This window comes from Leopardus geoffroyi, chromosome E1 (genome assembly GCF_018350155.1).
Source record: "Leopardus geoffroyi isolate Oge1 chromosome E1, O.geoffroyi_Oge1_pat1.0, whole genome shotgun sequence".
NCBI lineage: Eukaryota > Metazoa > Chordata > Mammalia > Carnivora > Felidae > Leopardus > Leopardus geoffroyi.
Window position 1 is genome coordinate 41562768 of NC_059330.1, and position 68719 is coordinate 41631486.

At 51.5% G+C, this 68719-nt stretch overlaps 6 long non-coding RNA genes and 8 other non-coding genes across 44 annotated transcripts; 7 read left to right on the forward strand and 7 right to left on the reverse strand.

Annotated features, from left to right (window-relative positions):
- The first annotated feature begins 6114 nt into the window (after positions 1-6114).
- On the forward strand, positions 6115-12716 carry LOC123603777. 11 transcript variants are annotated; one of them, XR_006714995.1, is made up of 7 exons: positions 6115-6331; positions 6462-6766; positions 7370-8126; positions 9424-9709; positions 10045-10185; positions 10292-10487; positions 11931-12716. It is a non-coding gene; the product is annotated as an uncharacterized LOC123603777 (long non-coding RNA). The 11 variants fall into 11 exon arrangements; XR_006714998.1 differs by having other exon boundaries at positions 6117-6331; positions 6658-6766; XR_006715000.1 differs by lacking the exon at positions 6462-6766 and having other exon boundaries at positions 6119-6331.
- On the forward strand, positions 6822-7012 carry LOC123604772. The gene has a single exon (XR_006715501.1). It is a non-coding gene; the product is annotated as a U2 spliceosomal RNA (small nuclear RNA).
- A 741-nt stretch (positions 12717-13457) lies between the features above and the next one.
- LOC123603778 lies at positions 13458-17092 on the forward strand. Its single transcript, XR_006715003.1, has 2 exons — positions 13458-15408; positions 16938-17092. It is a non-coding gene; the product is annotated as an uncharacterized LOC123603778 (long non-coding RNA).
- On the forward strand, positions 14502-14692 carry LOC123604774. The gene has a single exon (XR_006715503.1). It is a non-coding gene; the product is annotated as a U2 spliceosomal RNA (small nuclear RNA).
- A 5210-nt stretch (positions 17093-22302) lies between the features above and the next one.
- Positions 22303-35154, forward strand: LOC123603780. 5 transcript variants are annotated; one of them, XR_006715009.1, is made up of 3 exons: positions 22303-22520; positions 30509-30630; positions 34101-35154. It is a non-coding gene; the product is annotated as an uncharacterized LOC123603780 (long non-coding RNA). The 5 variants fall into 5 exon arrangements; XR_006715011.1 differs by lacking the exon at positions 22303-22520 and adding an exon at positions 27778-28078; XR_006715012.1 differs by lacking the exon at positions 22303-22520 and adding an exon at positions 28323-28433.
- Positions 28794-28984, forward strand: LOC123604770. Its single transcript, XR_006715499.1, has one exon. It is a non-coding gene; the product is annotated as a U2 spliceosomal RNA (small nuclear RNA).
- On the forward strand, positions 34968-35158 carry LOC123604768. The gene has a single exon (XR_006715497.1). It is a non-coding gene; the product is annotated as a U2 spliceosomal RNA (small nuclear RNA).
- Positions 35159-36406: 1248 nt separating this feature from the next.
- LOC123604769 lies at positions 36407-36597 on the reverse strand. Its single transcript, XR_006715498.1, has one exon. It is a non-coding gene; the product is annotated as a U2 spliceosomal RNA (small nuclear RNA).
- LOC123603779 lies at positions 36411-49273 on the reverse strand. 5 transcript variants are annotated; one of them, XR_006715004.1, is made up of 3 exons: positions 49056-49273; positions 40936-41057; positions 36411-37465 (listed from the first exon to the last, which is right to left on the reverse strand). It is a non-coding gene; the product is annotated as an uncharacterized LOC123603779 (long non-coding RNA). The 5 variants fall into 5 exon arrangements; XR_006715006.1 differs by lacking the exon at positions 49056-49273 and adding an exon at positions 43497-43787; XR_006715007.1 differs by lacking the exon at positions 49056-49273 and adding an exon at positions 43142-43252.
- On the reverse strand, positions 42591-42781 carry LOC123604771. Its single transcript, XR_006715500.1, has one exon. It is a non-coding gene; the product is annotated as a U2 spliceosomal RNA (small nuclear RNA).
- A 5204-nt stretch (positions 49274-54477) lies between the features above and the next one.
- LOC123603781 lies at positions 54478-56349 on the reverse strand. The gene is made up of 2 exons (XR_006715014.1): positions 56163-56349; positions 54478-54632 (listed from the first exon to the last, which is right to left on the reverse strand). It is a non-coding gene; the product is annotated as an uncharacterized LOC123603781 (long non-coding RNA).
- A 531-nt stretch (positions 56350-56880) lies between these two features.
- Positions 56881-57071, reverse strand: LOC123604775. The gene has a single exon (XR_006715504.1). It is a non-coding gene; the product is annotated as a U2 spliceosomal RNA (small nuclear RNA).
- Positions 57072-58857: 1786 nt separating this feature from the next.
- On the reverse strand, positions 58858-65461 carry LOC123603782. Of its 13 annotated transcripts, none has more exons than XR_006715018.1 (6): positions 65242-65461; positions 64807-65111; positions 61865-64203; positions 61389-61529; positions 61087-61282; positions 58858-59639 (listed from the first exon to the last, which is right to left on the reverse strand). It is a non-coding gene; the product is annotated as an uncharacterized LOC123603782 (long non-coding RNA). The 13 variants fall into 13 exon arrangements; XR_006715021.1 differs by having other exon boundaries at positions 64807-64915; positions 65242-65459; XR_006715025.1 differs by lacking the exon at positions 64807-65111 and having other exon boundaries at positions 61865-64185; positions 65242-65458.
- LOC123604773 lies at positions 64561-64751 on the reverse strand. The gene has a single exon (XR_006715502.1). It is a non-coding gene; the product is annotated as a U2 spliceosomal RNA (small nuclear RNA).
- Positions 65462-68719: the final 3258 nt, after the last annotated feature.

Below are 68719 nucleotides of genomic sequence, written 5' to 3' on the forward strand. Positions count from 1 at the left end.
CCCCAGGTGATGATAAGACGTTGTGGTCGGCTATAAAAACTCTATACCCCGGCTGTTCGAGACCGCACTCTGGTCAAGAGTGTCGGTCCCGATCAGTTGGCCTTGCCTCTCATTGCAATAAATTTTGTTGTGACTGTCACTGGTGCCTGTAGCATCTGTTTCAGGAGTTGTGTGGATGCAACAGTTTTTGTTATTTTAGAACGAGCAGGGGAGATGGGCAGAGGAAGAGAATCTTTTTTTTTTTTTAATTTTTTTTTTCAACGTTTATTTATTTTTGGGACAGAGAGAGACAGAGCATGAACGGGGGAGGGGCAGAGAGACAGGGAGACACAGAATCGGAAACAGGCTCCAGGCTCTGAGCCATCAGCCCAGAGCCTGACGCGGGGCTCGAACTCACAGACCGCGAGATCGTGACCTGGCTGAAGTCGGACGCTCAACCGACTGCGCCACCCAGGCGCCCCAGAGGAAGAGAATCTTAAGCAGGCTCTGTGCTCAGCACATAGTTAGACGCAGGGCTTGATCCCATGACCATGGGATCATGACCTGAGCCCAATTCAAGAGTCAGAGGCTCAATGAACTGAGCCATGCAGACACCTCTTAAAATTTTTATTTTATGTAGGCTCCATATGCAATGTGGGTCTTGAACTCACAACCCCAAGATCAAGGTCACATGCTCTACCAACTACCCAGCTCCGCACCCCTTTAAGATTTTATTCTAAGGTAATCTCTACACCCAACATGGGGTTCAAACTCATACCCCCAAGATCTAGAGTTGCATGCTCTATCAACCGAGCCAGCCAGGCACCCCTGAAATTTTTTAGCTGACCATTTTCTTCATTTCTAGGCATACCAGACTTAGATTGTTGGCTAGAGGCTGCAAACATGCATGCCTTTAAAGATTGAGAGCATAAGGTGTCAGGGAGATTACTATGATTGCTATAAGCAAGATACTTCCCAATCTCTGGAGTATACTTTGGGGCAAGAGTTCCCAAGACAAAAACCAATCACAATCAAATAAGTCAGAGAGGGGCGCCTGGGTGGCTCGGTTGGTTAAACGTCCGACTTCCGCGCAGGTCATGATCCCACGGTCTGTGAGTTCGAGCCCCACATCAGGCTCTGTGCTGACAGCTTAGAGCCTGGAGCCTGTTTCAGATTCTGTGTCTCCCTCTTTCTCTGACCCTCCCCCATTCATGCTCTGTCTCTCTCTCAAAAATAAATAAACTTAAAAAAAATTTTTTTAAATAAGTCAGAGAAAGACCTTCAAAGGAGTCACTTTTGTTTATTTGTTTGTTTTTGAGAGAGAGCATGAGGGAGGGAGGCAGAGAGAGAGAGAGAAAAAGAGAGAGAGAGAGAATCCCAAGCAGGGTCCATGCTGTCAGTACAGAGCCTGATGAGGGGCTCGATCTCATAAACCATGATATCAAGACATGAGCCAAAATCCAGAGTCACACGTTTAACCAACTGAGCCACCCAGATGCCCCTGAAGGAGTCACCTTTTATTATTTTTTTAATGTTTAATTTTGAGAGAGAGAGAGAGAGAGAGAGAGTGTGTGTGTGTGTGTGTGTGTGTGTGGGAAAGAGGCAGACACAGAATCTGAAACAAGCTCCAGGCTCTGAGCTGTCAGCACAGAGTCTGAAACAGGGCTGGAACTCACGGACCTCGAGATCTTGACCTAAGCCAAAGTCTGACGCTTAATTGACTGAGCTACTCAGGCACCCCAGGGAGTCACCTTTTTAAGTGAAGTACGTTGCTCAGTGATCTCTTTTGTAACTGGATTTCAACTTCCCCAGAAATGTTAATCCAGGCACAGCAGGTGGTGTTGGCCACAGCAAAGATACCTCCATGCTTAGCTAAAAGACAATCAGTTTTATTATCAAGAACAAGTTTGACTAGAGATTCCGGATATTTGTTGGGCAGCTATTGCTTTTGCAATGGATTCTGCAGTATTTTTTGAGAGCTAAAGAGAGATACTTTGTCATAGCCTCATTGGCGCTCATTACTCCTGACCAGGCAAGTAGGGACCTGCCAAAGGAAGTGAATCCTGAATCATGGAAGCCTCCAGATAGGTCCTTTCTAACTTGACAATGTAAATTCAGAGGAGTTGACCAAACAGGTGTCTTAGCTTGTTTGTAAAAAGTTAGGGACACAGATAGACAACCTAAGAGGCATTGCCCAGCTATGTGCCAAGCGTCTAGGCATTCATACACCCAGGGAGAATGATAACCACTGCAGGAAAACAAAACAAAACAAAACAAAACAAAACAAAACAAAACAAAACAAAAAACCGTATTGGGCACAAACCATTTCCATGAAGGTGGTACTGTTAATGGATTCATTCACAGAGATTGTTTCATTTGCTAATCCAAGCAAGGGGTCAGTTAGGTTTTCTCCTAGCCTGAAATGAAAAGTTGTTCTAAATTCCAGAGGTTATTCGTCTTAGCAGTGGCCTGGGAGATAATGGATGATGGTGTTATCTTCCCAGGCCAGTGCCAGAGTAAAGCAAAGAGAGGGAAGAAGAGATTCATGTTTAGTTAAAGTATGAAGTGTTGATCTAGCATCTTGGAAGAAAGTAGTCTACCTTGATGTCAGCTACTTCTCTTCCTAATTTGATTTGGAGATCTCCAACTTTTGTACAGGACCAGATCTCAGATGTAACCTTCTTCAGCCATGAGACGGAGATTCAGGTTTTAAGTCCCTGATATTTGGCTGCCATCTGGGTTGTGACAAAGACCAGCTATATACTCCCATCCGAGGAGACTCAAAACAGTCTTTGTTCTTAGCGATTCCAAATCAGAAGGGTAGGAGGAAATTGGAAATGTAAATTTGGTGAGTCATAGCCAGATATTTGAGGAAACTAGAGGAATTCAGGATCAAGTCTAATTTACAGATAGATAAAACCTCAAAAACAATTAACAGGATTTAAGCGAATATAGACAGGGGTACTTGGGGTCTAAAGTTCAAGCCCCTCTTGGGTATAGAGATTACTTAAAATAAAATATATTAAGGGGCACCTGGGAAACTCAGTTGGTTAAGCCTCCGACTCTTGATTTCAGCTCAGGTCATGATCTCACAGTTTGTTAGTTCCAAGCCCCTAATCAGGCTCCACACTGACAGTGCAGAGGCTGCTTGGGATTCTCTCCCTCTCTTTGCCCCTCCCCCACTGATCCTGCTCATGTCCTCTCACTCTGTCAAAATAAATAAACTAAAAAAAAAACAAAAAACAAACAAAAAAACCCCCAAAGAACCACTTTTTGTTTTCTGTGAATTGTCTGTGCCTGGCCTTTGCCCATTTTTTTTTTCACTATATGGTTTGTCTGTTATAATTATTTGCAGGAGCTCTTTATATTTTAGAAAAAAAGTACTTTTTCTGTGGTCTGGGTTGCATATATTTATTTTATTTTATTTTTAATTAAATTAATTTAAATTTAATTTCATTTACTTATTCATTGTTTAACTTCCATCCAAGTTAGTAGCATATACTGCAAAATGATTTCAGGAGTAGATTCCTTAATGCCCCTTACACATTTAGCCCATCCCCCCCCACAACCCCTCCAGTAACCCTCTGTTTGTTCTCCATATTTATGAGTCTCTTATGCTTTGTCCCCCTCCCTGTTTTTATATTATTTTTGCTTCCCTTCCCTTATGCTCATGTGGTTTGTATCTTGAAGTCCTCATATGAGTGAAGTCATACGATATTTGTCTTTCCTTGACAGACTAATTTTGCTTAGCATAATACCCTCTAGTTCTATCCACATACTTGCAAATGACAAGATTTCATTCTTTTTAATTGCCGAGTAATACTCTATTGTATATATATGTATATGTACATATATATGTACATATGTACATATACATATATATATCATATATATATATATATATATATATGATATATATATACCACATCTTCTTTATCCATCATCCATTGATGGACATTTGGGCTCTTTCCATACTGTGGCTGTTGTCGATCGCGTTGCTATAAACATTGGGGTGCGTGTGCCCCTTCGAAACAACACACCTGCATCCCTTGGGTAAATACCTAGTAGTGCAATTGTTGGGTCATAGGGTATTTCTATCGTTAATATTTTGAGGAAACTCCATTCTGTTTTCCAGAGTGGCTGCACCAGTTTGCATTCCCAGTAGCAGTGCGAAAGAGATACTCTTTCTCCACATCCTCGCCGACATCTATCGTCGTCTGAGTTATTAACGTGAGCCATTCTGACAGGTGTGAGGTGGTAACTCACGGTGGTTTTGATTCGTATTTCCCTGACGATGAATGTTGTTGAGCATTTTTTGACGTGTCGATTGGCCACCTGGATGTCTTCTTTGGAGAAGTGTCTATTCATGTCTTTTGCCCGTATCTTCACTGGATTATTTGTTTTTGGGTGTGGAGTTCGATAAGTTCTTTATAGATTTTGGAGACTAACCCTTTATCTGATATGTCATTTGGACATATCTTCTCCCATTCAATCAGTTGCTTTTAGTCTTGCTGATTGTTTCCTTTGCAGTACAGAAGGTCCCAGTAGTTCATTTTGCTTTTGTTTCCCTTGCCTCCGGAGACCTGTTGAGTGAGAAGTGCTACAGCCGAAGTCAAAGAGGTTTTTGCCTTTTTCTCCTCTAAGATTCTGATGGTTTTCTATCTGACATTAAGGTGTTTCATCCATTTCCAGTTTATTTTTGTGTATGGTATAAGAAAGTGGTCCAAGTCCATTTTTTCTGCATGTTGCTGTCCAGTTTTCCCAGCACGATCTGCTGAAGAGACTGTCTTTGTTCCATTGGATACTCTTTCCTGCTTTGTCAAAGATTAGTTGGCCATATGTTTGTGGATCCGTTTCTGGGTTCTCTATTCCGTGCCATTGATCTCAGTGTCTGTTTTTGCAAGAGTACCATACTGTCCAGATGATTACAGCTTTGCAATACATCTTGAAGTCTGAGAGTGTGATGCCTCAGCTTCAATTTTCTTTTTCAAGATTGCATTGGCTATTTGGGGTCTTTTCTGGTTCCATACAAACTTTGGGATTGTTTCTTCCAGTTCTATTGAAGAATGCTGGTGTTATTTTGATAGGGATTGCACCAATATTCATTGTTAACCGATTTGTCGTTAATCTCCTGTAACGTGATGTGACACACCTGGGCAGGTGCTGGAAGCAGAGACCGGACAGACCCCGCTCCTGCCCTGGGGGTGCATCCAGCTGCAGACGGGGACTGAGACACTTGCCCGGATGGCCAGAATACCAGGCAGAACAGGAAAGCCAAAGAGAGATGAACAATTGCTTGGGGCGTTCAGATGATAGCAACCCCCCTCTCAGCAAAACCCAATGAGCGAGTATAAGATGGTCTGTCTGATACAGGGGCCCCCGGATGGCTCAGTCGCTTGAGTGTCCAACTTGGGCTCAGGTCCTGAACTCGCGGTTCCCGGGTTCAAGCCCCGCCTCGGGCTCTGTGCTGACTCTCACAGTCAGGAGCCTGCTTCAGATTCTGTGTCTCCGTCTCCCCGTCTCCCTCTGCCCGTCCCCTGTTCATTCTCTGTCTCTCAAAAATAAATAAACGTTAAAAAAAAAATTTAAAAAAAAAAAAAAAAGGATGGTCTGATACACGCATATCTGAACACAGATCTGGGAGTAGGAGGCGCAAAGAGTCCTATGTCGTCAGGTCAGGTGCAAGCGAAGCCCATTATGTATCGTTTCATGTGCACTTCATTCATTCATTCACCAAATTTCTTTCTTTCTTTTTTTTTTTTTTTTTTAGTTTTTATTTAAGTTTATTTATTTATTTTTGGGGGGGGGGGGGAGAGAGAGAGAGAGAGAGAGAGAGAGAGAGAGAGAATCCCAAGCAGGCTCTGTGCTGTCAGCGAAGAACCCGATCCGATGCAGGGCTCCATCTCACAAATCGTGAGGTCACGACCTGAGCCAAAGTCAAGAGTCGGACCCTTAACCCACCGAGCCACCCAGGCGCCCGAAATTTCTTTTTTTCAACAAATATTTCTCTGGTGCCACATGTGTGCTGAGCACTGTCCAGTAGCTAGGGACTAAAAAAGCTATTGATAGGATTCATTCACAGAAAGAAGCAGGAATAGACGCAAGGGCTGGAGCTGGGAGGGATGGTGGGGGAGGGGGAATCCCTCCAGCGGCCCAGCCCCGCCTCCCGAGATGTGGCAGGCCTCCTCCCCGCCCTACACTTTCTACCACCTGCCTTCCGCCTTGCAGGGAGGCTACCACCGGCTCCGGGAAGCCCCTCCCGCAGCCCTGCCGCTCCCCTGACTCAGAAGGAGCTGCTCGACCGACAGATACCAAGGTCGTCTTTGCGCCGGCGTGCGACCAATTTAATACGGTAAGGTCTCGGAGTTTCTAGGGAAAGGGTCTTGCGACTTTGCCTTTCGTCAAGAAGACCCTCCGCCAAGAGGTCCCTTCCACAGGCCCCTCTTGACGGCACCCCCGATCCTCTTTGGTCCCGTCTTTAGTCTCCGTTATGCACAAAAGCGGAGACCGACCGCCCGGCGCGGCTTCGACTCTCGGCGCGCGGAAGCGATCCCGGGGTCCAGTGGGCCCGCTTTAGCCACGCCTCCGCGGGCGGGAAAAGGCGGGGAATTCAAATTAGGAACGGCGTTGGGTGAGCGCGACGAAGCGTCGACAGAAACACAGTTTCTCTTTTAAAAGGTAGAGGATTTAAAAACCTGCACAGGAGCCTACTGCCTAGTGTGGCTCCCATACCAAAGTCCGAGAAGCGAGGGAAGTGAGACCTCGAAGGAGGGTGACCTGGCTCACCGTGAGTGCAATGTGGATGACGGCAGGGCGGTGGCGGGGAGGCGGGCACGGCCGGTATCGCTTCTCGGCCTTTTGGCTAAGATCAAGTGTAGTATCTGTTCTTATCAGTTTAATATCTGATACGTCCTCTATCCGAGGACAATATATTAAATGGATTTTTGGAGCTGGGAGATGGAATAGGAGCTTGCTCCGTCCACTCCACGCATCGACCTGGTATTGCAGTACTTCCGGGAACGGTGCATCCCCCGCTCGGGGGACAACATCTGTGGTGCCTAAGATTAGCTTTCGAGTTTTTTTCATGTTATCCCCGTAAGTACTTGGCTTTGCGTTGTGTTTTTTCCCGGAAGGCCTCGAGTTTTCTCTGCTGGCTGGGGTGTTGTACACCTCGCGGGAGCTTTCCTGCTACCCCTAGTAAGTGGCTTGGGAGAAGACGCGCGGATGTATTTTTTGTCGTCGGTTCTTGGTTCTGCGCAGTACGGGGGGGGGGGGGGTGCTCACTCCCGTGACACGACTTCCACGTGGACCTATCTCTGCTACTCTTTGTTTTTCGTGCTTCTGTGTGGGGCGTGTGGAAACTTAACAGCTGACGTCTTTACAACGGTAGTTCTTTCTTCGATGGAAGGCTGCTAGGAGATCCATCGCGGGAAGCCCATACCCCCATGTGGCGTGTCTCCTGAACCGCGCTTTTTACCTTTTGCCCCGGTAAGACGTTTTCGTAAGCTCATCATCGTTCGTGGTACGAGACGGACGTCGCCACGTAGTGAAAAGCCGAGGCTTCACGGCCCCAGAAGGTCTGTGACCTCTCTTTTTTTTACAACCCCTTGAAAGTGTCTGTTGTTGACGCACACCTTCCAAGAGTGGACCGGGCCAAATGTGGGTGCGGGCTGTAGTCTGCCAACCCCTGATATAAAACACCTTTTTGTCTTGTCACGGAGATGCCTCCCTTCAGGCTTCTTGACAGTCCGCTGCCACAACTAGAGAAAGGCCTTACATTTACAAGTGGCTGTGGCTCGTGACCAAAGTGGAAACGGAGAGTTCCTGCTCACTTGTGTCTCCCGGGTTTTCCATCCATGTTAATTAAGTACATTTGTTGAGCACGCACACTGTACACTCTTCCTTAAATACCTTTGTGTTGGCGGACGTTTCCAGGGTTTCTTCCTTAAACGCGTGGTTCCTGCAGTTTCCCTCCACCTGTCATCACCAGGACTTTTTATGTTTTAGGGCAGATCAGGATTAAAATCTCTGCCAGCACTCAAGAGGACTCATGATTATAACAACTGAATGAATCTAGGGGCGCCTGGGTGGCTCAGTCAGTTAAGCATCCAACTCCTGGTCTCGGCTAGGTCATGAACCCTCGGTTGGTGAGTTTGAGCCCCACCTCGGGCTCTGGGCTGACAGCGCGGAACCTGCCTGGGTTTCTCATTCTCCTCTTTCTTTGCCTCCTCCCCGACTCACATTCTCTCTCTCTCTCTCTCTCTCTCTCTCAAAATAAACAATAAGTAAATATTTTAAAAATTAGAAAAGAAAAGAAAGAAGAATGCTGAAAACTTTCCGAATTCTGGGGGATCATGTAGGGAGAAAAAGTAAATGTTTCATCTTTGTTTACAAAGGTATAATTTGCCAAATTGTCGATAGCTTAAGAGAAAAGATAAAAAAGGTTTCAAAAAAAATCTGGAAACACAAAACATTAAAGAACAAGCAATGAAGTCATAAAAATGATCCTCCTCCTCAACTCATTCAGTCTCATGTAATTAATATTTATTCTACTTGAGTCCAGTTTTTCCATTAGTTGTGGAAATTTTTACCCAGTTCTGTTTTGTGATCTTAGACTTATCAAAACCTTGGACTTGCCGGGGCGCCTGGGTGGTTCAGTTGTTTAAGTGCCGGGCTCTTGAGTGCAGCTCAGGTCAGCATCTCACGGTTTGTGGGATCGAGCCCTGGCATGGGGCTCTGTGCTGACAGCACGGAGTCTGCTTGGGATTCTCCCCCCCCCCACTCCCCCCCCCCCCGCCCTCCCACACTTTCTCTTTCTCTCTCTCTCTCTCTCCCCCCCCGCCTCCCTCCCTCTCAAAATAATAAACTTAAGGGAGAGAAAGAAAGAAAGAAAGAAAGAAAGAAAGAAATTGTACTTGTCAAAGTACAAGGGAACGATGAAATCGGTCCCCATCATGGAGTGTTACCCTCTGATGTAAGCCTGGGCTTACACACCCTCGTGTGCCTGACACCTGGATGGTCTTGAACCTTTGGTCTCAGGACCTTGGTTTTCTTGTCACCAAAGTTAAGCATAGGATGGATGACTCCCAAGGTGCTGGGAGGTCCTGACGCACAGGGGGCGGCGGGGTGGGGGTGTGTGGGGGGGGGGGGGGTCCGTCCCTTAGCTGCTCCCTGCTTCCCCCTGCTGCCCCCAAAGAGAAAAAGAAAATCGGTTCATCGGCTGAGATGATGACTCAGCCCTAGAGGCGGTGCAGTGCAGGTAAAGGAGCAGGCTGCCTGGCAACCCACTTTGGATCTTAAACACCTGGCCAGGCACCCAACGTTCTGCCCTCAGCAGCCAGGTGTCCAGCTCCTTGAATCCGCCCCCCACACATCTGAGTCTGTCTCCCAAGTCTGGTTAGCTTGAAATCTCTTTCTGAAAGTGTGCTTTTCTCATCTGTTAAGTGGGAATCGTGAACGCTGATTGATCCACTTTCCTCAGAAAGTGGATGGGAACGAGAGGACCCGTCAATCGCAAAGACGCAAAACCAACCAGCCAAGAGGAAGGGTCCCCTTAATTCTGTGGGAGGAAGCAGAGCAAGACAGCTGAGGATGTTGGGAGGTGGGGCCTCGGCAGCCTGGATCTCTTTGGATGTAAAATACGATAAGTAACACCTTCTCTTTGGGATTGTTGGAAGACCAAAAGGACAATGTGGGGATTTGCCGTCCCGGCCCACGGTGGGTGCCCAAGGTGGGTGCCCAAGGATGGCAGGCAAGTTTTGAAGCCCGGTTCCTGGGGGAGTCTAACTAGTTTTATGGATCCAGTCTAGCTGGGCATGAAACTTGCTGTCCAGCACACAAACCCTGATAGGGGGCAGGTACTCTGCTGGCCCTTGCAACTGCCTTGATCACGTGTAACTATCCAGGGTTTTCAGGCTGGCTTGGGGCAACACCGCCCGGCCCCGTCAAAGAAATGCAGCGTGAACAGTCCCATACCTCTTGGCTCCTGTCTCTCAAGGAACATGAAAGTGAATCTAATTAATGACCTTCAGGATCTTCTGTGCTTTTTTATTATCCCATCCACAGTTCCTGGAGCCTTCCGGTCACTTACAATTCAAACAAAAGAAACACCAAAAAGTTAGCTCGTGTGTCATGGGCTCCTTTTCTCTGTCTCGGCACCAGAAGGTTCTAGAAACCGTTTGCAGACTCTCCTCAGGGACTCAGAAGGTCAGGGTGAGAGAAGGGTGGAGAGAAATTGGGTTGCATGTATCGGTAGTGAGAGTGGAGATCCTGAGGAATATATCTGCTGCTTCGGCCGGTCTCTCTCCCTCAGTCATCAAGTGCCGTCGCCGAGCACTTCTCAAACGGTCCCGTACGCACACGCACACGCACACGCGCACGCGCGCACACACACACACACACACGCCAGGAGAGTCTTGTTAAGAAGCCCGTGGTCCTGCGTTTCCAGCATGCTCGCGGGACCCCAATGCTGCTGATCTGGAGACCTCGCTTTGAGCAGCGAGACGGTGGTAAAATGTCCACCTCGGGTCTTTGGTATTTTTTTTTTTTAAGTTTATTTACTTATTTGTGTGTGTGTGTGTGTGTGTGTGTGAGAGAGAGAGAGAGAGAGAGAGAATGGGGGGGGGGGGAGGGGAAGAGAAAGAAGAAAGAAGTCCGAGCAGGCTGTGCGCTGTCAGCGCAAAGACCGCCATGGGGTTCAAACCCAAGAACCGTGAGATCATGATCTGAAGGTGAAATCAGGAGTCGGACGCTCACCTGACCGAGCCACCCAGACGCCCCCGGAGTCATTTTTAAAACAGGGTATATGTGACCCTAACGTGGCCAGCCGTTGCTAGAGAAAACAATCTCCCTTGCCCACTGCCGAGTCAGACAGACGGACCGGGTTCTGATGGGAGCCACAGAAGCAAAAGCTTTTGTGTGTAACTGGAGAAAAAGGAGAGGGGAGGAGAATTGAGAGCGGAGGGGAGGGGAGGGGAAGTCAGACAAAACAAAATGGCATGTCTCTCCGACCGGGTCTCTTCAACTAGTTGTGAAAGCTGAGCTGAGGGGACAAAAAAGAACCCGCTGGAGGGGCGCCTGGGTGGCTCAGTCGGTTGAGTGTCCGATTTCGGCTCAGGAGCAAGAGGACAGGGTGGACGTGGAGATGAAGGCAGGGCTGCCGCAGGGCCAGGTAAAAAAACACAGACGCGGTGGGGATTGGACTTGAGGACGCTGTCCTCCTGGGCTGGCAGGGACCCAACAGCCCTGCCAAGCCTGAGGAGGGAACGCTCAGGAGCGCCTGGAGTTGGAGTTGGTGTCCTTGGCGGCAGGCAGGCGGGCGGGCGGGGCAGACACCCTCCTGCTGTGCGTGGGCATCCCCAAGGCTCTGTGGGGGTGTGATGGTAGCTGAATGCCAGCAGAAGAGGACTGGAAGAGCTTGGCAAGATGCCCCTTGCCGACCCAGGGCCCACAGGTGCCAGTCATGGAGTAGGTGTAATACTGGAGAATCAGTTGAATCAAAAATTTTAAGTTTGCTTATTTATGCATATGTTTGTGTTTTGAGTGAGAGAGAGAGAGAGAGAGAGAGAGAGAGAGAGAGAATGAATCCCAAGTAGTCTCTGCACTGCCCATTGAGGGGCTCGAACTCACAAACTGAGATGGTGACCTGAGCCGAAATCAGGAGCCGATGGTTGCTTAACCAGCTGAGCCGTCCAGGCGCGCCTGCATCAAAAATGTTAAAAACAGGTTATCAGAAGAATTTTTAATAGAAAAATCCAGGGGTGCCTGGCGGGCCAGTGGGTAGAGCATGTGATTCCTGATCTTGGAGTTGTTGTGAGTTCGAGCCCCACGTTGGGTGTAGCGATTACTTAAAACTAAAATCTTTTTAAAACGAGAGAGAGAAGAAAAATCCGGAAATATATCTAAATACGTATGAGGACTTTTTTTTTTTTTTTTTTTTTTTACATGATCAGGGTGGCCTCTGAACCTGACAGTCCGTGGGCTATTATTCCATATAGGATGCCGGGACGGCTGGGTAGCCATCCAGAAAAAGTAACGTCAGACTTATACTCCCAATTCCCATACTAGGACTGATACGAAGAAGTGTGATCTGTGCTCGAGGTGGAAATGCAAAATGATGAACAATTTAAAGGACAACGGGCAAAGAATAGAGACGCTCAGTAACTTGACCAAACTCACAAGAAGCCGGTGCGTGAACTGGAATGAGAAACCATTAATTTGCAATGGGAAATACTCCTTTGCGATGACAGAACATGCATGTCTGCCATCCCAGGCACCTCACTGCACAGATCAAGATGCCCCTGAAGTTCCGTGAGGGAGCCCGGTGGGGCGCCTGGCTGGCTCCGTCAGAAGAGCATGGGACTCTCGATGATCTCAGGGTCGTGAGTTCAGACCCCATGTTGGGCGTGGAGCTTACTTTAAATAAATAAATAAATAAATAAATAAATAAATAAATAAATAAATAAATAAGCAAGCGAGCACGCACGCACAAGATGACCAGATAAACGTGGAAGCGAGCAGAAAGTTGGTAGAACGCAGTGAGGGTCATAATTACCACAAGCCAGGAGGTCTGCTGGTCACCTTCCATATGTAGAGATCACATTATATAATATTTATTCATTCATTTATTCGACCAAATATACGAAGTGTCCAGTATATGCCAGGTACTGTCCTAAGCACTGGAAATATAACTGTGGACTATGGAATAAAGAACAAAAACAAACAACAAACAAAAAACAGGTAAGGGAGAACAGGGGCCCTGAGTGGAGGAGGGAAGATTAAGATTATATGCCTGCTGTTAGTACTCTTGCTTTCCAGATGAGGAGCTACAGAGAAGTGAATGGCCTGAGGTGTTTCCCTGTGCTTGGTTCTCACAGATAATACTACGTACCAAACATGTCTTGTTATTGCCTCTTTTTAAAAAAATGTTTGTTCCTTTGTTTGTTTGTTTATTGAGAGAGAGAGGGCGAGCGCGCGCATGAGCGCACGATCGAGGGAGGGGCGGAGAGAGAGGGAGACCGAGGATCCGAAGCAGGTTCCGTGCTGTTGGCGCAGAGCCGGATGAGGGGCTCCATCCAACTCACCGACCTTGAAGATCAGGACCAAAGCCAAAGTGGGGCGCTTAACCGACTGAGCCACCCAGGCACCCCACGTGTCGTTATTCCTAATAATTCTGTCTAATGATTTCTCATCTCATCATCTCTTAGTTTACAGGACAATGGGCAAATGGTTTATTGAAGGCGGAGGGTGAAGCGAGGAAGACAAGGTCCACGCTAGGTCACACTAGGCAAACTGGGTTTAGACGGCTTCCGTCCTGTCCGCCCCCGCACACCTACCTGTGTGTCAGGCTCAGCAACGCTTAGTCTCCTCCTGGGCTGGACACACAAGAATAACTTTTCTCTTGCTTTCTTGCTTTCTTTTTTTTTTCTTTTCTTTTCTTTTCTTTTCTTTTCTTTTTTTTTTTTTTTTTCTTTCCCGTGCTCTTTCCAGGCCCTGGGCTCTTGGCTTCCTAGACCTTACCCAGCCTCTTCCACCAACTAAGCTGTGTGGTCTTGGACAAATTGCTTAACCTCTCTGTCTCAACTGTTCCATCTGTAGGTAAACTTTGCAAGTTTGACCCGAAAAGAAAGCACTGGGCACAAGTCGGACCCAAACAACCAATGTGTCCCTATTGTATTGTGTACTGCCGCTCCGTTGTTTCAGTGTCACAATCGATGGCCCCTTCACTGGTACCTCGTGGGGCCCAGGACCCATATTCTAGACGGCTTAAATTGAGGTCACCTCATTAGCTACGTTTCGTGCTCCCTCGACCCCATTCAGGAAGGCACGAAGGTTTCCCCCTCCCGACCCGGGACACTGAGGCTCGACTGGGGTCGGGTCAAGTAGTTTGCCCAAGAGCCCTGCTGACCAAGGCAGGGTAGCAGCCCTGTTAGGGTCCAGTCTCGGGTCCCAACTTCTCTCTGGAGCCCTTTCCAGGAGACCTCAGCCGGGCGCTTCTCGGTTCCCAGCACCCTGGAGACAGCAAGCCCCGTAGGGTCCTCCAGTGATGACGGGACCGGACGACGTTCTTCAAACTCTGACCACTCTGCTCCAGCCCCCTTCCACACACTCCCCAGTTCCCAGACCCCCGTCCCCACCTCCCCCTTGGTCCTGCCTTTACGCAGGCAAAAGCTTTAAACCAACTGAGAGCTTGGCCTCAACCTAGGTTCTGCTCCAGCCCACAAAGCCCTTCAAGAGAACTGGGAAATGGTGGGCGCGGTTACACCTCGCCGCGCGGAAGGGGCGGGGCATTCAAATGAGAAATGGCCTGTGGGTGAGCGCGACGAAGCAACGACAGAGAACACAATTTCTCTTTTAAAAGGCAGAGATTTAAAAATCTGCACAAGAGCCTGCTGCCTAGTGTGGCTCCCATACCAAAGTCCGAGAAGCGAGGGAAGTGAGACCTCGAAGGAGGGCGACCTGGCTCACCGTGAGTGCAATGTGGATGAGGGCAGGGCGGTGGCAGGGAGGCGGCCACGGCCGGCATCGCTTCTCGGCCTTTTGGCTAAGATCAAGTGTAGTATCTGTTCTTATCAGTTTAATATCTGATACGTCCTCTATCCGAGGACAATATATTAAATGGATTTTTGGAGCTGGGAGATGGAATAGGAGCTTGCTCCGTCCACTCCACGCATCGACCTGGTATTGCAGTGCTTCCAGGAACGGTGTCCTTCCCCCTTTGGGGGGGAGGTAGTACTTGTGGTGTTCAAGATCAGCGTGCGGTTATAAACGTGTTTCGGGTGTTGCTCTTGTGGGTGTTGGGGGATGCGCCCGGCGTTGGCAGTTCCTCCTCTTCTTTTAGGGGCTGGCGTGGACGACGGGCGCCTGTAAGATAGCGCGGAGCCTTGCTTTTTCCGAAACCGTTGTGCTCAGCTGCGTCTTCTGGGCAGTAGCAGCTAAGAGTCAGTTCGCAACGACACCTGCTGTGAGGGCTTAAGTTTCCAAATCCTTGCTTCCAGATTGGACGGGTGTGGAGTCCGACCAAGCCCGACAGGGGATCACCTCTCTTACTACTTCCGTCTCCTGGTCGTGCTCCTGAGTGGGGTCTATGGCATGTAAATGACTGAATACTGTAAGTAGGTGGTTTGTTTGCTTTGTCTTAATTTTAGTGTTTACTTGTTTTTCAAGGAGACTGCGCGTGAGCGGAAGAGGGGCAGAGAGAGAGGGAGAGAGAGAGAGACACCCCCCCCCCCCCGCCCCGACACGGGCCGGAACCCACGAACTGCGAGATCATGATCTGAGAGCCCAAGTCGGAGGCCCAACCAGACTGAGCCACCCAGGCGCCCCAAGTCGGTGGTCATTTCTTAAGCGGAAGGTTATCATCGTAGGAAGTCCATACCTACAAAGTGACATACCTTCTCAACCGTGCTCCCTTTTGCCTTCTGCACAAAGGTGAAATGTTTTCTTAACCTCACCGTTGGTGGTATGAGACCGGGCGGGGGCGGCAGCGGCGGGGGGGCATGCTTTCTCTCTAAAGGGCCACAGCGGCGGGGGGGCATGCTTTCTCTCTAAAGGGCCAGCCACATCGTAGAAAGTTGAGGCTCCACGGGCCCCCAAAGGTCTCTGTGACATATTCTTTCTTTTACAACCCTTTCAAAATGTACGATCCGTTGTTAACGTGCACCTTACAAGAGCGGACCGGGCCAAATAGGGGTACCGGCTGTAGTCGGCCAACGCCTGGTATAAAGTACCCACTTTCTGTCTTGTCAGGGAGATGCTTCCCCTTCAGGCTTCTTGACAGTCCGCTGCCACAACTAGAGAAAGGCCTTACATTTACAAGTGGCTGTGGCTCGTGCCCACAGTGGAAACGGAGAGTGCCTGCTCACTCACTTGTCTCTCCCAGGTTTTCCATTCACGGGAAATACATTTGTGGAGCACCCACGATGTACACACCTTTTTTTTTTTTTTTTTTTTTAAGGTTTTTAAACTTTGTTTGTTTGGAGAGAGGCGGAGAGCACAAGCAGGGGAGGGGCAGAGACAGAAGAGGGGAACAGAGGATCCAAAACAGGCTCTGTGCTCACAGCGGAAAGCCTGATGTGGGGCCGGAACTCAGGAACCATGAGATAGATGATCGTGACCTGAGCCCTAGTCGGGCACTTCACCGACTGAGCCGCCCAGGGGCCCCCACAATGTACACTCTTGATTAAAAAAATACCTTTGTGTTGGCGGACATTTCCAGGGTTTCCCTGCAGTTTCTGTCCACCTGTAATCATCGGGTCTTTTTTTTTTTTTTTAATTTTTTTTTTTCAACGTTTATTTATTTTGGGGACAGAGAGAGACAGAGCATGAACGGGGGAGGGGCAGAGAGAGAGGGAGACACAGAATCGGAAACAGGCTCCAGGCTCTGAGCCATCAGCCCAGAGCCCGACGCGGGGCTCGAACTCACGGACCGCGAGATCGTGACCTGGCTGAAGTCGGACGCTTAACCGACTGCGCCACCCAGGCGCCCCTCATCGGGTCTTTTTTATACTCCTATATTGTTTTAGGGCAGATCTGGATTAAAATCTCTGCTAGCGCTGAGGGGGACCCATGATTATATATAAAAAAAAAAAAAAAAAAAAAAAAGGAATCTAGGGGTGCCTGGATGGCTCCGTCGGTTAGGCGTCCGACGTTTGGTTTCGGCTCAGGTCATGATCTCACCACGGTTGGTGAGTTTGAGCCCCACGTGAGGCCCTGCTCTGACAGGGCGGATCTTGCTTGGGATTCTCTCGCTCTCCGCCTCCCCTGTTCGGTCGCGCTCTCTCGAAATAAATAAACGTAAAATGTTTTAAGGTAAATAATAACAATAAACAAAAATGAATCTAGCTAACAACAGTATCCCTCCACCCAATCCATACACCTCCTTCTACAAAACTGTGTCCTACATGAGGAAAAATATGTGACACCCTCTACTTAAAAAGAGACTTCTTTTCCTCTCATAGGCTGAAACAGAAAGAAGGAAAGAAAGAAGAGACACCCAAGTCTAGAACACCGACCACGTAATTTCTTCTCGTGTTCCTAGTCTGTTGCCCTGTGTCGTTATGTGCCCTTTTATGGGTCCCCTCAGGTCCCAACAGAAATAGCAAGATGTCATCTCTCCATGCCTCCTTAGCCTCATGAGACTCCGAACCTCCCCTTTCCCACTCATTTCTTTTCCTTCTCCCCAAGTGCTAGCAAGTTTGAGCACGTTTGGGACTGGATGGTTGGAGTGTTGCTGATAGAAGGCAGGGGGAGCCAACGAGTGAGTGTTACAAATTGGGGTTTATGCGTTCAGGGAAGATGTCTTGAATGACTGCTATGTGCTAAGACCGAGAGACAGATGCCTAGGTATGAAAGAGGCAGACGGGCCTCCCTACCCCGAGAAACCTTACAGTCCCCGACAGAGAAAGCGGAGCAACCAATCATGGTGGGGTCCGGGATCGTCTCCTGAACTGAAATTTCTAAAACCCCCGCAGAGGATTTCTTCTCATGGGTTGGGCACACCCCGTTGCCAGCAAAGCACACCCTGGGCTAACTGATGCCAGGCGTCCGTTTCTGAGTTCCTGGGAATGGATACCCTACAGTTGAACAGGCAACAGAAAATGGGCAAAGGATAGACAGTCGGCCGGCGCGTTGCGGGGGTGGGGGGTGGGGAGAAAAGCACAGTTAGTTAGTTATAGGCTGACATCTGCCCCCCACCCTGGGGCAACGTCACCCCTTCTGTGCCCCCGAGTCTCCGAGGGGCCAAGGGGCCTGGGCCACCCGCTCATCCCAGAGACCCCAGTATCGAATCTATCCCCTCTGTGGCATCACACCGACGGGACAGGATGAGCTGGGCGGCTGGCGCACCAGAGGCGCCATCAAGAGATACAGGCACTCCGGTGCCCCGCAGTCAGAGAGGGAGGGAAACCCTACAGTGAAAGAAACAGGGCAGCACAGCGTTTAAGGACTCCCATTGTGGGACATCCCCTCCAAAGTCCCGAAAAACTGCTTCCTCTTTATACACCCGCCGCCGCCGCCGCCTACTGAAAGAGAAGGAAACCCAGGGCCCGGTGGGCCTCTGCGGGTTCTGGAAGCAACCCATTCCACACGTAGACACCCTGCTTGGGCTCACGCACCGCGGGACGTGGAAGACCCTCACCTTGGGAGGCGGGTGCGGAGCAGAGAGAGAAGGGCTCTGAAGGCCTGCGAGGTGCAGAGGGGCAGCCCTGCTGTTGGGGCCACAGGATCCGGCAGACCCCACCGTGTTGGCGGCCGCGGGCGGGTCTGTGAAGGCAGAGATGCTGTGTGGGGTTTATGGCAAAACCACCATGGCGGCGAAGGGTCACATGGTGGGGGCCGGGGCGGGGGGGGGGGGGGGGGGGAGGGGCTCCCCTCCCTTCGGGTTCTGGAGCCAGGCCTCCTCCAGGCCCCGGATGCCAGAGACCTCTCCGCCTTCTGAAAAGCAGCTCCTGGCATGCTGCTGGGCCTTTGTAGAGACGGATGCTTACCATGGGACCGTCAGAGACCAGGGCCCCGGACTGTCCATCAGGCCTAAGATGAACGTAGGGTATCAGGGTCGAGCCCGAGCAGGAATAAGAGCCACTGGACAGCCAACAGAGGAAGTGGCCCCGCCGGCCCTTTCTTGGGCACCCCGGACCTGGCACGACGGCACGTGAACAGCGGGGGCTACAGTGGTGGCCGCGGAGGTCGCACACGGGGCCGGCACTGCTTCTCTCGGGGGCCCTCAGTGGGGGAACGGGGGTGGGGGTGGGGGTGGGGGTGGTAGGGGGCTCCATGGGGTACTGGGGCCCGACCATATCTCCTGGCCATTTCTACTGGGTTTTCACATGCGGGGCTCCTCTAGCCGGCTATCTTTGTTTCCAGAGGCCTCCCTTTGACTGGCCAAGCCTTTGTCCGGTTGCTCAGAGCTCTGAGGCCCTCCTTGCCCACACCTGCCTCCTCCCTCTATCTTATTAACCCTCCACCCCCCGCACCCCCAGTCAACCTCCTGCATGCCTCACTCAGTCCCAGCAGCTTCTTTCCAGAGGACCCAATGCCGCCTAGGACTCAGACTCCGGTAGTCCAACTTTTACAAAACATTGGTCAATGTGAATATGTAACGTTCATGTCTGTACAGTTTTAAAAAATGTTTTAATGTTTATTTATTTTTGAGAGAGACAGAGAGCGAGTGGGGGAGGGGCAGAGAGAGGGGGAGACGCAGAATCCTTTTTTTTTTTTTTTAATTTTTTAATGTTTATTTATTTTTTGAGAGAGAGAGAGAGTGAGCGGGGGAAGGGCTGAGAGAGAGAGAGAGAGAGAGAGAGAGAGAGGGAGACACAGAAACCGAAGCAGGCTCCAGGCTCTGAACTCCGAGCTGTCAGCACAGAGCCTGATGCGGGGCTGGCACACACAAGGTGTGAGATCATGACCTGAGCCGAAGTCTGAGGCTTAACCGACTGAGCCACCCACGCGCCCCGGGGAGACACAGAATCTGAAGCAGGTTCCAGGCTCCGAGATGTCAGCGCAGAGCCTCAGGCGGGGTTCCAACTCAGGGACCTTGAGATCATGGGTTCATGACCAGAGCAGAAGTCGGATGGTTGACCGACTGAGCCACCCAGGCACCCCTCATGTCTGTACAATATTTTTAAAAGGGGGCGCCTGGTGGGCTCGGTGTGTAGAGCATGCCGCTCGCAATCTCAGGGCCTCACGTTCAAGCCCCACGTTGGGCATGGAGTCTACTTTAAAACAAACAAACAAACAAACAAAAACAATCCAGAAACAAAACAACAACAACAAAAACGGAAAGGGGAATAAATATTTGCCAGTCAAAACCACAGGCAGGGTTTTTTCTCCAAATTATATAGGAGATGCCAGAATGGGATCAGAAAAAAAAAAAAAAAAAAAAAAAAAGAGGGGCACCTGGGTGGCTCAGTGGGTTAAGCACCAACTTCAGCTCAGGTCATGATCTCGAGGCTTGTTCCGAGTTCGTGTCCGGCACTGTGCTGACAGCTCGGCGCCTGGAGCCTGCTTCCAATGCCCTGTCTCCCTCTCTCTCTGCCCCTCCCCCGCTCGTGCTGTCTCTCTGTCTCTGTCTGGTCGGTCTCTCTCAAAAATTAAAAAAAAATAATAATCATCAACATTAAAGACAAAAAGGAAAAAGAAAAAACGACTTGATGAAACGTGGGCAAAGTCACGCACTTCAGGGGAAAGATGACAAATGTGGGTTTTCACATACAGAGGTGCAAAGATGAACAAAGAGGTACCGTAAAGAGAGAAACGCGCATCTAGAACGGTACTGAGAGAGAGTTTACAACCTGAGCGCTTGGTAAAAATCCGAGAGTCTGACGAGCTACTGGGTTTGCCAGGCTGCAGACACAGACGCTGCTTGAGAACTCTCAGGGTGCTCCTAGAGTCCCCATCCCCGTCCCTGACCCGTGGCTGGAGACGCTTTCGGGGCGACAGCGCCAGGGACCAGGAGGGTGCACCAGCTGGGTGGAGGTACATGGCTCTTGGGTGAGGCTGGTGCCAGCCGTAGCTTTTCAGGCGCCACCGCCCGTGTGTGTCGGTTTGTGCGGGCCACGGGGGGCACGGCGGGGCAGGGGTACTGACTCCAGCTACCCTGCGGTCAGTTAACTCCCAAGAGGCCGATCAGTGCACTCGGTTCCTCGGGAGACGGTCCTTTGCCAGGAATGGGAGTGTCTTGAGGGTCAAAACAGCTGGGAAACCGTAAAGTGGCTAGTAACTGAAGAACGTGGAACCAAGCAGAGAGGTCTTGTGTTGGAGAGGCCCCGAGAGCCATCAGGATGACCGTTGGGCCACTGGCTGGGTGAGCTTGCTTGGTCCATAGATCACCTCGTCGAATCCATATCCATTCGCTCATCCATTCAACAAATATTTAGGTGCTGGGCACGGGGCTAAGTGCACGGGCCGCCAGAGAGGTGGAAAGAGGGGTCCAGGTGGGATCTTCCCAGTCGTCCGGAGCTGGGGTATCCAGGGGGCGGGGCAGGGTGTGGGAAGGGAGGCAGGGTACAGACCAGGACACACTCCCGTACCGTACCGTACCGTACCGTACGGTACCGTATCATAGTGGGGCTGGTGGGAGTGGGGAGGGAAAAGTGCTCAAAACAGGCCCCGGCATTAGGTTAGGTTCTATCAGGACGTGGTCTTCAGCGAGGAGACGAAGCTTCCAGAGAAGTGACTGGCAAAAACGCTGTTTGCTACTCAAGCAGCGGACTCCTGCCGGGCATTTCCACACAGGGCCTCAGAGGCTAACCAGTCACGAAGGTAACTTGCTTAGGGTCCCGCGCAACCCCGCGCTTCCGGGGAGAACGCGTGACGGAGAGATCATCCCCGCCCCCACCCCCACGGGACAGAGGGTAAACTCAGGGCGGGAGACAGTCACAGAGCCAAGAGCTAAGGCGGGGTCGGGCAGGGCCGTGACCGCAGATGTCACCATCGTGTTACCGGCCTCTCTCGTGCCGGTCTGTGTGTGTGTGTGTGTGTGTGTGTGTGTGTGTGTGTGTGTACGTGTGTATGTGTACGTGTGTGTGTACGCGCGCGCGCGCGTGCCCAGCAGTCCTTCCCTGCTCCAAGGTCCACGTCCAGAGGCAGGCGGTGCCTTGGGTCAGGGTGAGGCCCACAGGTCGGCTGCCTACAGTCTGCGTCCCACTGGACAAGTTTCTCAACCTCTCTGATGTGGGTTATCACAGCCGTGAAGTGAGGGTGGTAACCACTCCAACTCGCTCCAGGGTCCTGAGGATCCAAACGGATGGGAAAGACCGCACGCAGGGCAGTGAGTCTGGCGCGCGGCAGTGCTGCGATCGATCGGGATGGTTTCCCCGCAGGGATGACGGAACCGAGGACTCATTCAGATCGAGGGGCGATCGTGCTGGTCTCACGGTCCTTACAGCTAGCTAACTGCAGACTTCGAGAAGAACTAACCCAGGAAAGAAACCGACGCCCGCCGGGGCGAGGGCGGGGGCGGGGGCGGGGACGGGGACGGGGACGGGGACGGGGACGGGAACGGGGGGCGGGGGACAGGGGGCGAGGCGGGATGTCTCAGTCACCGGAGGCTGGCGAGGAGGTGAGTAGGACGGAGGCCGCTCACAGTCACGCTCGCAGGTTCCTGCCCCGGCCGCAGTTCGTTGCCCGCCCAAGGTCGGGGCCCCGCCTGGGGCCCCCGGGCGGACGCTCCCCTCCCCGACGCACAGTGTTCTACCCCGCGGCTTTCTCGGGAGCACGCGGACCGCTCCGGTCCCACGGCTCCCTCCCGCAGCCCCTCTCCCCTGCCCTGGGCCCGCGGCGGGAAGGGTTCCGGGGACCCGGCGGGCCCGGCCAGGGGCGGAGCGGGACCGTTGTGGCACGCCCCCCCCCCGCCCCCGCCCGGGGCGGGGTGGGGCGGGAGACGCAAATTAGCGAGTCCTCCGCTAGGGAAGGACGGGAGGGAGCGGAAAGGGACGCGAAAATTCACCAGGAATGCGGGGGGCAACTGCAACTGCACCGCGTGTGGCGCGTACGACGGGATAGTGAGCCAAGGATGTGGACTGAGCGTGACCTGGCTCACCGTGAGTGCAATATGGATGGCCGCAGGGCGGTAGCGGGGAGGAGGCAGCGGCAGGTAACGATCCTCGGTCTCTTCACTAAGGTCAACGTAGTAGCTGTCCTTCTCGTGCCCGGTGTCTGATACGTTCTCTAGTCGAGGACGGCATCCTAAGTGGGTTTGTTGGGGCTGGCTAAGCGGGGTCAGGGGTTCGCTCTGTCCATTTCACGCATCGGCCTGGCATTGCAGTATTTCTAGAAACTGTGCGCGCTTCCTCCCGCTCTCCGGGCGCGGGGAGGACTGTAGAGTTGCGAACTACAGGTGGAATCTAGTGCTTGTTCTTTGCCGGCTCGTGTGTTGCGCTGCTTTCTTCTTCTTTTTTTTTTTTTTTTTTCTTTTTTTTTTCTTCTTCTTCTTTTTTTGCTGCTGTCTGTTCGTTTGTTCTTTTTCTTTTTCTTTTTCTTTTTTTTTTTTTTTTTTTTTTTTTTTTTTTTTTTTTTCCTGTGCTTCTTCTTCTTCCCCGCCCCGCGTTTTGGTTCCTGAAGTTGTAGCCTTGCAGTTTCCCCGCCTGTGGGAACGGTCGGAGACCGTATGGTCTTATTGTTCCTAGCCGGGGGGAAGAAGCCCGGAGGCTGGGCTCCAGTACCCCTGGCACAGGCGCGTGCCGCCGCTCGGCGTCCGCCGCCTGGGGTCAGCTCCCCTCCATGCCTCCGTTCATCGGGCTCTGCGGCCGAGTCGCGTTCCCCTTTCGTGCCTCTGGCTTCTTCTCTGGGTCACACGCGCCGACCCCCTTTCCCCACCTCTTCGCCGCCCCCGGTTTCCTGAAACTTTCTTACTTCTCTGCTCAAGACCGTGCCTGTTTGCTGCCTCTGAAGTGCTTTTTTTCTTCGTATGCCCCGTCCCTGGGCGTGGGCCGAGGCCCACGGCCTGGTGACCCACACTTTTGGGGAGAAATACTTCACGCCCACGCCCATGTGGCTCGACTTCCAATGTAGGGGACTGAAACCCGGGGCCTTCAAGAAGCTCTCAACTCGCTCTGCCGGACCCCTTAGCCGTCCCAGAACAAATTACAGGCAAATGCGATCATACGTACAAATAAATGTCTTCCCTGGTACGGAAGGAAAATGCCTTCTTCCAGATCGATCTATGGGGAGCCGCTTATCCACCCTGGTTGGCACATCAGAATCTCCTGGGGTTTTCCTTTAAATCATACTCCTGTCCCACCTCTGCCATACGGCAATCGGCAATCGAATTGGAGTCCCTGGGGAGGTGGCCCGAGGTTGGTGGTACCTCCACTGGCCCGCCAGGCGTTTCCGTTGCACCCTGTGCCTCCAGAAGCACTCCTTCGAGCATCTGGGAGGATGCCCCCGGTCAGCTTACTCTGAAACGGTGAATTCCCCAGGACAATGGAAGCGTTCCATGCACCCCTGCAAATCCAGGCACCAGTCGCTTTACGACAGTCCCAGACTGGCTTCGCGTTTAGCACACCATAGGCACTCAGCAAACAGTGTACCCAATGGGGAAATAACGGATCCCCTGGTCTTGGCACAGACAGGAGGCCATCCAGTCTGGTGGGGAGGCCTTTGGACCCACATTGGAATATGTTGAGAGCAAGTGCCGGTCTGACGAGGTCGTAGCTTCTGCGTTGTGCCTGCCACTCTGCGGAACCAGATGGACCGTGTCTTCACCGTCCCCCCCCCCCCCCCCCGCATTTCCTTTTAGATGTGGAGACTGATGACACTACCCACGAGGGTATGAAAAGGTTTACAGCTCACATAATGAAGCTTTCCAGGGAGAGCAGGGTGGCTCCCGGGCAGATTCAAAAATGGCTTGAGAGCAAAGGAAGGAGCCTGGGTTGGTGTGTTTATTATGGTGGTGAATGGAGGGTCTGGGGTAAGGCTTTTTGTCAGACCGACCGGAGGGAGGGCAGGAAGAGAGGAGGGAGTGGCGAGACTTAAAAGCTGTCTGCAGTCAAAGATCCAAAGGAAGTCAGACTCTCTATTACCTGCTGCAAGCTGCTTTCCCCTCTGTGAAATGGGGGTGGGCAGCCGCCTTCTGCGGGCACAGTGCCCATGAAACGGTGCCTTCCACGGTGGATACTCGACAAACATCCCTTGGATCAGAGTCTGATGGCCGTCTTGATCTGATGTGATAAGGAGGGTTCCAGCCTGAGCAAGGGCAGGGGCAGGGGCGGGGGTGGGAGGGGTGGAGTGGGGGCAGGGCCAGGCCAGCCGGTGGGGACAAGGTGGAGGAAGAAAGGGAAGGGGAAGGGGTACGGGCAGGTTCCTGTGAGAAGCTGAACCTGCTGGCTGACTTTGAGATATGAATGAGTCTGTGAAGGACGGGGACATGGGGGTGGGGGCATGATGATAGGGAGGAGCCCACCAGAAGCAAGGGTCCCCAGTTTTGAGGCCCAGATCATAACTTCAAGGTGGCTGGGCAGGTCAGTGGGATACAAACCGGTCCCCTCATTCCCCAATCGTTCTCCTGCCCCCGCTCTTGGTCAGACTGCAATGCCCGGGTTCCCCCCTCATGTGCCCTGAAATTCTGACTTGCATGGGCATTCTGACTTGTTCTTTAGGCCATCCCCCCCAACCGCCCCCCCACCCCCCCCACCCCCCCGCCAAGACATCAGGCAGGCCTTCCTGATTCAGCTGGCTTTGTGTTCCATCCCACCTTCTCCTTTATTGAATATGTATCGCATGCTTCCCATAGGGACGCAGAGCCAAACGGGGAGAGGCCTTGGGCCTCAAGGGAGTCACACAGCCAGGTGGGGGCCACAACCATGTGTTCATCTCTGACAGTCCCCTCCGCATCGAACCTGGTGTTGTGGCCTTTTGGGCAGGTGTCTTATCCTGGTCCTGGCCCGGATGCTCCCTGGTTGGGGCAGCGAGGAGGCAGGAATGGTGTCTGGTTTCTCTCTACTTCCCAGGACCAAGCAACGCCCCGGTGGGTCGTGGAGTTGAAGGTGATTAATGACTATTCCTTAAGTTGGAACCGCTGGTGATGGCAGGAGGCCCAGAGTGCTGGTGGTTTTGTCCTCCTGGGCAGATCCATTTCCCCAGGGTAAAAAGACAAGAGCTTTATCACTGGGCCTCCTGCTCTGTCCGGGGGTCCGTCCACTCTGTAGTGCCTGTCGCTTTCCGAATGGGGCATCCATTTTCTTGAGGAGGATTCTCCATACAAGTGACCACGCATCCCCTCACCCCCACCATGAATGCCTAGGGGGCAGGAATAGGATCACAGTCACGTCCCGGAGTTGGGCTCTGTCTGATGGGCGCCCAACCATCATCCACATGGAAAGGATGGGTCAATCCCGTGGACGCAAAGAATCAAACGTGGTTAGGTCAATGTGTTCCGCTGCTTTATTTTTTAAGTAAGTTCTATGTCCCCTGCAGGGCCTGAACTCATGGCCTTGAGATCAAGAGTCTCATGCTCTACCGACTGAGCTGTCCAGGCACCCCTGTTCTGCTACTTTTTAAAGAAAAATCGAAGGCGCGGTGGGGTGGGGGGTGGGGGGGTGGTGGTGGTGCGGCCTGGCTGGCTCAGTCGGTAGAGCATGGAAGAGATTACTCAACAATAACGTCTTTAAAAAGGGGGGAGGGGGCACATGGGTGGCCCAGTTGGTTGAGAGGGGGACTTCGCAGCTCAGGTCATGATCTCATGGTTGGTGAGTTCGAGCCCCGCATCGGGCTCGCTGCTGTCAGCACAGAGCCTGCTTCGGATCCTCTGCCCGCCCCCCTCCTCCCCCCCCCCCCCCGCCCTTCCCCCGCTGGCGCTCTCTCTCAAAAATAAACATTTAGAAAAAGAAGAAGGAAAGAGAGAGAGAGAGGAAGAAAGATCCAGGAGTGTTACAAAAATGTACACGCGGTACAGTTTAGGATCCAAGGTGGCATCTCAAAGTTGTGAAGGAAAAATACATTCCTTTGCACTGTACTGCAGAGTAGATACCAAATGGCTCAAAGATTTAGCTGTGGAGAAAGAAGAAAAAGACCTAAGGGAAGATTTAGGAAATTATTTTATAACCTCATCTGAAAAACATCTGAAAGCTATTTTTTTTAATGATGAATAGGATGATAGAAAAAATAACTTTTTAAAGGTTGTTTGTTAATGTAATGGGTTTTTAAATTAAGAAATAGTTTGTGGGGGCGCCTGGGTGGCTCAGTCCGTTAGGCGGCCGACTTCGGCTCAGGTCATGATCTCGCGGTCCGTGAGTTCGAGCCCCGCGTCGGGCTCTGGGCTGACCGCTCAGAGCCTGGAGCCTGTTTCCGATTCTGTGTCTCCCTCTCTCTCTGCCCCTCCCCCGTTCGTTCTCTGTCTCTCTCTGTCTAAAAATAAATAAACATTAAAAAAAAAAAAAAGAAAAAAAAAAGAAATAGTTTGTGATATTTATTTGTTTATTTTTTTTTCAACGTTTATTTATTTTTGGGACAGAGAGAGACAGCGCACGAACGGGGGAGGGGCAGAGAGAGAGAGAGGGAGACACAGAATCGGAAACAGGCTCCAGGCTCCGAGCCGTCAGCCCAGAGCCTGACGCGGGGCTCGAACTCACGGACCGCGAGATCGTGACCTGGCTGAAGTCGGACGCTTAACCGACTGCGCCACCCAGGCGCCCCTTATTTGTTTATTTTTGAGAGCGAGAGAGACAGAGCGCGAGCAGTGGAGGGGGCAGATAGAGAGGGAGACACAGAATCCAAAGCAGACTCCGGGCTCTGAGCTGTCAGCACAGAGCCGGACGTGGGGCTGAAACCCACAAACCCTGACCTGAGATCCTGACCTGAGCCGAAGTCAGAGGCTCGAGGCTCAACTGACTGAGCCACCCAGGCGCCCCTATGTTTTAGATAATGTCTACACCTAAACGTGGGGCTGGGACTCACGACCCCTCCAGGTCAAGAGTGGCAAGCCAGGCGCCTCTAAAATATAACTTTCAGTGGAACCTTAAGGAGATGAAATCCTCAAAAGACAGATAGCCAACAGAAGAAAATAGTCACTGCTTGTATTACATACAAAGGGCCTTAAACTGTAAATTGCCGATACAAGCCCTTATGATAAAGCCCGACCAGTTAACCTAGCAAGTAAAAGGGCCGAAGTCCCTGAACAGAGAGAGTTCAGGGCTCTCAAACACAGGAGAGAACACTCAGCCTTATCTTCTTACCCATGATTAGAGAAGTATAAGTCAAAACCATGCTGAGGTACCATTTTCACCTGTAAGATCGGCCCCCCCCCCCCCCGCTCCCCTGCCCCCCACCCCCCCAAGCAATCCCCACTTTGATGCCACGCGGAGTTGCTGGCGGGACTGGAGCAGCAGGCGCTGCCTGAGAACGTCCGCCGTGCTCCTGCAGTCACTGTCCCTGCTCCCCCGAAATTCAAGGCCCCCTTGCGGCAAGAGTTGGCAGGACCGTGACCACACCGCACTCACGGCGAGGACACAAGGGCATACGACTGGCGTCCACCGAGCGCACTTTGCAGGCACTTGGGTCCGTGCGTGTGTATCTGAGCAAACTCCGCGGGAGTGAATCACGCCGAGGAGACGGAAACGCCAAGTTATTGATTCGCGACGGGAACTGTTCCATCCCAATGAAAGTAATCCAGGAGGACATCCCCTTCTCGCGAGGGAACCAGCCTGGGACTGGGGCTGGGACTCTGGGGCGGAAGACCGCCCGAAGGACGCGGACGCGAGCCGGGGGTGGGGGTGGAGGGTGGGCGTGCTGCTGAAGAGCCGTCAGCATGGCGGCGCGCGGGGCACTGGCTGGGAGTGTAGGAGGCAGGATGTCATTCACTGAACGGTGGTTGAGTGTGCGGGGCGGGGCGGGCAGAGCAGCGGCCAAAAGCAAGGTCTTGCCTTCACGGGCTCCCGGAAGCCCCGGGATCTGCAGCCGTGTTGGCTGTCCCTTCGCAGTCCCCGCCAGCCGCCCCTCCTCCCGGGTCTTTGCGCGAGGTGTATGCACGCCGGGAGGTGGGCCCCCAGTTGGGTTTGGGCTCGCGGCGCGCAGAGGCGGTCGGGAGGGTGGAGTCGGGCCGCGGCGGCCGCGCCTCCTCAGGGAACAAAAGGCGGGGCATCATGCAGATTAGAAATGGCTGTGCGGCGGCGCGGTAAGGACGGGCCAACCAGGGATACGGGATTTCCCCTTCAGAATGTGGAGAACGAAAAAAATGTGCACAAAAGTATTCTAGTGATTATCGACGGTCCTGTCGATGTCGCAAAGGATATCAGAAAAGGAGTGAGCGTTAGGGTTCTCACCATGAGTTGAATATGGATGATGGGAGAATGGTACTGGAGAGGGAGGGTCAGGCCGGCATCGCTTCTCGGCCTTTTGGCTAAGATCAAGTGTAGTATCTGTTCTTATCAGTTTAATATCTGATACGTCCTCTATCCGAGGACAATATATTAAATGGATTTTTGGAGCCGGGAGATGGAATAGGAGCTTGCTCCGTCCACTCCGCGCATCGGCCCGGTATTGCAGTACTTCCGGGAACGGTGCACCTCTCTTCCTTTCACTGGGTTTCTAAAAGCAGATATGACGCTTCTTTTGCGGAGCCGTGTTTTTTTTTTTTTTTCTATTTCTTCTTTCGGCGGATACGGATGTCATCTGTTCTGTTCGTCCGTCGCGCTTTTTTTTTTTTTTTCTTCTTTATTTGTAGGCGCGGTCTTGTTTTGGCGGCAGGCTTGGTGCGCTGGGCCCGGAATGCCTGTGAGGGTCATTGTTTCCGCCTGGCTCTGTTCAGCGCGCTAGGTTTTTCCTGCTCTTCCTTTTTCATGTTCCTCCTCTCAGGAGTTTTTTTTTTTGTTTGTTTGTTCTTCTTCTTCTTCTGCCGGTCTTTTTTCGTTCCACTGCCCCTGCCCTTCCCTTTTCCGGTTTCGTCCCCGGGTGCAGCCTTTTTTTCTTCAACCGCTTTCGGCTGCCGTTTTCCGATTTCTTCTACCTTTCTCCGGAAATTTGCACTCGTGCGTAGTCTGGTTCCCGGTGGTGGCCAGCTCTTCTAAACCTTCCATTTCTCGTTCCCGGGAGTCTTGCTCCACTTTACCTCTCAAAGAGCTTTGCCCTCCTCCCCGCTCCCGGCCGTTTATGTTGTACACGCCCCCCCTCCCCCCCCCCCCCCCCCCCCCGCCGCCTTGCCAGTCCTTGTGCTTTCTCTGTCCAGCTGCAGCTCATTTCGCTTTTGAAGATTTAGCTCCTGGCTGTCTCTCTCTGAGACCCTTCTGTCATTCCTGGTGAGTTTCAACAGTCACACGGGCGATTCCTTCCGAACACCCCCCCGCCTGGCCTCTCAGTTTCTCCACCGCGGCTAAATCTATCCCCCCTCGTCGGCCCGCTAGATTTTGTCATTCCCAATTGCTCTAACCGTGTCCCCATCCAGCATCACATTCTCCCATCGCCTTCTACCCTTCCTTTGACACCTGACACTTCTCTGTTTCTTCACACCTACACCCCACCCCTACCCCGGATCCCTCAATGTCCTTGCCTCCCTATTGACCTGGATTCATTTCCTTGCACATACCCTCAGGTCCTTGACACGTTCTGGGTGCCACCTGTGCCACTGACTGTAGCCGGCGAAAACCATAGCACCGGGCTGATCTGGCTCACCTAAACTCTCAGTGTGCCGGGGGAGGGGGGGGGGGGGAACTAGATAGACCTCAACACATTTGTTACCCAGGCTCCAAGAGGCCCTTTCAGGAGAAGGAAAAATAAAAGCATTGGGGGAGGGGGCACCTGGGTGGCTCAGTCGGTTAAGCGTCTGACTTTGGCTCAGGTCATGATCTCTTGGTTTGTGAGTTCGAGCCCCGCGTCGGGCTCTGTGCTGACAGCTCAGAGCTGGAGCCTGCTTCAGATTCTGTCTCTTTCTCTCTCTCTCTCTCTCTCTGCCCTTCCCCCACTTGTGCCCTGTCTCTATCAGAAGTAAATAAATGTAAAATTGTTTTAAAAAGCACTGTGGGAAACTGCTTTATTTAAAATTGACACGAGTTTAATTAAACACAACAAAACTCACATTCTGATACTTCATACTTTCCAGGTTTTGAAGGTCTAAATATCCGAATTCGGCGACATCCTCCAAATGCAACGGACTGCTCATTGGCTGTCCTACCCGGCCTGTGAAATATTGCTTCTCCAGTATTTCCAATACATCTCCAACAGGTTCGGCCTTATCACTACTTCTGGTTCTTCTTGTGTTATGCCCAGAATTCGTGATCCCCAAAGACCGCCAGGGAGCCGAGTCCGATGTAAAAGCAAAAGAGCCTTTATTCGAGCTAGCTGGAGCTCAATCCCCTACCTGCACCGACGCAGCGGTGAGATACCAGGGAGAGAGAGCGAGTTTCAAAAGGACAAAGGTTTTATTGGGGCCTAGGGGCAGTTGGTGAGGTAATGGCTATGGCCTCAGCTGATTGGCTGGGGAAGGGTCCGAGTCCTGTTAGGCAGGTGAGGGGGGGGGGGGTTACTCAAGGGGAGGAGGTGTGGTCAAGGTGAAGGACACAGAACAAGATGGAGTTGGCCGGCGTAGGCCCGCCCTTTCACTTGCACCGTCAAAACACAACAGTCAAAGGTTTTTTTCATTTTTATTTTTTATGTTTTTAACCCTTGGTGGCTTGCAATTCTGTTGACCTGCAAAGACTGGTGTTTGAGAAAATTCATCTAGGATATTGTCATTTGAAGACGTGCGGTCGGAGATTTCACTCATGTTGATCCCTTTCACCCTCCTCATTAGAGACCAGTCCTTTGCTTTCATCTTCTGGTTCGTCTAGTCAGAGTCTAATCATTCATCTAATCGTGTCAGAGTTCTTTTCTTTGCCCATATTATGGGTGGAAAGGTGAAAATTTCCAAATTCTCGATGACATTCAACAAAAGCAAAATTCAGACTGCCAGGATAGTGTCTCCCATCTGCTTGTGTACCTTTTGGAAAGATGATTCGATACTTTGTTTTTAATTGCAACAAGGCAGGGAGAAAACTGAGGGATGGTGGGTGCCACTCTGGTGAGGTGTTTCACTGCCGCCTCACAGCTCTGAGGGATCCCATTTCCTTAGCCTTGTAGATTTCTCCGTCCTAGTTGGGGATTGAGGAATAACTTCAGGCAAAAATACCCCCAGGATCATGAAATAGCAAATTGTTTCATTGTTTTGAGATTACAGGGAGAATAAGATTGCTAAGACCCCGCGATGTGTCTTCGGTTTGGAGACAGAGAGAAAAGCAGCCGCAGAAGCTGGCCTGACACTCACAGCTAGGCTGTGGGGGTCTCCCGTGGAACGTAAACAGTTTCACACAACAGTGGCGGCAATCTGAAAAATAAAACAGCCAGTTATTTTACTAGCAAAAAAACCTATTTTACTAGCTATTCGGGAATAGCAGAGGAATTGCGATTACGGACCTGCAGGCTATGGTGAACTGCAGACAAGTCCGAAGAGGCAAAAGGAAGGTCAGCCTTTGTTTACGTTTTAGGAGGAAGCTGGGGAGGCTTGTTTTGAGCAACAGTTCCCTGGAGAAGCACAGGAGTTTGAGGTCCTGGCGGCTTCTCATTAGCTGCAAGCGGGGGTTAGTGCCTTGTTGGCTGGGGTGCAACAAGGGCTCTTCCTTCTTTTTCTTTTTTTTTTTCTAATTTTTTTTTTCAACGTTTATTTATTTTGGGGACAGAGAGAGACAGAGCATGAACGGGGGAGGGGCAGAGAGAGAGGGAGACACAGAATCGGAAACAGGCTCCAGGCTCTGAGCCATCAGCCCAGAGCCTGACGCGGGGCTCGAACTCACGGACTGCGAGATCGTGACCTGGCTGAAGTCGGACGCTTAACCGACTGCGCCACCCAGGCGCCCCTCTTCCTTCTTTTTCTTAAAGGCAGGAGATAAGCTTCCTATGTGAAAAGGGTCTCCCTTGTCAGAATAAATTTTTGTCTTCCTTCTTCCCGCTAAGGTTAGGCAGGCTGCAAGGAGTGGTACATGCTTGAGAGCTCCCCTTTCCAGTGCTTTCCGACTCCATTTTAACTGAGCTCTCCTTTATTTATTTTATTTTATTTTATTTTTTTTTTTTTTACGTTTATTTATTTATTTTTGAGATAGAGACAGACCATGAATGGGGGAGGGTCAGAAAGAGAGGGAGACACACAATCTGAAACAGGCCCCAGGCTCTGAGCTGTCAGCACAGAGCCTGACGCGGGGCTCGAACTCACAGAACGTGAGATCATGACCTGAGCCGAAGTCGGACCCCCAACCGACTGAGCCACCCAGGCGCCCCTCCTTTATTTATTTTCAACATCAACAGATTAAGGTCACTCTGTGACCCGTGATGAATCAAGACAGAAACAAGGCCACTCCGTAGTCGCCTCCGAACTGAGACAAGAAAAAAGAAGAATATTGTCCAAACAACAAAACTGACCAAACACCCCCTATCCTAGCTAATATGAGTAACTGCTGCTACTTTCCCAGTCGCAGTTTTGGCCTCGCTCTATTCTTCCTTTCTTCTAGGTAAGATGTATTCAGCTACCCAATCACTGAGTTACCCCCACTGCCTGAGGTCATCTGTAGGAGAGTGTGTGCGTGTGTGCGTGTGTGCGTGCGTGTGTGTGTGTGTGTGTGTGTTGTCTGGAGGGGGCGAATCTTTGTCCTTCTCCCCTTCAAGGTTCTTGGGGGTGGTGGGAAGGGGAGGATGGCTGGGGCTTTGTAGCAAAAGACGCATTAAAAAGAGAAAAAGAAACAGAAGTGTATTAGTGTACGTATCTCATATATACACAGGAGAAAGTCAGGGATGAATAACCCAATGGGGTGGCTGGAACTTGGGCTTACATAGCCGCTTAAAACAAAACAAACAGGGGTGCCTGCGTGACTCAGTCAGTTAAGTGTCTGACCCATGATTTCTGCTCAGGTCATGGTCTCATGGTTCATGAGATCGAGCCCGGAGTCGGGCTCTGCACTGGCCGACAGCACAGAGCCTCCTGGGGATTCTCTCTCTCTCTCTCTCTCTCTCTCTCTCTCTGTCTCTGTCTCTCCCTCCCTCTCTCTCTCTCTCCCCCTCCTTCGCCCCGCCTCCTGCGTGTGTGTGCTCTCTCTCTCCGTCTCTCTCTCTCTCTCTCTGAAAATAAAATATACAAATAAAGAATCTTTAAAAACAAAACAAACAAAAACAAAAAAATAATAAATTTTCAGAAAAGTGACAAAAAGTAAAAGGGCTTTGAGTTTCTAGGCTGGCCAACTGTGGGATGGTAACTATATGGGGAAATAGTGGAAGATAAGGGCTGGGCAGTAAAATTTGTTAGGTAGAGTCTCTGGTGCCAGTCTCTGGGCTGATAAGGATCCAGGGTTGTCCGTAATTAACTCCTGTATACCTTTATGTCCTGATTTTAGGCAAATCGGGGGAGGGAAGAGTTTTTTCCTCCTGTTTCAGCTCAAAATAATCCTTACGCCAAAGTGGCATATTGGCGGGCGGCGGGGGAGGGGGGCAATTCCGCCACCCTTCGCATCCCATTCAAAGGAAGGCCTCGCTCACTTAAACCTTCCCCAAGCCCCCTAATGCAAGCCTACATCCTGTATATAATGAGCCATTCCTGACACCCTCTCACTGAGGCGCCCCGCGGGTTCCTTCTCACTTTGCAGCAAGCGGTAACCCAACCCTTTTCATTACAGGTGTGTTCCTGGTGGTCTTTGGCTGGATGGCGTTGACAAGTTATTAAGAGGGTCCACCGATGGACCCATATGGGAACTGCGACATGGAATGCGTTTTATTCTAACAAGCAAAGTTTCCCCCCCCCCCCCGTTGGAAGACCTATAAACGAGAATACAAGTCATGAAATACCACTATTTACAAATAGAACTGCTCAAAAAAGAAACTAGAAAAAAAAGAGAAAAGGTTGTTGATCTCATAACTCCCAGAGCAAAACAGCTTAGTAAAAGGGTAGAGGGATGGATATATATGTATCTGCATCTGTGTCGGTGTATGTATGTACAGTACACAACAGATCCATGATGTTAGGTGGTGGGTGCTCACGGTAGAAATCTTTCAACGTTGCTGTACGTGAGAAAAGAAATTTAAGAAGAAAAGAAAAATGCTGCCAAGAAAAACCTCACAAAGCTATTGGTCTCGTTCTGGGCTTTCTCCAAGGAAATGAGACTTGAGGCAGCTTTCCCGCTACAGGCGCGTTTCCCTTTCAAGGCGAGAGAGAGAGAGAGAGAGAGAGAGAGCGCGCGCGCGAGAGAGCGCGCGCGCGCCGGCGCTGACGGCAGGAAACCAGGAAACGGCGCGTGTGTGGGCGGGACATGCAAATTAAAGTGGCTGTTTCTCTCGCGAGCTATGGGAGCAAAACAATAAAAAGCGTGAAAGCCCCGAACAAGTTAAGCGATCTGATAAACTGAGTATGTCTTAGGAGTTGTGACGATGACACACTGTCCAGTCTAAGGAAAGAGGGTGAGCCTTCGTTTGAGGGTGACTTTTCTCACCGTGACCCAAAGGAGGAGTGAGAGGGAGGGTGTCGATGCGCTGGGAACGATGTGGTTATCGCTTCTCGGCCTTTTGGCTAAGATCAAGTGTAGTATCTGTTCTTATCAGTTTAATATCTGATACGTCCTCTATCCGAGGACAATATATTAAATGGATTTTTGGAGCTGGGAGATGGAATAGGAGCTTGCTCCGTCCACTCCACGCATCGACCTGGTATTGCAGTACTTCCGGGAACGGTGCACCTCCCCTGGGGAGGAAACATTCGACTGTCTCAAAAATCAGGCGTTGCTGCTCTTCTTCTTTGTGGATGCAACTATTAGTTTGTGTTTTGTTTTTTTTTTTTTTTTCTTGTTCTGTTTCAAACGTGTAATTACGTGTACTGAGCTGGCATCTAGTTTCTTTTTACGCTGGATACAGTTGTACTACGGTATGTCGGACGAAAAGGTAGGGTGGTATCTAGTGTCTAGTGGTTCCATATTTTTTATCTCAATTGTCCTTGTGAGTGTCATTTCTGACTCACATACATGTGCCTTCTGTTATTTCCTGTTCCTGAGTATTCTTTCAGATTAAGACTTCCTCAGAGGTTCTACTCTTTCGGAATTTCTTGACCTTGCCATTTTGGCTGAGGTTTCCTTATGGTCCTCTCTCTATATGTAACGAGTGGAACCTTCAAATTTCCTTTTGGCGTATAGGGAGGGGCTTTGAGGGGAATTTAACAACGTCGAGGGACCGGGACTCCTCGGTTAAAGTGCATCTAACTTTTTGGCTCAGGGAATTCGGCTTGGGAGTCAATTCTTCCCCTCTCCACCCATGCCTCAACGAATTGTGAGCGCACCCACAATTAGAAGATCTCAATCGTTAGAGCAACTTAGAGATCCATTAAAATTCTCATAAAATTCCTCCACTTAATGCTAGGAGTTCACTTAGAGTCAAAACACCACAAAAGGTGGAAGGTCAGTTTAAGCACAAGTCCTCAAGGCGGCATAATGCATGTGAATAAAGGTCAGAAACTAACTCAATGGTTATTATAAGAAAAAAAAAAACGGCGGCTGAATAAAAAGATCGTTCTCTCTCTCTCCACTTGCTCCCCGAAACGAAAAGCCACCATTAAAAAAAACACCTAGTAGGGGCGCCTGGGTCGCGCAATCGGTTAAGCGTCCGACATCATGCAGGTCACGATCACGCGGTCCGGGAGTTCGAGCCCCGCGTCAGGCTCTGGGCTGATGGCTCAGAGCCTGGAGCCTGTTTCCGATTCTGTGTCTCCCTCTCTCTCTGCCCCTTCCCCGTTCATGCTCTCTCTCTGTCCCAAAGGTAAATAAACGTTAAAAAAAAAAAAAAACTTACAAAAAAAAAAAAACATGCTACAACAGCAAAAAAGCACAAACTACAACTAAGACAAGTAAAAGTAATATGGGATGAAACCCCATAGCTCTACCCACAACAGTATAACACATTGTAGCCTGACTTTTGAGACAATCGAATGTTTCCTCCCCAGGGGAGGTGCACCGTTCCCGGAAGTACTGCAATACCAGGTCGATGCGTGGAGTGGACGGAGCAAGCTCCTATTCCATCTCCCAGCTCCAAAAATCCATTTAATATATTGTCCTCGGATAGAGGACGTATCAGATATTAAACTGATAAGAACAGATACTACACTTGATCTTAGCCAAAAGGCCGAGAAGCGATAACCACATCGTTCCCAGCGCATCGACACCCTCCCTCTCACTCCTCCTTTGGGTCACGGTGAGAAAAGTCACCCTCAAACGAAGGCTCACCCTCTTTCCTTAGACTGGACAGTGTGTCATCGTCACAACTCCTAAGACATACTCAGTTTATCAGATCGCTTAACTTGTTCGGGGCTTTCACGCTTTTTATTGTTTTGCTCCCATAGCTCGCGAGAGAAACAGCCACTTTAATTTGCATGTCCCGCCCACACACGCGCCGTTTCCTGGTTTCCTGCCGTCAGCGCCGGCGCGCGCGCGCTCTCTCGCGCGCGCGCTCTCTCTCTCTCTCTCTCTCTCTCTCGCCTTGAAAGGGAAACGCGCCTGTAGCGGGAAAGCTGCCTCAAGTCTCATTTCCTTGGAGAAAGCCCAGAACGAGACCAATAGCTTTGTGAGGTTTTTCTTGGCAGCATTTTTCTTTTCTTCTTAAATTTCTTTTCTCACGTACAGCAACGTTGAAAGATTTCTACCGTGAGCACCCACCACCTAACATCATGGATCTGTTGTGTACTGTACATACATACACCGACACAGATGCAGATACATATATATCCATCCCTCTACCCTTTTACTAAGCTGTTTTGCTCTGGGAGTTATGAGATCAACAACCTTTTCTCTTTTTTTTCTAGTTTCTTTTTTGAGCAGTTCTATTTGTAAATAGTGGTATTTCATGACTTGTATTCTCGTTTATAGGTCTTCCAACGGGGGGGGGGGGGGAAACTTTGCTTGTTAGAATAAAACGCATTCCATGTCGCAGTTCCCATATGGGTCCATCGGTGGACCCTCTTAATAACTTGTCAACGCCATCCAGCCAAAGACCACCAGGAACACACCTGTAATGAAAAGGGTTGGGTTACCGCTTGCTGCAAAGTGAGAAGGAACCCGCGGGGCGCCTCAGTGAGAGGGTGTCAGGAATGGCTCATTATATACAGGATGTAGGCTTGCATTAGGGGGCTTGGGGAAGGTTTAAGTGAGCGAGGCCTTCCTTTGAATGGGATGCGAAGGGTGGCGGAATTGCCCCCCTCCCCCGCCGCCCGCCAATATGCCACTTTGGCGTAAGGATTATTTTGAGCTGAAACAGGAGGAAAAAACTCTTCCCTCCCCCGATTTGCCTAAAATCAGGACATAAAGGTATACAGGAGTTAATTACGGACAACCCTGGATCCTTATCAGCCCAGAGACTGGCACCAGAGACTCTACCTAACAAATTTTACTGCCCAGCCCTTATCTTCCACTATTTCCCCATATAGTTACCATCCCACAGTTGGCCAGCCTAGAAACTCAAAGCCCTTTTACTTTTTGTCACTTTTCTGAAAATTTATTATTTTTTTGTTTTTGTTTGTTTTGTTTTTAAAGATTCTTTATTTGTATATTTTATTTTCAGAGAGAGAGAGAGAGAGACGGAGAGAGAGAGCACACACACGCAGGAGGCGGGGCGAAGGAGGGGGAGAGAGAGAGAGAGGGAGGGAGAGACAGAGACAGAGAGAGAGAGAGAGAGAGAGAGAGAGAGAGAATCCCCAGGAGGCTCTGTGCTGTCGGCCAGTGCAGAGCCCGACTCCGGGCTCGATCTCATGAACCATGAGACCATGACCTGAGCAGAAATCATGGGTCAGACACTTAACTGACTGAGTCACGCAGGCACCCCTGTTTGTTTTGTTTTAAGCGGCTATGTAAGCCCAAGTTCCAGCCACCCCATTGGGTTATTCATCCCTGACTTTCTCCTGTGTATATATGAGATACGTACACTAATACACTTCTGTTTCTTTTTCTCTTTTTAATGCGTCTTTTGCTACAAAGCCCCAGCCATCCTCCCCTTCCCACCACCCCCAAGAACCTTGAAGGGGAGAAGGACAAAGATTCGCCCCCTCCAGACAACACACACACACACACACACACGCACGCACACACGCACACACGCACACACTCTCCTACAGATGACCTCAGGCAGTGGGGGTAACTCAGTGATTGGGTAGCTGAATACATCTTACCTAGAAGAAAGGAAGAATAGAGCGAGGCCAAAACTGCGACTGGGAAAGTAGCAGCAGTTACTCATATTAGCTAGGATAGGGGGTGTTTGGTCAGTTTTGTTGTTTGGACAATATTCTTCTTTTTTCTTGTCTCAGTTCGGAGGCGACTACGGAGTGGCCTTGTTTCTGTCTTGATTCATCACGGGTCACAGAGTGACCTTAATCTGTTGATGTTGAAAATAAATAAAGGAGGGGCGCCTGGGTGGCTCAGTCGGTTGGGGGTCCGACTTCGGCTCAGGTCATGATCTCACGTTCTGTGAGTTCGAGCCCCGCATCAGGCTCTGTGCTGACAGCTCAGAGCCTGGGGCCTGTTTCAGATTGTGTGTCTCCCTCTCTTTCTGACCCTCCCCCATTCATGGTCTGTCTCTATCTCAAAAATAAATAAATAAACGTAAAAAAAAAAAAATAAAATAAAATAAAATAAATAAAGGAGAGCTCAGTTAAAATGGAGTCGGAAAGCACTGGAAAGGGGAGCTCTCAAGCATGTACCACTCCTTGCAGCCTGCCTAACCTTAGCGGGAAGAAGGAAGACAAAAATTTATTCTGACAAGGGAGACCCTTTTCACATAGGAAGCTTATCTCCTGCCTTTAAGAAAAAGAAGGAAGAGGGGCGCCTGGGTGGCGCAGTCGGTTAAGCGTCCGACTTCAGCCAGGTCACGATCTCGCAGTCCGTGAGTTCGAGCCCCGCGTCAGGCTCTGGGCTGATGGCTCAGAGCCTGGAGCCTGTTTCCGATTCTGTGTCTCCCTCTCTCTCTGCCCCTCCCCCGTTCATGCTCTGTCTCTCTCTGTCCCCAAAATAAATAAACGTTGAAAAAAAAAATTAGAAAAAAAAAAAGAAAAAGAAGGAAGAGCCCTTGTTGCACCCCAGCCAACAAGGCACTAACCCCCGCTTGCAGCTAATGAGAAGCCGCCAGGACCTCAAACTCCTGTGCTTCTCCAGGGAACTGTTGCTCAAAACAAGCCTCCCCAGCTTCCTCCTAAAACGTAAACAAAGGCTGACCTTCCTTTTGCCTCTTCGGACTTGTCTGCAGTTCACCATAGCCTGCAGGTCCGTAATCGCAATTCCTCTGCTATTCCCGAATAGCTAGTAAAATAGGTTTTTTTGCTAGTAAAATAACTGGCTGTTTTATTTTTCAGATTGCCGCCACTGTTGTGTGAAACTGTTTACGTTCCACGGGAGACCCCCACAGCCTAGCTGTGAGTGTCAGGCCAGCTTCTGCGGCTGCTTTTCTCTCTGTCTCCAAACCGAAGACACATCGCGGGGTCTTAGCAATCTTATTCTCCCTGTAATCTCAAAACAATGAAACAATTTGCTATTTCATGATCCTGGGGGTATTTTTGCCTGAAGTTATTCCTCAATCCCCAACTAGGACGGAGAAATCTACAAGGCTAAGGAAATGGGATCCCTCAGAGCTGTGAGGCGGCAGTGAAACACCTCACCAGAGTGGCACCCACCATCCCTCAGTTTTCTCCCTGCCTTGTTGCAATTAAAAACAAAGTATCGAATCATCTTTCCAAAAGGTACACAAGCAGATGGGAGACACTATCCTGGCAGTCTGAATTTTGCTTTTGTTGAATGTCATCGAGAATTTGGAAATTTTCACCTTTCCACCCATAATATGGGCAAAGAAAAGAACTCTGACACGATTAGATGAATGATTAGACTCTGACTAGACGAACCAGAAGATGAAAGCAAAGGACTGGTCTCTAATGAGGAGGGTGAAAGGGATCAACATGAGTGAAATCTCCGACCGCACGTCTTCAAATGACAATATCCTAGATGAATTTTCTCAAACACCAGTCTTTGCAGGTCAACAGAATTGCAAGCCACCAAGGGTTAAAAACATAAAAAATAAAAATGAAAAAAACCTTTGACTGTTGTGTTTTGACGGTGCAAGTGAAAGGGCGGGCCTACGCCGGCCAACTCCATCTTGTTCTGTGTCCTTCACCTTGACCACACCTCCTCCCCTTGAGTAGCCCCCCCCCCCCCTCACCTGCCTAACAGGACTCGGACCCTTCCCCAGCCAATCAGCTGAGGCCATAGCCATTACCTCACCAACTGCCCCTAGGCCCCAATAAAACCTTTGTCCTTTTGAAACTCGCTCTCTCTCCCTGGTATCTCACCGCTGCGTCGGTGCAGGTAGGGGATTGAGCTCCAGCTAGCTCGAATAAAGGCTCTTTTGCTTTTACATCGGACTCGGCTCCCTGGCGGTCTTTGGGGATCACGAATTCTGGGCATAACACAAGAAGAACCAGAAGTAGTGATAAGGCCGAACCTGTTGGAGATGTATTGGAAATACTGGAGAAGCAATATTTCACAGGCCGGGTAGGACAGCCAATGAGCAGTCCGTTGCATTTGGAGGATGTCGCCGAATTCGGATATTTAGACCTTCAAAACCTGGAAAGTATGAAGTATCAGAATGTGAGTTTTGTTGTGTTTAATTAAACTCGTGTCAATTTTAAATAAAGCAGTTTCCCACAGTGCTTTTTAAAACAATTTTACATTTATTTACTTCTGATAGAGACAGGGCACAAGTGGGGGAAGGGCAGAGAGAGAGAGAGAGAGAGAAAGAGACAGAATCTGAAGCAGGCTCCAGCTCTGAGCTGTCAGCACAGAGCCCGACGCGGGGCTCGAACTCACAAACCAAGAGATCATGACCTGAGCCAAAGTCAGACGCTTAACCGACTGAGCCACCCAGGTGCCCCCTCCCCCAATGCTTTTATTTTTCCTTCTCCTGAAAGGGCCTCTTGGAGCCTGGGTAACAAATGTGTTGAGGTCTATCTAGTTCCCCCCCCCCCCTCCCCCGGCACACTGAGAGTTTAGGTGAGCCAGATCAGCCCGGTGCTATGGTTTTCGCCGGCTACAGTCAGTGGCACAGGTGGCACCCAGAACGTGTCAAGGACCTGAGGGTATGTGCAAGGAAATGAATCCAGGTCAATAGGGAGGCAAGGACATTGAGGGATCCGGGGTAGGGGTGGGGTGTAGGTGTGAAGAAACAGAGAAGTGTCAGGTGTCAAAGGAAGGGTAGAAGGCGATGGGAGAATGTGATGCTGGATGGGGACACGGTTAGAGCAATTGGGAATGACAAAATCTAGCGGGCCGACGAGGGGGGATAGATTTAGCCGCGGTGGAGAAACTGAGAGGCCAGGCGGGGGGGTGTTCGGAAGGAATCGCCCGTGTGACTGTTGAAACTCACCAGGAATGACAGAAGGGTCTCAGAGAGAGACAGCCAGGAGCTAAATCTTCAAAAGCGAAATGAGCTGCAGCTGGACAGAGAAAGCACAAGGACTGGCAAGGCGGCGGGGGGGGGGGGGGGGGGGGGGGGGGGGGGGAGGGGGGGCGTGTACAACATAAACGGCCGGGAGCGGGGAGGAGGGCAAAGCTCTTTGAGAGGTAAAGTGGAGCAAGACTCCCGGGAACGAGAAATGGAAGGTTTAGAAGAGCTGGCCACCACCGGGAACCAGACTACGCACGAGTGCAAATTTCCGGAGAAAGGTAGAAGAAATCGGAAAACGGCAGCCGAAAGCGGTTGAAGAAAAAAAGGCTGCACCCGGGGACGAAACCGGAAAAGGGAAGGGCAGGGGCAGTGGAACGAAAAAAGACCGGCAGAAGAAGAAGAAGAACAAACAAACAAAAAAAAAAACTCCTGAGAGGAGGAACATGAAAAAGGAAGAGCAGGAAAAACCTAGCGCGCTGAACAGAGCCAGGCGGAAACAATGACCCTCACAGGCATTCCGGGCCCAGCGCACCAAGCCTGCCGCCAAAACAAGACCGCGCCTACAAATAAAGAAGAAAAAAAAAAAAAAAGCGCGACGGACGAACAGAACAGATGACATCCGTATCCGCCGAAAGAAGAAATAGAAAAAAAAAAAAAAACACGGCTCCGCAAAAGAAGCGTCATATCTGCTTTTAGAAACCCAGTGAAAGGAAGAGAGGTGCACCGTTCCCGGAAGTACTGCAATACCGGGCCGATGCGCGGAGTGGACGGAGCAAGCTCCTATTCCATCTCCCGGCTCCAAAAATCCATTTAATATATTGTCCTCGGATAGAGGACGTATCAGATATTAAACTGATAAGAACAGATACTACACTTGATCTTAGCCAAAAGGCCGAGAAGCGATGCCGGCCTGACCCTCCCTCTCCAGTACCATTCTCCCATCATCCATATTCAACTCATGGTGAGAACCCTAACGCTCACTCCTTTTCTGATATCCTTTGCGACATCGACAGGACCGTCGATAATCACTAGAATACTTTTGTGCACATTTTTTTCGTTCTCCACATTCTGAAGGGGAAATCCCGTATCCCTGGTTGGCCCGTCCTTACCGCGCCGCCGCACAGCCATTTCTAATCTGCATGATGCCCCGCCTTTTGTTCCCTGAGGAGGCGCGGCCGCCGCGGCCCGACTCCACCCTCCCGACCGCCTCTGCGCGCCGCGAGCCCAAACCCAACTGGGGGCCCACCTCCCGGCGTGCATACACCTCGCGCAAAGACCCGGGAGGAGGGGCGGCTGGCGGGGACTGCGAAGGGACAGCCAACACGGCTGCAGATCCCGGGGCTTCCGGGAGCCCGTGAAGGCAAGACCTTGCTTTTGGCCGCTGCTCTGCCCGCCCCGCCCCGCACACTCAACCACCGTTCAGTGAATGACATCCTGCCTCCTACACTCCCAGCCAGTGCCCCGCGCGCCGCCATGCTGACGGCTCTTCAGCAGCACGCCCACCCTCCACCCCCACCCCCGGCTCGCGTCCGCGTCCTTCGGGCGGTCTTCCGCCCCAGAGTCCCAGCCCCAGTCCCAGGCTGGTTCCCTCGCGAGAAGGGGATGTCCTCCTGGATTACTTTCATTGGGATGGAACAGTTCCCGTCGCGAATCAATAACTTGGCGTTTCCGTCTCCTCGGCGTGATTCACTCCCGCGGAGTTTGCTCAGATACACACGCACGGACCCAAGTGCCTGCAAAGTGCGCTCGGTGGACGCCAGTCGTATGCCCTTGTGTCCTCGCCGTGAGTGCGGTGTGGTCACGGTCCTGCCAACTCTTGCCGCAAGGGGGCCTTGAATTTCGGGGGAGCAGGGACAGTGACTGCAGGAGCACGGCGGACGTTCTCAGGCAGCGCCTGCTGCTCCAGTCCCGCCAGCAACTCCGCGTGGCATCAAAGTGGGGATTGCTTGGGGGGGTGGGGGGCAGGGGAGCGGGGGGGGGGGGGGCCGATCTTACAGGTGAAAATGGTACCTCAGCATGGTTTTGACTTATACTTCTCTAATCATGGGTAAGAAGATAAGGCTGAGTGTTCTCTCCTGTGTTTGAGAGCCCTGAACTCTCTCTGTTCAGGGACTTCGGCCCTTTTACTTGCTAGGTTAACTGGTCGGGCTTTATCATAAGGGCTTGTATCGGCAATTTACAGTTTAAGGCCCTTTGTATGTAATACAAGCAGTGACTATTTTCTTCTGTTGGCTATCTGTCTTTTGAGGATTTCATCTCCTTAAGGTTCCACTGAAAGTTATATTTTAGAGGCGCCTGGCTTGCCACTCTTGACCTGGAGGGGTCGTGAGTCCCAGCCCCACGTTTAGGTGTAGACATTATCTAAAACATAGGGGCGCCTGGGTGGCTCAGTCAGTTGAGCCTCGAGCCTCTGACTTCGGCTCAGGTCAGGATCTCAGGTCAGGGTTTGTGGGTTTCAGCCCCACGTCCGGCTCTGTGCTGACAGCTCAGAGCCCGGAGTCTGCTTTGGATTCTGTGTCTCCCTCTCTATCTGCCCCCTCCACTGCTCGCGCTCTGTCTCTCTCGCTCTCAAAAATAAACAAATAAGGGGCGCCTGGGTGGCGCAGTCGGTTAAGCGTCCGACTTCAGCCAGGTCACGATCTCGCGGTCCGTGAGTTCGAGCCCCGCGTCAGGCTCTGGGCTGACGGCTCGGAGCCTGGAGCCTGTTTCCGATTCTGTGTCTCCCTCTCTCTCTCTCTGCCCCTCCCCCGTTCGTGCGCTGTCTCTCTCTGTCCCAAAAATAAATAAACGTTGAAAAAAAAATAAACAAATAAATATCACAAACTATTTCTTTTTTTTTTCTTTTTTTTTTTTTTAATGTTTATTTATTTTTAGACAGAGAGAGACAGAGAACGAACGGGGGAGGGGCAGAGAGAGAGGGAGACACAGAATCGGAAACAGGCTCCAGGCTCTGAGCGGTCAGCCCAGAGCCCGACGCGGGGCTCGAACTCACGGACCGCGAGATCATGACCTGAGCCGAAGTCGGCCGCCTAACGGACTGAGCCACCCAGGCGCCCCCACAAACTATTTCTTAATTTAAAAACCCATTACATTAACAAACAACCTTTAAAAAGTTATTTTTTCTATCATCCTATTCATCATTAAAAAAAATAGCTTTCAGATGTTTTTCAGATGAGGTTATAAAATAATTTCCTAAATCTTCCCTTAGGTCTTTTTCTTCTTTCTCCACAGCTAAATCTTTGAGCCATTTGGTATCTACTCTGCAGTACAGTGCAAAGGAATGTATTTTTCCTTCACAACTTTGAGATGCCACCTTGGATCCTAAACTGTACCGCGTGTACATTTTTGTAACACTCCTGGATCTTTCTTCCTCTCTCTCTCTCTTTCCTTCTTCTTTTTCTAAATGTTTATTTTTGAGAGAGAGCGCCAGCGGGGGAAGGGCGGGGGGGGGGGGGGGAGGAGGGGGGCGGGCAGAGGATCCGAAGCAGGCTCTGTGCTGACAGCAGCGAGCCCGATGCGGGGCTCGAACTCACCAACCATGAGATCATGACCTGAGCTGCGAAGTCCCCCTCTCAACCAACTGGGCCACCCATGTGCCCCCTCCCCCCTTTTTAAAGACGTTATTGTTGAGTAATCTCTTCCATGCTCTACCGACTGAGCCAGCCAGGCCGCACCACCACCACCCCCCCACCCCCCACCCCACCGCGCCTTCGATTTTTCTTTAAAAAGTAGCAGAACAGGGGTGCCTGGACAGCTCAGTCGGTAGAGCATGAGACTCTTGATCTCAAGGCCATGAGTTCAGGCCCTGCAGGGGACATAGAACTTACTTAAAAAATAAAGCAGCGGAACACATTGACCTAACCACGTTTGATTCTTTGCGTCCACGGGATTGACCCATCCTTTCCATGTGGATGATGGTTGGGCGCCCATCAGACAGAGCCCAACTCCGGGACGTGACTGTGATCCTATTCCTGCCCCCTAGGCATTCATGGTGGGGGTGAGGGGATGCGTGGTCACTTGTATGGAGAATCCTCCTCAAGAAAATGGATGCCCCATTCGGAAAGCGACAGGCACTACAGAGTGGACGGACCCCCGGACAGAGCAGGAGGCCCAGTGATAAAGCTCTTGTCTTTTTACCCTGGGGAAATGGATCTGCCCAGGAGGACAAAACCACCAGCACTCTGGGCCTCCTGCCATCACCAGCGGTTCCAACTTAAGGAATAGTCATTAATCACCTTCAACTCCACGACCCACCGGGGCGTTGCTTGGTCCTGGGAAGTAGAGAGAAACCAGACACCATTCCTGCCTCCTCGCTGCCCCAACCAGGGAGCATCCGGGCCAGGACCAGGATAAGACACCTGCCCAAAAGGCCACAACACCAGGTTCGATGCGGAGGGGACTGTCAGAGATGAACACATGGTTGTGGCCCCCACCTGGCTGTGTGACTCCCTTGAGGCCCAAGGCCTCTCCCCGTTTGGCTCTGCGTCCCTATGGGAAGCATGCGATACATATTCAATAAAGGAGAAGGTGGGATGGAACACAAAGCCAGCTGAATCAGGAAGGCCTGCCTGATGTCTTGGCGGGGGGGTGGGGGGGGTGGGGGGGCGGTTGGGGGGGATGGCCTAAAGAACAAGTCAGAATGCCCATGCAAGTCAGAATTTCAGGGCACATGAGGGGGGAACCCGGGCATTGCAGTCTGACCAAGAGCGGGGGCAGGAGAACGATTGGGGAATGAGGGGACCGGTTTGTATCCCACTGACCTGCCCAGCCACCTTGAAGTTATGATCTGGGCCTCAAAACTGGGGACCCTTGCTTCTGGTGGGCTCCTCCCTATCATCATGCCCCCACCCCCATGTCCCCGTCCTTCACAGACTCATTCATATCTCAAAGTCAGCCAGCAGGTTCAGCTTCTCACAGGAACCTGCCCGTACCCCTTCCCCTTCCCTTTCTTCCTCCACCTTGTCCCCACCGGCTGGCCTGGCCCTGCCCCCACTCCACCCCTCCCACCCCCGCCCCTGCCCCTGCCCTTGCTCAGGCTGGAACCCTCCTTATCACATCAGATCAAGACGGCCATCAGACTCTGATCCAAGGGATGTTTGTCGAGTATCCACCGTGGAAGGCACCGTTTCATGGGCACTGTGCCCGCAGAAGGCGGCTGCCCACCCCCATTTCACAGAGGGGAAAGCAGCTTGCAGCAGGTAATAGAGAGTCTGACTTCCTTTGGATCTTTGACTGCAGACAGCTTTTAAGTCTCGCCACTCCCTCCTCTCTTCCTGCCCTCCCTCCGGTCGGTCTGACAAAAAGCCTTACCCCAGACCCTCCATTCACCACCATAATAAACACACCAACCCAGGCTCCTTCCTTTGCTCTCAAGCCATTTTTGAATCTGCCCGGGAGCCACCCTGCTCTCCCTGGAAAGCTTCATTATGTGAGCTGTAAACCTTTTCATACCCTCGTGGGTAGTGTCATCAGTCTCCACATCTAAAAGGAAATGCGGGGGGGGGGGGGGGGGGACGGTGAAGACACGGTCCATCTGGTTCCGCAGAGTGGCAGGCACAACGCAGAAGCTACGACCTCGTCAGACCGGCACTTGCTCTCAACATATTCCAATGTGGGTCCAAAGGCCTCCCCACCAGACTGGATGGCCTCCTGTCTGTGCCAAGACCAGGGGATCCGTTATTTCCCCATTGGGTACACTGTTTGCTGAGTGCCTATGGTGTGCTAAACGCGAAGCCAGTCTGGGACTGTCGTAAAGCGACTGGTGCCTGGATTTGCAGGGGTGCATGGAACGCTTCCATTGTCCTGGGGAATTCACCGTTTCAGAGTAAGCTGACCGGGGGCATCCTCCCAGATGCTCGAAGGAGTGCTTCTGGAGGCACAGGGTGCAACGGAAACGCCTGGCGGGCCAGTGGAGGTACCACCAACCTCGGGCCACCTCCCCAGGGACTCCAATTCGATTGCCGATTGCCGTATGGCAGAGGTGGGACAGGAGTATGATTTAAAGGAAAACCCCAGGAGATTCTGATGTGCCAACCAGGGTGGATAAGCGGCTCCCCATAGATCGATCTGGAAGAAGGCATTTTCCTTCCGTACCAGGGAAGACATTTATTTGTACGTATGATCGCATTTGCCTGTAATTTGTTCTGGGACGGCTAAGGGGTCCGGCAGAGCGAGTTGAGAGCTTCTTGAAGGCCCCGGGTTTCAGTCCCCTACATTGGAAGTCGAGCCACATGGGCGTGGGCGTGAAGTATTTCTCCCCAAAAGTGTGGGTCACCAGGCCGTGGGCCTCGGCCCACGCCCAGGGACGGGGCATACGAAGAAAAAAAGCACTTCAGAGGCAGCAAACAGGCACGGTCTTGAGCAGAGAAGTAAGAAAGTTTCAGGAAACCGGGGGCGGCGAAGAGGTGGGGAAAGGGGGTCGGCGCGTGTGACCCAGAGAAGAAGCCAGAGGCACGAAAGGGGAACGCGACTCGGCCGCAGAGCCCGATGAACGGAGGCATGGAGGGGAGCTGACCCCAGGCGGCGGACGCCGAGCGGCGGCACGCGCCTGTGCCAGGGGTACTGGAGCCCAGCCTCCGGGCTTCTTCCCCCCGGCTAGGAACAATAAGACCATACGGTCTCCGACCGTTCCCACAGGCGGGGAAACTGCAAGGCTACAACTTCAGGAACCAAAACGCGGGGCGGGGAAGAAGAAGAAGCACAGGAAAAAAAAAAAAAAAAAAAAAAAAAAAAAAAAAAAAGAAAAAGAAAAAGAAAAAGAACAAACGAACAGACAGCAGCAAAAAAAGAAGAAGAAGAAAAAAAAAAGAAAAAAAAAAAAAAAAAAAGAAGAAGAAAGCAGCGCAACACACGAGCCGGCAAAGAACAAGCACTAGATTCCACCTGTAGTTCGCAACTCTACAGTCCTCCCCGCGCCCGGAGAGCGGGAGGAAGCGCGCACAGTTTCTAGAAATACTGCAATGCCAGGCCGATGCGTGAAATGGACAGAGCGAACCCCTGACCCCGCTTAGCCAGCCCCAACAAACCCACTTAGGATGCCGTCCTCGACTAGAGAACGTATCAGACACCGGGCACGAGAAGGACAGCTACTACGTTGACCTTAGTGAAGAGACCGAGGATCGTTACCTGCCGCTGCCTCCTCCCCGCTACCGCCCTGCGGCCATCCATATTGCACTCACGGTGAGCCAGGTCACGCTCAGTCCACATCCTTGGCTCACTATCCCGTCGTACGCGCCACACGCGGTGCAGTTGCAGTTGCCCCCCGCATTCCTGGTGAATTTTCGCGTCCCTTTCCGCTCCCTCCCGTCCTTCCCTAGCGGAGGACTCGCTAATTTGCGTCTCCCGCCCCACCCCGCCCCGGGCGGGGGCGGGGGGGGGGCGTGCCACAACGGTCCCGCTCCGCCCCTGGCCGGGCCCGCCGGGTCCCCGGAACCCTTCCCGCCGCGGGCCCAGGGCAGGGGAGAGGGGCTGCGGGAGGGAGCCGTGGGACCGGAGCGGTCCGCGTGCTCCCGAGAAAGCCGCGGGGTAGAACACTGTGCGTCGGGGAGGGGAGCGTCCGCCCGGGGGCCCCAGGCGGGGCCCCGACCTTGGGCGGGCAACGAACTGCGGCCGGGGCAGGAACCTGCGAGCGTGACTGTGAGCGGCCTCCGTCCTACTCACCTCCTCGCCAGCCTCCGGTGACTGAGACATCCCGCCTCGCCCCCTGTCCCCCGCCCCCCGTTCCCGTCCCCGTCCCCGTCCCCGTCCCCGTCCCCGCCCCCGCCCCCGCCCTCGCCCCGGCGGGCGTCGGTTTCTTTCCTGGGTTAGTTCTTCTCGAAGTCTGCAGTTAGCTAGCTGTAAGGACCGTGAGACCAGCACGATCGCCCCTCGATCTGAATGAGTCCTCGGTTCCGTCATCCCTGCGGGGAAACCATCCCGATCGATCGCAGCACTGCCGCGCGCCAGACTCACTGCCCTGCGTGCGGTCTTTCCCATCCGTTTGGATCCTCAGGACCCTGGAGCGAGTTGGAGTGGTTACCACCCTCACTTCACGGCTGTGATAACCCACATCAGAGAGGTTGAGAAACTTGTCCAGTGGGACGCAGACTGTAGGCAGCCGACCTGTGGGCCTCACCCTGACCCAAGGCACCGCCTGCCTCTGGACGTGGACCTTGGAGCAGGGAAGGACTGCTGGGCACGCGCGCGCGCGCGTACACACACACGTACACATACACACGTACACACACACACACACACACACACACACACACACACAGACCGGCACGAGAGAGGCCGGTAACACGATGGTGACATCTGCGGTCACGGCCCTGCCCGACCCCGCCTTAGCTCTTGGCTCTGTGACTGTCTCCCGCCCTGAGTTTACCCTCTGTCCCGTGGGGGTGGGGGCGGGGATGATCTCTCCGTCACGCGTTCTCCCCGGAAGCGCGGGGTTGCGCGGGACCCTAAGCAAGTTACCTTCGTGACTGGTTAGCCTCTGAGGCCCTGTGTGGAAATGCCCGGCAGGAGTCCGCTGCTTGAGTAGCAAACAGCGTTTTTGCCAGTCACTTCTCTGGAAGCTTCGTCTCCTCGCTGAAGACCACGTCCTGATAGAACCTAACCTAATGCCGGGGCCTGTTTTGAGCACTTTTCCCTCCCCACTCCCACCAGCCCCACTATGATACGGTACCGTACGGTACGGTACGGTACGGTACGGGAGTGTGTCCTGGTCTGTACCCTGCCTCCCTTCCCACACCCTGCCCCGCCCCCTGGATACCCCAGCTCCGGACGACTGGGAAGATCCCACCTGGACCCCTCTTTCCACCTCTCTGGCGGCCCGTGCACTTAGCCCCGTGCCCAGCACCTAAATATTTGTTGAATGGATGAGCGAATGGATATGGATTCGACGAGGTGATCTATGGACCAAGCAAGCTCACCCAGCCAGTGGCCCAACGGTCATCCTGATGGCTCTCGGGGCCTCTCCAACACAAGACCTCTCTGCTTGGTTCCACGTTCTTCAGTTACTAGCCACTTTACGGTTTCCCAGCTGTTTTGACCCTCAAGACACTCCCATTCCTGGCAAAGGACCGTCTCCCGAGGAACCGAGTGCACTGATCGGCCTCTTGGGAGTTAACTGACCGCAGGGTAGCTGGAGTCAGTACCCCTGCCCCGCCGTGCCCCCCGTGGCCCGCACAAACCGACACACACGGGCGGTGGCGCCTGAAAAGCTACGGCTGGCACCAGCCTCACCCAAGAGCCATGTACCTCCACCCAGCTGGTGCACCCTCCTGGTCCCTGGCGCTGTCGCCCCGAAAGCGTCTCCAGCCACGGGTCAGGGACGGGGATGGGGACTCTAGGAGCACCCTGAGAGTTCTCAAGCAGCGTCTGTGTCTGCAGCCTGGCAAACCCAGTAGCTCGTCAGACTCTCGGATTTTTACCAAGCGCTCAGGTTGTAAACTCTCTCTCAGTACCGTTCTAGATGCGCGTTTCTCTCTTTACGGTACCTCTTTGTTCATCTTTGCACCTCTGTATGTGAAAACCCACATTTGTCATCTTTCCCCTGAAGTGCGTGACTTTGCCCACGTTTCATCAAGTCGTTTTTTCTTTTTCCTTTTTGTCTTTAATGTTGATGATTATTATTTTTTTTTAATTTTTGAGAGAGACCGACCAGACAGAGACAGAGAGACAGCACGAGCGGGGGAGGGGCAGAGAGAGAGGGAGACAGGGCATTGGAAGCAGGCTCCAGGCGCCGAGCTGTCAGCACAGTGCCGGACACGAACTCGGAACAAGCCTCGAGATCATGACCTGAGCTGAAGTTGGTGCTTAACCCACTGAGCCACCCAGGTGCCCCTCTTTTTTTTTTTTTTTTTTTTTTTTTCTGATCCCATTCTGGCATCTCCTATATAATTTGGAGAAAAAACCCTGCCTGTGGTTTTGACTGGCAAATATTTATTCCCCTTTCCGTTTTTGTTGTTGTTGTTTTGTTTCTGGATTGTTTTTGTTTGTTTGTTTGTTTGTTTTAAAGTAGACTCCATGCCCAACGTGGGGCTTGAACGTGAGGCCCTGAGATTGCGAGCGGCATGCTCTACACACCGAGCCCACCAGGCGCCCCCTTTTAAAAATATTGTACAGACATGAGGGGTGCCTGGGTGGCTCAGTCGGTCAACCATCCGACTTCTGCTCTGGTCATGAACCCATGATCTCAAGGTCCCTGAGTTGGAACCCCGCCTGAGGCTCTGCGCTGACATCTCGGAGCCTGGAACCTGCTTCAGATTCTGTGTCTCCCCGGGGCGCGTGGGTGGCTCAGTCGGTTAAGCCTCAGACTTCGGCTCAGGTCATGATCTCACACCTTGTGTGTGCCAGCCCCGCATCAGGCTCTGTGCTGACAGCTCGGAGTTCAGAGCCTGGAGCCTGCTTCGGTTTCTGTGTCTCCCTCTCTCTCTCTCTCTCTCTCTCTCTCTCTCAGCCCTTCCCCCGCTCACTCTCTCTCTCTCTCAAAAAATAAATAAACATTAAAAAATTAAAAAAAAAAAAAAGGATTCTGCGTCTCCCCCTCTCTCTGCCCCTCCCCCACTCGCTCTCTGTCTCTCTCAAAAATAAATAAACATTAAAACATTTTTTAAAACTGTACAGACATGAACGTTACATATTCACATTGACCAATGTTTTGTAAAAGTTGGACTACCGGAGTCTGAGTCCTAGGCGGCATTGGGTCCTCTGGAAAGAAGCTGCTGGGACTGAGTGAGGCATGCAGGAGGTTGACTGGGGGTGCGGGGGGTGGAGGGTTAATAAGATAGAGGGAGGAGGCAGGTGTGGGCAAGGAGGGCCTCAGAGCTCTGAGCAACCGGACAAAGGCTTGGCCAGTCAAAGGGAGGCCTCTGGAAACAAAGATAGCCGGCTAGAGGAGCCCCGCATGTGAAAACCCAGTAGAAATGGCCAGGAGATATGGTCGGGCCCCAGTACCCCATGGAGCCCCCTACCACCCCCACCCCCACCCCCACCCCCGTTCCCCCACTGAGGGCCCCCGAGAGAAGCAGTGCCGGCCCCGTGTGCGACCTCCGCGGCCACCACTGTAGCCCCCGCTGTTCACGTGCCGTCGTGCCAGGTCCGGGGTGCCCAAGAAAGGGCCGGCGGGGCCACTTCCTCTGTTGGCTGTCCAGTGGCTCTTATTCCTGCTCGGGCTCGACCCTGATACCCTACGTTCATCTTAGGCCTGATGGACAGTCCGGGGCCCTGGTCTCTGACGGTCCCATGGTAAGCATCCGTCTCTACAAAGGCCCAGCAGCATGCCAGGAGCTGCTTTTCAGAAGGCGGAGAGGTCTCTGGCATCCGGGGCCTGGAGGAGGCCTGGCTCCAGAACCCGAAGGGAGGGGAGCCCCTCCCCCCCCCCCCCCCCCCGCCCCGGCCCCCACCATGTGACCCTTCGCCGCCATGGTGGTTTTGCCATAAACCCCACACAGCATCTCTGCCTTCACAGACCCGCCCGCGGCCGCCAACACGGTGGGGTCTGCCGGATCCTGTGGCCCCAACAGCAGGGCTGCCCCTCTGCACCTCGCAGGCCTTCAGAGCCCTTCTCTCTCTGCTCCGCACCCGCCTCCCAAGGTGAGGGTCTTCCACGTCCCGCGGTGCGTGAGCCCAAGCAGGGTGTCTACGTGTGGAATGGGTTGCTTCCAGAACCCGCAGAGGCCCACCGGGCCCTGGGTTTCCTTCTCTTTCAGTAGGCGGCGGCGGCGGCGGGTGTATAAAGAGGAAGCAGTTTTTCGGGACTTTGGAGGGGATGTCCCACAATGGGAGTCCTTAAACGCTGTGCTGCCCTGTTTCTTTCACTGTAGGGTTTCCCTCCCTCTCTGACTGCGGGGCACCGGAGTGCCTGTATCTCTTGATGGCGCCTCTGGTGCGCCAGCCGCCCAGCTCATCCTGTCCCGTCGGTGTGATGCCACAGAGGGGATAGATTCGATACTGGGGTCTCTGGGATGAGCGGGTGGCCCAGGCCCCTTGGCCCCTCGGAGACTCGGGGGCACAGAAGGGGTGACGTTGCCCCAGGGTGGGGGGCAGATGTCAGCCTATAACTAACTAACTGTGCTTTTCTCCCCACCCCCCACCCCCGCAACGCGCCGGCCGACTGTCTATCCTTTGCCCATTTTCTGTTGCCTGTTCAACTGTAGGGTATCCATTCCCAGGAACTCAGAAACGGACGCCTGGCATCAGTTAGCCCAGGGTGTGCTTTGCTGGCAACGGGGTGTGCCCAACCCATGAGAAGAAATCCTCTGCGGGGGTTTTAGAAATTTCAGTTCAGGAGACGATCCCGGACCCCACCATGATTGGTTGCTCCGCTTTCTCTGTCGGGGACTGTAAGGTTTCTCGGGGTAGGGAGGCCCGTCTGCCTCTTTCATACCTAGGCATCTGTCTCTCGGTCTTAGCACATAGCAGTCATTCAAGACATCTTCCCTGAACGCATAAACCCCAATTTGTAACACTCACTCGTTGGCTCCCCCTGCCTTCTATCAGCAACACTCCAACCATCCAGTCCCAAACGTGCTCAAACTTGCTAGCACTTGGGGAGAAGGAAAAGAAATGAGTGGGAAAGGGGAGGTTCGGAGTCTCATGAGGCTAAGGAGGCATGGAGAGATGACATCTTGCTATTTCTGTTGGGACCTGAGGGGACCCATAAAAGGGCACATAACGACACAGGGCAACAGACTAGGAACACGAGAAGAAATTACGTGGTCGGTGTTCTAGACTTGGGTGTCTCTTCTTTCTTTCCTTCTTTCTGTTTCAGCCTATGAGAGGAAAAGAAGTCTCTTTTTAAGTAGAGGGTGTCACATATTTTTCCTCATGTAGGACACAGTTTTGTAGAAGGAGGTGTATGGATTGGGTGGAGGGATACTGTTGTTAGCTAGATTCATTTTTGTTTATTGTTATTATTTACCTTAAAACATTTTACGTTTATTTATTTCGAGAGAGCGCGACCGAACAGGGGAGGCGGAGAGCGAGAGAATCCCAAGCAAGATCCGCCCTGTCAGAGCAGGGCCTCACGTGGGGCTCAAACTCACCAACCGTGGTGAGATCATGACCTGAGCCGAAACCAAACGTCGGACGCCTAACCGACGGAGCCATCCAGGCACCCCTAGATTCCTTTTTTTTTTTTTTTTTTTTTTTTATATATAATCATGGGTCCCCCTCAGCGCTAGCAGAGATTTTAATCCAGATCTGCCCTAAAACAATATAGGAGTATAAAAAAGACCCGATGAGGGGCGCCTGGGTGGCGCAGTCGGTTAAGCGTCCGACTTCAGCCAGGTCACGATCTCGCGGTCCGTGAGTTCGAGCCCCGCGTCGGGCTCTGGGCTGATGGCTCAGAGCCTGGAGCCTGTTTCCGATTCTGTGTCTCCCTCTCTCTCTGCCCCTCCCCCGTTCATGCTCTGTCTCTCTCTGTCCCCAAAATAAATAAACGTTGAAAAAAAAAAATTAAAAAAAAAAAAAAAGACCCGATGATTACAGGTGGACAGAAACTGCAGGGAAACCCTGGAAATGTCCGCCAACACAAAGGTATTTTTTTAATCAAGAGTGTACATTGTGGGGGCCCCTGGGCGGCTCAGTCGGTGAAGTGCCCGACTAGGGCTCAGGTCACGATCATCTATCTCATGGTTCCTGAGTTCCGGCCCCACATCAGGCTTTCCGCTGTGAGCACAGAGCCTGTTTTGGATCCTCTGTTCCCCTCTTCTGTCTCTGCCCCTCCCCTGCTTGTGCTCTCCGCCTCTCTCCAAACAAACAAAGTTTAAAAACCTTAAAAAAAAAAAAAAAAAAAAAAGGTGTGTACATCGTGGGTGCTCCACAAATGTATTTCCCGTGAATGGAAAACCTGGGAGAGACAAGTGAGTGAGCAGGCACTCTCCGTTTCCACTGTGGGCACGAGCCACAGCCACTTGTAAATGTAAGGCCTTTCTCTAGTTGTGGCAGCGGACTGTCAAGAAGCCTGAAGGGGAAGCATCTCCCTGACAAGACAGAAAGTGGGTACTTTATACCAGGCGTTGGCCGACTACAGCCGGTACCCCTATTTGGCCCGGTCCGCTCTTGTAAGGTGCACGTTAACAACGGATCGTACATTTTGAAAGGGTTGTAAAAGAAAGAATATGTCACAGAGACCTTTGGGGGCCCGTGGAGCCTCAACTTTCTACGATGTGGCTGGCCCTTTAGAGAGAAAGCATGCCCCCCCGCCGCTGTGGCCCTTTAGAGAGAAAGCATGCCCCCCCGCCGCTGCCGCCCCCGCCCGGTCTCATACCACCAACGGTGAGGTTAAGAAAACATTTCACCTTTGTGCAGAAGGCAAAAGGGAGCACGGTTGAGAAGGTATGTCACTTTGTAGGTATGGACTTCCTACGATGATAACCTTCCGCTTAAGAAATGACCACCGACTTGGGGCGCCTGGGTGGCTCAGTCTGGTTGGGCCTCCGACTTGGGCTCTCAGATCATGATCTCGCAGTTCGTGGGTTCCGGCCCGTGTCGGGGCGGGGGGGGGGGGGGGTGTCTCTCTCTCTCTCCCTCTCTCTCTGCCCCTCTTCCGCTCACGCGCAGTCTCCTTGAAAAACAAGTAAACACTAAAATTAAGACAAAGCAAACAAACCACCTACTTACAGTATTCAGTCATTTACATGCCATAGACCCCACTCAGGAGCACGACCAGGAGACGGAAGTAGTAAGAGAGGTGATCCCCTGTCGGGCTTGGTCGGACTCCACACCCGTCCAATCTGGAAGCAAGGATTTGGAAACTTAAGCCCTCACAGCAGGTGTCGTTGCGAACTGACTCTTAGCTGCTACTGCCCAGAAGACGCAGCTGAGCACAACGGTTTCGGAAAAAGCAAGGCTCCGCGCTATCTTACAGGCGCCCGTCGTCCACGCCAGCCCCTAAAAGAAGAGGAGGAACTGCCAACGCCGGGCGCATCCCCCAACACCCACAAGAGCAACACCCGAAACACGTTTATAACCGCACGCTGATCTTGAACACCACAAGTACTACCTCCCCCCCAAAGGGGGAAGGACACCGTTCCTGGAAGCACTGCAATACCAGGTCGATGCGTGGAGTGGACGGAGCAAGCTCCTATTCCATCTCCCAGCTCCAAAAATCCATTTAATATATTGTCCTCGGATAGAGGACGTATCAGATATTAAACTGATAAGAACAGATACTACACTTGATCTTAGCCAAAAGGCCGAGAAGCGATGCCGGCCGTGGCCGCCTCCCTGCCACCGCCCTGCCCTCATCCACATTGCACTCACGGTGAGCCAGGTCGCCCTCCTTCGAGGTCTCACTTCCCTCGCTTCTCGGACTTTGGTATGGGAGCCACACTAGGCAGCAGGCTCTTGTGCAGATTTTTAAATCTCTGCCTTTTAAAAGAGAAATTGTGTTCTCTGTCGTTGCTTCGTCGCGCTCACCCACAGGCCATTTCTCATTTGAATGCCCCGCCCCTTCCGCGCGGCGAGGTGTAACCGCGCCCACCATTTCCCAGTTCTCTTGAAGGGCTTTGTGGGCTGGAGCAGAACCTAGGTTGAGGCCAAGCTCTCAGTTGGTTTAAAGCTTTTGCCTGCGTAAAGGCAGGACCAAGGGGGAGGTGGGGACGGGGGTCTGGGAACTGGGGAGTGTGTGGAAGGGGGCTGGAGCAGAGTGGTCAGAGTTTGAAGAACGTCGTCCGGTCCCGTCATCACTGGAGGACCCTACGGGGCTTGCTGTCTCCAGGGTGCTGGGAACCGAGAAGCGCCCGGCTGAGGTCTCCTGGAAAGGGCTCCAGAGAGAAGTTGGGACCCGAGACTGGACCCTAACAGGGCTGCTACCCTGCCTTGGTCAGCAGGGCTCTTGGGCAAACTACTTGACCCGACCCCAGTCGAGCCTCAGTGTCCCGGGTCGGGAGGGGGAAACCTTCGTGCCTTCCTGAATGGGGTCGAGGGAGCACGAAACGTAGCTAATGAGGTGACCTCAATTTAAGCCGTCTAGAATATGGGTCCTGGGCCCCACGAGGTACCAGTGAAGGGGCCATCGATTGTGACACTGAAACAACGGAGCGGCAGTACACAATACAATAGGGACACATTGGTTGTTTGGGTCCGACTTGTGCCCAGTGCTTTCTTTTCGGGTCAAACTTGCAAAGTTTACCTACAGATGGAACAGTTGAGACAGAGAGGTTAAGCAATTTGTCCAAGACCACACAGCTTAGTTGGTGGAAGAGGCTGGGTAAGGTCTAGGAAGCCAAGAGCCCAGGGCCTGGAAAGAGCACGGGAAAGAAAAAAAAAAAAAAAAAAGAAAAGAAAAGAAAAGAAAAGAAAAGAAAAAAAAAAGAAAGCAAGAAAGCAAGAGAAAAGTTATTCTTGTGTGTCCAGCCCAGGAGGAGACTAAGCGTTGCTGAGCCTGACACACAGGTAGGTGTGCGGGGGCGGACAGGACGGAAGCCGTCTAAACCCAGTTTGCCTAGTGTGACCTAGCGTGGACCTTGTCTTCCTCGCTTCACCCTCCGCCTTCAATAAACCATTTGCCCATTGTCCTGTAAACTAAGAGATGATGAGATGAGAAATCATTAGACAGAATTATTAGGAATAACGACACGTGGGGTGCCTGGGTGGCTCAGTCGGTTAAGCGCCCCACTTTGGCTTTGGTCCTGATCTTCAAGGTCGGTGAGTTGGATGGAGCCCCTCATCCGGCTCTGCGCCAACAGCACGGAACCTGCTTCGGATCCTCGGTCTCCCTCTCTCTCCGCCCCTCCCTCGATCGTGCGCTCATGCGCGCGCTCGCCCTCTCTCTCTCAATAAACAAACAAACAAAGGAACAAACATTTTTTTAAAAAGAGGCAATAACAAGACATGTTTGGTACGTAGTATTATCTGTGAGAACCAAGCACAGGGAAACACCTCAGGCCATTCACTTCTCTGTAGCTCCTCATCTGGAAAGCAAGAGTACTAACAGCAGGCATATAATCTTAATCTTCCCTCCTCCACTCAGGGCCCCTGTTCTCCCTTACCTGTTTTTTGTTTGTTGTTTGTTTTTGTTCTTTATTCCATAGTCCACAGTTATATTTCCAGTGCTTAGGACAGTACCTGGCATATACTGGACACTTCGTATATTTGGTCGAATAAATGAATGAATAAATATTATATAATGTGATCTCTACATATGGAAGGTGACCAGCAGACCTCCTGGCTTGTGGTAATTATGACCCTCACTGCGTTCTACCAACTTTCTGCTCGCTTCCACGTTTATCTGGTCATCTTGTGCGTGCGTGCTCGCTTGCTTATTTATTTATTTATTTATTTATTTATTTATTTATTTATTTATTTAAAGTAAGCTCCACGCCCAACATGGGGTCTGAACTCACGACCCTGAGATCATCGAGAGTCCCATGCTCTTCTGACGGAGCCAGCCAGGCGCCCCACCGGGCTCCCTCACGGAACTTCAGGGGCATCTTGATCTGTGCAGTGAGGTGCCTGGGATGGCAGACATGCATGTTCTGTCATCGCAAAGGAGTATTTCCCATTGCAAATTAATGGTTTCTCATTCCAGTTCACGCACCGGCTTCTTGTGAGTTTGGTCAAGTTACTGAGCGTCTCTATTCTTTGCCCGTTGTCCTTTAAATTGTTCATCATTTTGCATTTCCACCTCGAGCACAGATCACACTTCTTCGTATCAGTCCTAGTATGGGAATTGGGAGTATAAGTCTGACGTTACTTTTTCTGGATGGCTACCCAGCCGTCCCGGCATCCTATATGGAATAATAGCCCACGGACTGTCAGGTTCAGAGGCCACCCTGATCATGTAAAAAAAAAAAAAAAAAAAAAAAAGTCCTCATACGTATTTAGATATATTTCCGGATTTTTCTTCTCTCTCTCGTTTTAAAAAGATTTTAGTTTTAAGTAATCGCTACACCCAACGTGGGGCTCGAACTCACAACAACTCCAAGATCAGGAATCACATGCTCTACCCACTGGCCCGCCAGGCACCCCTGGATTTTTCTATTAAAAATTCTTCTGATAACCTGTTTTTAACATTTTTGATGCAGGCGCGCCTGGACGGCTCAGCTGGTTAAGCAACCATCGGCTCCTGATTTCGGCTCAGGTCACCATCTCAGTTTGTGAGTTCGAGCCCCTCAATGGGCAGTGCAGAGACTACTTGGGATTCATTCTCTCTCTCTCTCTCTCTCTCTCTCTCTCTCTCTCACTCAAAACACAAACATATGCATAAATAAGCAAACTTAAAATTTTTGATTCAACTGATTCTCCAGTATTACACCTACTCCATGACTGGCACCTGTGGGCCCTGGGTCGGCAAGGGGCATCTTGCCAAGCTCTTCCAGTCCTCTTCTGCTGGCATTCAGCTACCATCACACCCCCACAGAGCCTTGGGGATGCCCACGCACAGCAGGAGGGTGTCTGCCCCGCCCGCCCGCCTGCCTGCCGCCAAGGACACCAACTCCAACTCCAGGCGCTCCTGAGCGTTCCCTCCTCAGGCTTGGCAGGGCTGTTGGGTCCCTGCCAGCCCAGGAGGACAGCGTCCTCAAGTCCAATCCCCACCGCGTCTGTGTTTTTTTTACCTGGCCCTGCGGCAGCCCTGCCTTCATCTCCACGTCCACCCTGTCCTCTTGCTCCTGAGCCGAAATCGGACACTCAACCGACTGAGCCACCCAGGCGCCCCTCCAGCGGGTTCTTTTTTGTCCCCTCAGCTCAGCTTTCACAACTAGTTGAAGAGACCCGGTCGGAGAGACATGCCATTTTGTTTTGTCTGACTTCCCCTCCCCTCCCCTCCGCTCTCAATTCTCCTCCCCTCTCCTTTTTCTCCAGTTACACACAAAAGCTTTTGCTTCTGTGGCTCCCATCAGAACCCGGTCCGTCTGTCTGACTCGGCAGTGGGCAAGGGAGATTGTTTTCTCTAGCAACGGCTGGCCACGTTAGGGTCACATATACCCTGTTTTAAAAATGACTCCGGGGGCGTCTGGGTGGCTCGGTCAGGTGAGCGTCCGACTCCTGATTTCACCTTCAGATCATGATCTCACGGTTCTTGGGTTTGAACCCCATGGCGGTCTTTGCGCTGACAGCGCACAGCCTGCTCGGACTTCTTTCTTCTTTCTCTTCCCCTCCCCCCCCCCCCATTCTCTCTCTCTCTCTCTCTCTCTCACACACACACACACACACACACACACAAATAAGTAAATAAACTTAAAAAAAAAAAATACCAAAGACCCGAGGTGGACATTTTACCACCGTCTCGCTGCTCAAAGCGAGGTCTCCAGATCAGCAGCATTGGGGTCCCGCGAGCATGCTGGAAACGCAGGACCACGGGCTTCTTAACAAGACTCTCCTGGCGTGTGTGTGTGTGTGTGTGCGCGCGTGCGCGTGTGCGTGTGCGTGTGCGTACGGGACCGTTTGAGAAGTGCTCGGCGACGGCACTTGATGACTGAGGGAGAGAGACCGGCCGAAGCAGCAGATATATTCCTCAGGATCTCCACTCTCACTACCGATACATGCAACCCAATTTCTCTCCACCCTTCTCTCACCCTGACCTTCTGAGTCCCTGAGGAGAGTCTGCAAACGGTTTCTAGAACCTTCTGGTGCCGAGACAGAGAAAAGGAGCCCATGACACACGAGCTAACTTTTTGGTGTTTCTTTTGTTTGAATTGTAAGTGACCGGAAGGCTCCAGGAACTGTGGATGGGATAATAAAAAAGCACAGAAGATCCTGAAGGTCATTAATTAGATTCACTTTCATGTTCCTTGAGAGACAGGAGCCAAGAGGTATGGGACTGTTCACGCTGCATTTCTTTGACGGGGCCGGGCGGTGTTGCCCCAAGCCAGCCTGAAAACCCTGGATAGTTACACGTGATCAAGGCAGTTGCAAGGGCCAGCAGAGTACCTGCCCCCTATCAGGGTTTGTGTGCTGGACAGCAAGTTTCATGCCCAGCTAGACTGGATCCATAAAACTAGTTAGACTCCCCCAGGAACCGGGCTTCAAAACTTGCCTGCCATCCTTGGGCACCCACCTTGGGCACCCACCGTGGGCCGGGACGGCAAATCCCCACATTGTCCTTTTGGTCTTCCAACAATCCCAAAGAGAAGGTGTTACTTATCGTATTTTACATCCAAAGAGATCCAGGCTGCCGAGGCCCCACCTCCCAACATCCTCAGCTGTCTTGCTCTGCTTCCTCCCACAGAATTAAGGGGACCCTTCCTCTTGGCTGGTTGGTTTTGCGTCTTTGCGATTGACGGGTCCTCTCGTTCCCATCCACTTTCTGAGGAAAGTGGATCAATCAGCGTTCACGATTCCCACTTAACAGATGAGAAAAGCACACTTTCAGAAAGAGATTTCAAGCTAACCAGACTTGGGAGACAGACTCAGATGTGTGGGGGGCGGATTCAAGGAGCTGGACACCTGGCTGCTGAGGGCAGAACGTTGGGTGCCTGGCCAGGTGTTTAAGATCCAAAGTGGGTTGCCAGGCAGCCTGCTCCTTTACCTGCACTGCACCGCCTCTAGGGCTGAGTCATCATCTCAGCCGATGAACCGATTTTCTTTTTCTCTTTGGGGGCAGCAGGGGGAAGCAGGGAGCAGCTAAGGGACGGACCCCCCCCCCCCCCACACACCCCCACCCCGCCGCCCCCTGTGCGTCAGGACCTCCCAGCACCTTGGGAGTCATCCATCCTATGCTTAACTTTGGTGACAAGAAAACCAAGGTCCTGAGACCAAAGGTTCAAGACCATCCAGGTGTCAGGCACACGAGGGTGTGTAAGCCCAGGCTTACATCAGAGGGTAACACTCCATGATGGGGACCGATTTCATCGTTCCCTTGTACTTTGACAAGTACAATTTCTTTCTTTCTTTCTTTCTTTCTTTCTTTCTCTCCCTTAAGTTTATTATTTTGAGAGGGAGGGAGGCGGGGGGGGAGAGAGAGAGAGAGAGAAAGAGAAAGTGTGGGAGGGCGGGGGGGGGGGAGTGGGGGGGGGGAGAATCCCAAGCAGACTCCGTGCTGTCAGCACAGAGCCCCATGCCAGGGCTCGATCCCACAAACCGTGAGATGCTGACCTGAGCTGCACTCAAGAGCCCGGCACTTAAACAACTGAACCACCCAGGCGCCCCGGCAAGTCCAAGGTTTTGATAAGTCTAAGATCACAAAACAGAACTGGGTAAAAATTTCCACAACTAATGGAAAAACTGGACTCAAGTAGAATAAATATTAATTACATGAGACTGAATGAGTTGAGGAGGAGGATCATTTTTATGACTTCATTGCTTGTTCTTTAATGTTTTGTGTTTCCAGATTTTTTTTGAAACCTTTTTTATCTTTTCTCTTAAGCTATCGACAATTTGGCAAATTATACCTTTGTAAACAAAGATGAAACATTTACTTTTTCTCCCTACATGATCCCCCAGAATTCGGAAAGTTTTCAGCATTCTTCTTTCTTTTCTTTTCTAATTTTTAAAATATTTACTTATTGTTTATTTTGAGAGAGAGAGAGAGAGAGAGAGAGAGAATGTGAGTCGGGGAGGAGGCAAAGAAAGAGGAGAATGAGAAACCCAGGCAGGTTCCGCGCTGTCAGCCCAGAGCCCGAGGTGGGGCTCAAACTCACCAACCGAGGGTTCATGACCTAGCCGAGACCAGGAGTTGGATGCTTAACTGACTGAGCCACCCAGGCGCCCCTAGATTCATTCAGTTGTTATAATCATGAGTCCTCTTGAGTGCTGGCAGAGATTTTAATCCTGATCTGCCCTAAAACATAAAAAGTCCTGGTGATGACAGGTGGAGGGAAACTGCAGGAACCACGCGTTTAAGGAAGAAACCCTGGAAACGTCCGCCAACACAAAGGTATTTAAGGAAGAGTGTACAGTGTGCGTGCTCAACAAATGTACTTAATTAACATGGATGGAAAACCCGGGAGACACAAGTGAGCAGGAACTCTCCGTTTCCACTTTGGTCACGAGCCACAGCCACTTGTAAATGTAAGGCCTTTCTCTAGTTGTGGCAGCGGACTGTCAAGAAGCCTGAAGGGAGGCATCTCCGTGACAAGACAAAAAGGTGTTTTATATCAGGGGTTGGCAGACTACAGCCCGCACCCACATTTGGCCCGGTCCACTCTTGGAAGGTGTGCGTCAACAACAGACACTTTCAAGGGGTTGTAAAAAAAAGAGAGGTCACAGACCTTCTGGGGCCGTGAAGCCTCGGCTTTTCACTACGTGGCGACGTCCGTCTCGTACCACGAACGATGATGAGCTTACGAAAACGTCTTACCGGGGCAAAAGGTAAAAAGCGCGGTTCAGGAGACACGCCACATGGGGGTATGGGCTTCCCGCGATGGATCTCCTAGCAGCCTTCCATCGAAGAAAGAACTACCGTTGTAAAGACGTCAGCTGTTAAGTTTCCACACGCCCCACACAGAAGCACGAAAAACAAAGAGTAGCAGAGATAGGTCCACGTGGAAGTCGTGTCACGGGAGTGAGCACCCCCCCCCCCCCCGTACTGCGCAGAACCAAGAACCGACGACAAAAAATACATCCGCGCGTCTTCTCCCAAGCCACTTACTAGGGGTAGCAGGAAAGCTCCCGCGAGGTGTACAACACCCCAGCCAGCAGAGAAAACTCGAGGCCTTCCGGGAAAAAACACAACGCAAAGCCAAGTACTTACGGGGATAACATGAAAAAAACTCGAAAGCTAATCTTAGGCACCACAGATGTTGTCCCCCGAGCGGGGGATGCACCGTTCCCGGAAGTACTGCAATACCAGGTCGATGCGTGGAGTGGACGGAGCAAGCTCCTATTCCATCTCCCAGCTCCAAAAATCCATTTAATATATTGTCCTCGGATAGAGGACGTATCAGATATTAAACTGATAAGAACAGATACTACACTTGATCTTAGCCAAAAGGCCGAGAAGCGATACCGGCCGTGCCCGCCTCCCCGCCACCGCCCTGCCGTCATCCACATTGCACTCACGGTGAGCCAGGTCACCCTCCTTCGAGGTCTCACTTCCCTCGCTTCTCGGACTTTGGTATGGGAGCCACACTAGGCAGTAGGCTCCTGTGCAGGTTTTTAAATCCTCTACCTTTTAAAAGAGAAACTGTGTTTCTGTCGACGCTTCGTCGCGCTCACCCAACGCCGTTCCTAATTTGAATTCCCCGCCTTTTCCCGCCCGCGGAGGCGTGGCTAAAGCGGGCCCACTGGACCCCGGGATCGCTTCCGCGCGCCGAGAGTCGAAGCCGCGCCGGGCGGTCGGTCTCCGCTTTTGTGCATAACGGAGACTAAAGACGGGACCAAAGAGGATCGGGGGTGCCGTCAAGAGGGGCCTGTGGAAGGGACCTCTTGGCGGAGGGTCTTCTTGACGAAAGGCAAAGTCGCAAGACCCTTTCCCTAGAAACTCCGAGACCTTACCGTATTAAATTGGTCGCACGCCGGCGCAAAGACGACCTTGGTATCTGTCGGTCGAGCAGCTCCTTCTGAGTCAGGGGAGCGGCAGGGCTGCGGGAGGGGCTTCCCGGAGCCGGTGGTAGCCTCCCTGCAAGGCGGAAGGCAGGTGGTAGAAAGTGTAGGGCGGGGAGGAGGCCTGCCACATCTCGGGAGGCGGGGCTGGGCCGCTGGAGGGATTCCCCCTCCCCCACCATCCCTCCCAGCTCCAGCCCTTGCGTCTATTCCTGCTTCTTTCTGTGAATGAATCCTATCAATAGCTTTTTTAGTCCCTAGCTACTGGACAGTGCTCAGCACACATGTGGCACCAGAGAAATATTTGTTGAAAAAAAGAAATTTCGGGCGCCTGGGTGGCTCGGTGGGTTAAGGGTCCGACTCTTGACTTTGGCTCAGGTCGTGACCTCACGATTTGTGAGATGGAGCCCTGCATCGGATCGGGTTCTTCGCTGACAGCACAGAGCCTGCTTGGGATTCTCTCTCTCTCTCTCTCTCTCTCTCTCTCTCTCCCCCCCCCCCAAAAATAAATAAATAAACTTAAATAAAAACTAAAAAAAAAAAAAAAAAGAAAGAAAGAAATTTGGTGAATGAATGAATGAAGTGCACATGAAACGATACATAATGGGCTTCGCTTGCACCTGACCTGACGACATAGGACTCTTTGCGCCTCCTACTCCCAGATCTGTGTTCAGATATGCGTGTATCAGACCATCCTTTTTTTTTTTTTTTTAAATTTTTTTTTTAACGTTTATTTATTTTTGAGAGACAGAGAATGAACAGGGGACGGGCAGAGGGAGACGGGGAGACGGAGACACAGAATCTGAAGCAGGCTCCTGACTGTGAGAGTCAGCACAGAGCCCGAGGCGGGGCTTGAACCCGGGAACCGCGAGTTCAGGACCTGAGCCCAAGTTGGACACTCAAGCGACTGAGCCATCCGGGGGCCCCTGTATCAGACAGACCATCTTATACTCGCTCATTGGGTTTTGCTGAGAGGGGGGTTGCTATCATCTGAACGCCCCAAGCAATTGTTCATCTCTCTTTGGCTTTCCTGTTCTGCCTGGTATTCTGGCCATCCGGGCAAGTGTCTCAGTCCCCGTCTGCAGCTGGATGCACCCCCAGGGCAGGAGCGGGGTCTGTCCGGTCTCTGCTTCCAGCACCTGCCCAGGTGTGTCACATCACGTTACAGGAGATTAACGACAAATCGGTTAACAATGAATATTGGTGCAATCCCTATCAAAATAACACCAGCATTCTTCAATAGAACTGGAAGAAACAATCCCAAAGTTTGTATGGAACCAGAAAAGACCCCAAATAGCCAATGCAATCTTGAAAAAGAAAATTGAAGCTGAGGCATCACACTCTCAGACTTCAAGATGTATTGCAAAGCTGTAATCATCTGGACAGTATGGTACTCTTGCAAAAACAGACACTGAGATCAATGGCACGGAATAGAGAACCCAGAAACGGATCCACAAACATATGGCCAACTAATCTTTGACAAAGCAGGAAAGAGTATCCAATGGAACAAAGACAGTCTCTTCAGCAGATCGTGCTGGGAAAACTGGACAGCAACATGCAGAAAAAATGGACTTGGACCACTTTCTTATACCATACACAAAAATAAACTCGAAATGGATGAAACACCTTAATGTCAGATAGAAAACCATCAGAATCTTAGAGGAGAAAAAGGCAAAAACCTCTTTGACTTCGGCTGTAGCACTTCTCACTCAACAGGTCTCCGGAGGCAAGGGAAACAAAAGCAAAATGAACTACTGGGACCTTCTGTACTGCAAAGGAAACAATCAGCAAGACTAAAAGCAACTGATTGAATGGGAGAAGATATGTCCAAATGACATATCAGATAAAGGGTTAGTCTCCAAAATCTATAAAGAACTTATCGAACTCCACACCCAAAAACAAATAATCCAGTGAAGATACGGGCAAAAGACATGAATAGACACTTCTCCAAAGAAGACATCCAGGTGGCCAATCGACACGTCAAAAAATGCTCAACAACATTCATCGTCAGGGAAATACGAATCAAAACCACCGTGAGTTACCACCTCACACCTGTCAGAATGGCTCACGTTAATAACTCAGACGACGATAGATGTCGGCGAGGATGTGGAGAAAGAGTATCTCTTTCGCACTGCTACTGGGAATGCAAACTGGTGCAGCCACTCTGGAAAACAGAATGGAGTTTCCTCAAAATATTAACGATAGAAATACCCTATGACCCAACAATTGCACTACTAGGTATTTACCCAAGGGATGCAGGTGTGTTGTTTCGAAGGGGCACACGCACCCCAATGTTTATAGCAACGCGATCGACAACAGCCACAGTATGGAAAGAGCCCAAATGTCCATCAATGGATGATGGATAAAGAAGATGTGGTATATATATATATATATATATATGATATATATATATATATATATGTACATATACATATATATACAATAGAGTATTACTCGGCAATTAAAAAGAATGAAATCTTGTCATTTGCAAGTATGTGGATAGAACTAGAGGGTATTATGCTAAGCAAAATTAGTCTGTCAAGGAAAGACAAATATCGTATGACTTCACTCATATGAGGACTTCAAGATACAAACCACATGAGCATAAGGGAAGGGAAGCAAAAATAATATAAAAACAGGGAGGGGGACAAAGCATAAGAGACTCATAAATATGGAGAACAAACAGAGGGTTACTGGAGGGGTTGTGGGGGGGGATGGGCTAAATGTGTAAGGGGCATTAAGGAATCTACTCCTGAAATCATTTTGCAGTATATGCTACTAACTTGGATGGAAGTTAAACAATGAATAAGTAAATGAAATTAAATTTAAATTAATTTAATTAAAAATAAAATAAAATAAATATATGCAACCCAGACCACAGAAAAAGTACTTTTTTTCTAAAATATAAAGAGCTCCTGCAAATAATTATAACAGACAAACCATATAGTGAAAAAAAAAAAATGGGCAAAGGCCAGGCACAGACAATTCACAGAAAACAAAAAGTGGGGTATTTTTTTCTTTTTTTCTGTTTAGTTTATTTATTTTGAGAGAGAGAGACAGAGCACTTGTGTACAAGTGGGGGCGGGGGGCAGAAAGAAAAGGAGAAGAAGAGAATCCTAAGCAGGCTCCGTACTGTCAGTGTGGAGCCTGATGTGGGGGTCTAACTCAGAAACTGTGAGATCATGACCTGAGCCAAAATCAAAAGTTGGACGCTTACTCAACTGAGCCACCCAGATACCCCAAAAAGTGGTTCTTAAGCTGACATAAAAAATTAAATAAAAACTACAGCAAGATATATTTTTTTCCTCCCCTTGCCCTTCCTGTCCTGCCATTCCCTTATCCTCCCAGCTGGGCTTGCTGCAAACCTTACTGTCTACCCTGACCAGGAAAGTCTGACCAGCCTCCAGGTGCAGGAGGCCAATATGAGCCT